The 72,089-nt window shown below is 43.7% G+C and overlaps 1 protein-coding gene across 2 annotated transcripts; it reads left to right on the forward strand.

Annotated features, from left to right (window-relative positions):
• The first annotated feature begins 19,977 nt into the window (after positions 1-19,977).
• LOC106583686 (proto-oncogene tyrosine-protein kinase Src) lies at positions 19,978-52,104 on the forward strand. Of its 2 annotated transcripts, XM_014168179.3 has the most exons (13): positions 19,978-20,435; positions 30,593-30,868; positions 38,503-38,602; positions 42,376-42,393; positions 42,851-42,949; positions 43,664-43,767; positions 44,233-44,382; positions 46,623-46,778; positions 47,007-47,186; positions 47,344-47,420; positions 47,553-47,706; positions 48,870-49,001; positions 49,671-52,104. In XM_014168179.3, the coding sequence occupies exons 2-13, from the start codon at positions 30,601-30,603 to the stop codon at positions 49,877-49,879; spliced, it is 1,647 nt and encodes a 548-aa protein (XP_014023654.1). In that variant the 5' UTR covers positions 19,978-20,435; positions 30,593-30,600; the 3' UTR covers positions 49,880-52,104. The 2 variants fall into 2 exon arrangements, with proteins under 2 accessions (XP_014023654.1, XP_014023655.1); XM_014168180.3 differs by lacking the exon at positions 42,376-42,393.
• Positions 52,105-72,089: the final 19,985 nt, after the last annotated feature.

Below are 72,089 nucleotides of genomic sequence, written 5' to 3' on the forward strand. Positions count from 1 at the left end.
CACACATGTAGCCTTGTGCACTTGATCGATGTCTACTATAGTGGCCACTATAATAGAGCAAAAATAGAATGCCTGTTTGTTTCATTCTATTTCTACTTTTAGAAGTTTTTTTCCCAAGTACAATATTTAGATGTGTGTGGTCACAAGCATTCTATAATAAAGGCTGTTATGGCTAACTGCAATATTAGTGTATTGTTTTTCCTCAAGACTTGAGTGTTATTTGCAGTAAAGTCTAGGCAACAAATAACATTGGATTGTTTTCTTTACATGTTTTAGCTGTGAGTTAGGTTCACATTAACCTCTATTTATTTTACACACAGAGACTGATCATGTAGATCATATCATAGCGTCGTCTGGGTTCGGCTGGTGCAGGCCATTATTGTAAATAAGCATTTGTTCTTAACTGACATGCCTAGTTAAATAAAGGTTATTTAAAAAAATGTAAACCTGCATTTCCCCCTAGCAGGTTTTTTTGTTGTTGCATGTTTCAGTGTCACCTTTTTGGGCCCTCAACAGTTTGCATCCCTGACTGAAGATCGTGTTAATAACTCTTCCCTGTGGATATTTTGTATCAGATTACCTCCGACAGGTAAAGTACGCTAAAATTAAGATTCTTCAACAATGGGACAGTTTGGGAATGCTGAGCCTACATGTTAAAGACGAGTGTAAGTATTTCATTCTCTGATTCTGAAAGAGGCTAGAAAGGGGTGTGGTTAAAATTCATGCGGGAGCGAGCCTGCTACAGCTGTATTTGATGGGATTTTGACAAATGGTAAAAATCTACAATAAAAAATAAAACAAAATACCATATTATATTTGGGGTGCCCAATTGAGTTCGGTCATAGAATGTTTATATGTGAAAACTATTTATAAGATGAGCTCACTTCCTTGGAAGTCCACATATGTTGTAATGGGGAGGTTCTAAGGGTTATCCTAGATGGTGATGGACAGAGAGATCATCCAATTAAAACCGGTGGCTGTTTTTGCCGCTCCTGTCATAGAGAGGATTCGATTAATCTCTCCCGGGCACCTGGCTAGGCGTGTTTTTGCACAGGCTGAAAGTTGATTGCATTCGATTTGGAACCTGGCTGCCTCTAGGGGTAAGCCAAGTGCCCATTTCAAAGCCCACGGCGAAGTCAGCTCAAAACAAAAGTGACATAAGTAAGTGGAGTAATGAGTAGGATTATGTATTTTCATATGCAAAGGTGATTGCTTTTCATCCCAATGAAAACTAGTTTGAAATTTTAAACATTTATTTTCTGGACAATGCACCATGTTGCCTTGTTGACAACATGACCAAGCGGCTCAGATTACTGTTCCATTTGAGAAGGGCGCTCCTCCCTCCCCGCTTTCGCCCGATGTACCCTGGGCCAGATTAATTTAATCCGCCTGTAGACTCTCAGTCAAATTCCGTTCTGAGGCGCTGCGAAACCAGACGTCTTGACAGAGAGAGAGACGGCTGGTGGGTGAGAATAGTCCGATTGTAGTCTGCTTATTGACTTTTTTAACTGCTACTGTTCCACATGTCTCTAAAACATTCATAGATGCTAACTACCTTTAGTGCCTATTGATGAAGATATCAAATCAAATTTATTTATAAAGTCCTTATATTAGCTGATATCTCAAAGTGCCATATCTCAAACCCAGCCTAAAACCCCAAACAGCAAGCAATGCAGGTGTAGATGAACGGTGGCTAGGAAAAACTCACTAGAAAGGCCAGAACCTAGGAAGAAACCTAGAGAGGAACCAGGCTATGAGGGTTGGCCTCTTCTGGCTGTGCCGGGTGGAGATTATATCAGAACATGGCCAAGATGTTCAAATGTTCATAGATGACCAGCAGGGTCAAATAATAATAATCACAGTGGTTGTCGAGGGTGCAACAGGTCAGCACCTCAGGAGTAAATGTCAGCTGGCTTTTCATAGCCGATCATTCAGAGTATCTCTACTGCTCCTGCTGTCTCTAGAGAGTTGAAAACAGCAGGTCTGGGACAGGTAGCACGTCCGGTGAACAGGTCAGAGTTCCATAGCCGCATGCAGAACAGTTGAAACTGGAGCAGCAGCACGGCCAGGTGGACTGGGGACAGCAAGGAGTCATCAGGCCAGGTAGTCCTGTGGAATGGTCCTAGGGCTCAGGTCCTGCTCCGAGAGAAAGAAAGAAAGAAAGAAAGAAAGAAAGAAAGAAAGAAAGAAAGAAAGAAAGAGAGAGAATTAGAGAGATCATACTTAAATTCACACAGGACACCGGATAAGACAGGAGAAATACTCCAGATATAACAGACTGACCCTAGCCCCCCGACACATAAACTACTGCAGCATAAATACTGGAGGCTGAGACAAGAGGGGTCAGGAGACACTGTGGCCCCACCCGACGATAGCCCCAGACAGGGCCAAACAGGCAGGATATAACCCCACCCACTTTGCCAAAGCACAGCCCCCACACCACTAGAGGGATATCTTCAACCACCAACTTACCATCCTGAGACAAGGCCGAGTATAGCCCACAAAGATCTCCGCCGCGGCACAACCCAAGGGGGGCGCCAACCCAGACAGAAAGATCATGTCAGTGACTCAACCCACTCAAGTGACGCACCCCTCCTAGGGACGGCATGGAAGAGCACCAGTAAGCCAGTGACTCAGCCCCTGTAATAGGGTTATAGGCAGAGGATCCCAGTGGAGAGAGGGGAACCGGCCAGGCAGAGACAGCAAGGGTGGTTCGTTGCTCCAGTGCCTTTCCGTTCACCTTCACACTCCTGGGTTAGACTACACTCAATCATAGGACCTATTGAAGAGATGAGTCTTCAATAATGACTTAAAGGTGGAGACCGAGTCTTCGTCTCTCACATGGGTAGGCAGACCATTCCATAAAAATTGAGCTCTATAGGAGAAAGCCCTGCCTCCAGCTGTTTGCTTAGAAATTCTAGGGACAGTTAGGAGGCCTGCGTCTTGTGACCGTAGCGTACGTGTAGGTATGTACGGCAGGACTAAATCGGAAAGATAGGTAGGAGCAAGCCCATGTAATGCTTTGTAGGTTAGCAGGAAAACCTTGAAATCAGCCCTTGCCTTACAGGAAGCCAGTGTAGAGAGGCTAGCACTGGAGTAATATGATCAATTTTGGGGGTTTTAGTCAAGATTCTAGCAGCCGTGTTTAGCACTAACTGAAGTTTATTTAGTGCATTATCCAGGTAGCCGGAAAGTAGAGCATTGCAGTAGTCTAACCTGGAAGTGACAAAAGCATGGATTAATTTTTCTGCATCATTTTTGGACAGAAAGTTTCAGATTTTTGCAATGTTACGTAGATGGAAAAAAGCTGTCCTTGAAACAGTCTTGATATGTTCGTCAAAAGAGAGATTAGGGTCCAGAGTCACGCTGAGGTCCTTCACAGTTTTATTTGAGACGACTGTACAACCATCAAGATTAATAGTCAGATTCAACAGATCTCTTTGTTTCTTGGGACCTAGAACAAGCATCTCTGTTTTGTCCGAGTTTAAAAGTAGAACATTTGCAGCCATCCACTTCCTTATGTCTGAAACACAGGCTTCCAGCGAGGGCAATTTTGGGGCTTCACCATGTTTCATCGAAATGTACAGCTGTGTGTCATCTGCATAGCAGTGAAAGTTAACATTATGTTTCCGAATGACATCACCAAGAGGTAAAATATTGAAAATATATAGTGAAAACAATAGTGGTCCCAAAACGGAACCTTGAGGAACACCGAAATTTACAGTTGATTTGTCAGAGGAAAAAACCATCCACAGAGACAAACATATCTTTCCGACAGATAAGATCTAAACCAGGCCAGAACTTGTCTGTGTAGACCAATTTTGGTTTCCAATCTCTCCAAAAGAATGTGTTGATCGATGGTATCAAAAGCAGCACTAAGGTCTAGGAGTACTAGGACCGATGCAGTGCATCGGTCTGACGCCATTAAAAGGTTATTTACCACCTTCACAAGTGCAGTCTCAGTTCAATGATGGGGTCTAAAACCAGACTGAAGCATTTCGTATACATTGTTTGTCTTCAGGAAGGCAGTGAGTTGCTGCCCAACAGCTTTTTCTAAAATTTTTGAGAGGAATGGGAGATTCAATATAGGCCGATAGTTTTTTATATTTTCTGGGTCAAGGTTTGGCTTTTTCAAGAGAGGCTTTATTACTGCCACTTTTAGTGAGTTTGGTACACATCCGGTGGATAGAGAGCCGTTTATTATGTTCAACATAGGAGGGCCAAGCACAGGAAGCAGCTCTTTCAGTAGTTTAGTTAGAATAGGGTCCAGTATGCAGCTTGAAGGTTTAGAGGCCATGATTATTTTCATCATTGTGTCAAGAGATATAGTACTAAAACACTTGAGTGTCTCCCTTGATCCTAGGTCCTGGCAGAGTTGTGCAGACTCAGGACAACTGAGCTTTGGAGGAATACGCAGATTTAAAGAGGAGTCCGTAATTTGCTTTCTAATGATCATGATCTTTTCCTCAAAGAAGTTCATGAATTTATCACTGCTGAAGTGAAAGCCATTCTCTCTTGGGGAATGCTGCTTTTTAGTTAGCTTTGCAACAGTGTCAAAAATACATTTTGGATTGTTCTTATTTTCCTCAATTAGGTTGGAAAAATAGGATGATCGAGCAGCAGTGAGGGCTCTTTGATACTGCACGGTACTGTCTTTCCAAGCTAGTCGGAAGACTTCCAATTTGGTGTGACGCCATTTCCGTTCCAATTTTCTGGAAGCTTGCTTCAGGGCTCGGGTATTTTCTGTATACCAGGGAGCTAGTTTCTTATGACAAATGTTTTTGGTTTTTAGGGGTGTGACTGCGTCTAGGGTATTGCGCAAGGTTACATTGAGTTCCTCAGTTAGGTGGTTAACTGATTTTTGTACTCTGACGTCCTTGGGTAGGCGGAAGGAGTCTGGAAGGGCATCTAGGAATCTTTGGGTTGTCTGAGAATTTATAGCACGACTTTTGATGATCCTTGGTTGGGGTCTGAGCAGTTTATTTGCTGCGATTGCAAATGTAATAAAATGGTGGTTCGATAGTCCAGGATTATGAGGAAAAACATTAAGATCCACAACATTTATTCCACGGGACAAAACTAGGTCCAGAGTATGACTGTGGCAGTGAGTAGGTCCGGAGACATGTTGGACAAAACCCACTGAGTCGATGATGGCTCCGAAAGCCTTTTGGAGTGGGTCTGTGGACTTTTCCATGTGAATATTAAAGTCTCCAAAAATGTGAATATTATCTGCCTTGACTACAAGGTCCGACAGGAATTCAGGGAACTCAGTGAGGAACGCTGTATATGGCCCAGGAGGCCTGTAAACAGTAGCTATGAAAAGTGATTGAGTAGGCTACATAGATTTCATGACTAGAATCTCAAAAGACGAAAACATATATTTTTTTGTAAATTGAAATTTGCTATCATAAATGTTAGCAACACCTCCGCCTATGCGGGATGCGCAGGGGATATGGTCACTAGTGTAACCAGGAGGTGAGTTCTCATTTAACACAGTAAATTTATCATGTTTCAGTCAGGCCAATCACATCAAGATTATGATCAGTGATTAGTTCATTGACTATAACTGCCTTGGAAGTGGGGGATCTAACATTAAATAGCCCTATTTTGAGATGTGAGGTATCACAATCTCTTTCAAAAATGGCAGGAATGGAGGAGGTCTTTATTCCAGTGAGAGGCACAGACACGGTCTCAATGGGGATAGCTGACCTGACTACACTGACTGTCCTTGTGGCAGACTCCACTAAGCTGGCAGGCTGGCTAACAGCCTGCTACCTGGCCTGCACCCTATCTCATTGTGGAGCTAGGAGAGTTAGAGCCCTGTCTATGTTCGTAGATAAGATTTTAGCACCCCTCCAGCTAGGATGGAGTCCTTCACTCCTCAGCAGGCCAGGCTTGGTCCTTTTGGGAGGGGCAGAAAACAGTTTTCAACCAGTGATTGAGTTGTGAGACTCTGCTGTAGAGCTCATCACTCCCCCTAACCGGGAGGGGGCCAGAGACAATTACTCGATGCCGACACATCTTTCTAGCTGATTTACACGCTGAAGCTATGTTGCGCTTGGTGACCTCTGACTGTTTCATCCTAACATCGTTGGTGCCGACTTGGATAACAATATCCCTATACTCTCTACACTCGCCAGTTTTAGCTTTAGCCAGCACCATCTTCAGATTAGCCTTTAAACCTGTTGGGGATAGGGGGCAGTATTTGCACGGCTGGATAAAAAACGTACCCGATTTAATCTGGTTACTACTCCTGTCCAGTAACTAGAATATGCATATAATTAGTAGATTTGGATAGAAAACACTCTAAAGTTTCTAAAACTGTTTGAATGGTGTCTGTGAGTATAACAGAACTCATATGGCAGGCAAAAACCTGAGAAGATTCCATGCAGGAAGTGGAAATCTGATTTGTGGAATCACCTTCAACACTTTGCCTATGAAACACACCGTGAGTTAGGATTCATTTAGCACTTCCTAAGGCTTCCACTAGATGTCAACAATCTTTACAAAGTGGTTTGAGTCTTCTATGGTAGAAACTGACCGAAAGAGAGGCTTGGAAAGTTGGTCACAGGGGGAGGGCCATTACTACTATGACGCGGGCGCCCATGGGTACTCTCTCATTCCGAAACGTTTAGTAAGACAATGCAATCGTCCGCCTTGAATATTATTGAAGCTCTGGTTGAAAAAGGCCCTAAAGACTTATGTTATACAACGTTTGACATGTTTGAACGAACGTAAATATATATTTTTTGCTCTTTCGTGACGACAAGTCCTGCGCGCTACAGTACATTATGAGTAGCCTTCGGAACGCGCTAACAAGAAGGAGCTATTGGGCCATAAATTATTAACTTTTTCGAACAAAACTACATTTGTTGTGGACCTGGGATACCTGGAAGTGCCTTCTGATGAAGATAATCAAAGGTAAGGGAATATTTACAATAGTATATTTGATTTTAGATGGTTCCAAGATGGCGCTAATCTGTATCGCCTAGCCTATTTACCTGAGCATACCACCTCATTTATTGCAAAGTGTGATTTCCCAGTAAAGTTATTTTTAAATCTGGCAATGCGGTTGCATTCACGAGATGTTAATCTATAATTCTTTGAATGACAATATTAAATTTTAACAATGTTTTCGAATAGTAATTTTGTAAATTGTAGCGCTGTTCACCGGAAGCATTTGAGGGAAAATATTTTCTGAACGTCACGCGCCGATGTAAAATGCTGTTTTTATATATAAATATGAACTTTATCGAACAAAAAATGCATGTATTGTCTAACATGATGTCCTAGGAGTGTCATCTGATGAAGATTGTCAATGGTTAGTGCTGCATTTAGCTGTGTTTTGGGTATTTGTGATGCATGCTAGTTGCTTTGAAAATGGCAGTGTGATTTTTTTGACAGGGTACTCTCCTGACATAATCTAATGTTTTGCTTTTGCTGTAAAGCCTTTTTGAAATCGGACAACGTGGTTCGATTCAGGAGAGGTGTATCTATAAAATGGTGTAAAATAGTCATATGTTTGAGAAATTGAAGTTATAGCATTTATGAGGTATTTGTATTTCGTGCGACGCGATTCCACTGGCTGTTGACTAGGGTGGGACGCAAGCGGTCGGTAGCCCTGCCCCCTGGTAAACAGTGTATGATCGCTGGATGATTCGTTTTAATTCTAATACTGCGGGTAATGGAGTCGCCAATGACTAGGGTTTTCAATTTGTCAGAGCTAATGGTGGGAGGCTTCGGCGTCTCAGACCGCGTAACGGGAGGAGTAGAGACCAGAGAAGGCTCGGCGTCTGACTCCGACTCTCTGCTTAATGGGTAGAACAGGTTGAAAGTTTCTGTCGGTTGAGCATTCCTACAGCATTTCCATCCAGAAGCCATGAGAAAGTTGTCCGGCTGAGGGGTCTGTGCGAGGGGATTTATACTACTATCTGTACTTACTGGTGGCACAGACACTGTTTCATCCTTTCCTACACTGAAATTACCCTTGCCTAATGATTGCGTCTGAAGCTGGGCTTGCAGCACAGCTATCCTCGCCATAAGGCGATTGTTCTCCTGTATATTATGAGTACAGCGACTGCAGTTAGAAGGCATAATGTTAATGTTACTACTTAGCTTCGGCTGGTGGAGGTCCTGACGAACCACGTCCAGATAAATGGTCCGAAGTGAAAAAGTTTAATGAAAAAAAGTCAAGCGAGGGAAAAACTAAAAATATAAATGGTAATTAAAAAGTAAAAACCGTAAAGTTGTCAGGTAGCAAAGTAAGGTTAGAACAAAACGCACAGCAGCACATAAAAAAGTCTGCAAGTTGTGACCAGAAATGACGATCTACCAGGTGATTTTTTTACATCCGTCTCTTGCCGGGGGACTTCTGTTAAGAGACCCAACGTTCGGTGTGAACGTTAACATGCATCGCTTGCGGTACGGTTTTGGAAACATAAGAAAGTATCTTTCATATCAGCAAGGAATAATTTTCCCAAAAGCAAAAGGTTAAATTACTACACACCCTTTTATAGAGTTAGGGTTCCCACGTGGCCATATCTCGACGTTACATCGCTTGTTTACGGAAGACAGACGACAGGCCACCACTTGTGCTAATTAGCTATCTAGCGTGCTCTGAACACCTGTGTGTAAGCTAACTGGGGAGGAAATGTAGCGGAAGTGTAGTTTGTCAACTGGAGACACACGCAGCATATCGATCTGTGCAAATCTGCAACAGTAAGTGTATATTTTTATTTGAAAGTCTTTATTTGAGAGTCTTTCTCGCTGATATGAAAGAGAAGCATATGTTTCAAAAACCGTAACGCAAGCGATGATTATTGACGTTTCTAAATGTTAAAACACAGTGTCGGGATTGTAGTTCACATGGAGCCAGCCAGAAGGCAGAATGCCGCTTTGGGTTTTTGAGAGCTAATGTGTCTCTTGAGTGTCACTGGGACAGTGGGACTCAATCTGTTTTATCTTCAGGAGGAGACGAAGCCAATTGACTTGCAATTGAAGCCTGCTGACCTGAATAAGAAGTCTAAAGGACCTGTGCCTCCGATTCATCAGAAACTAAAGAAAGAGAGCAAGAAGAAGCAATAATTGTGTTTGTGGTGTGTTTGTGTTGGATCGGGTGCTGTGCGTGCAGTTCATCCAAGATTATTGTAACATTTCAAATTATGTAGACAGAATAATTTTTGTTTCATCAAATGCAATGGGTGTCTCTACCTTGATTTATGAAAAAAGAGAAGCACATTTGAATTACTGTTTATTCAACTACTCAGCTATCAATTGTAATTTGTCAAGGCCTAAATACAACAATAAACATTTGGGGACCTATGTAATCATTTTTTTATTATTTAATTTTGTGTGCATTTTATAACCAACATTTCTGTAAAAAACCCAAATAAAACCTCATGATTTTTTATTTATTTAACCTTTGTTTAACTAGACAAGTCAGTTAAGAACAAATTCTTATTTACAATGACAGCTTAGGAACAGTGGGTTAACTGTCTTGTTCAGGGGCAGAATGACCTTTTACCTTGTCAGCTCGGGAAGTCGACCTAGCAACCTCTCAGTTACTGGCCCAACGCACTAACCACTAGGCTACCTGCCTCCCCAGGCAGAATGCCGTTTTGGGTTTTTGAGAGCTAATGTGTCTCTTGTGTCACTGGGACAGTGAGACTCAGTCTGTTTTTTCTTCAGGAGGGGACGGAGCCAAATTACTTGCAATTGAAGCCTGCTGACCTGAATAAGAAGTCCAAAGGATCTGTGCCTGAGATTCGTCAGAAACTAAAGAAAGAGAGCAAGAAGAAGCGATATGTGTCGCTCTCAAATAGCTATCTGTTATATCAATATGAAGTTTCGAAAAATAAATACAACTGTACTTTTTTCATCTTTCAATTTCTCATTCCGCCTTATACAGTGCCTTTAGAAAGTATTCACACCCCTTGACCTTTCACACATTTTGTTGTGTTGCAGCCTGAATTAAACATTGATTAAATGGAGATTTTCTTTTGTCACTGACAATAGTCCATAATGTCAAAATGGATTAACATTTTTTTTATTGTTACTAATTAATAAAAAATGAAATGCTGAAATGTCTTGAGTCAATAAATAATCAACCCCTTTGTTATGGCAAGCCTAAATAAATTCAGGATTAAACATTTGCTTAACAAGTTACATAACTTGCATGGACTGTGTGCAATAATAGTGTTTAACATGATTTTTGAATGACTACCTCATCTCTGTACCCCACACATACAATTATCTGTGCAGTGAATTTCACACACAGATTCATTCAACCACAAAGACCAGGGAGGTTTTCAAATGCCTCACAAAGAAGAGCACCTATTGGTAGATGGGTAAAAAAAAGCAGATGTTGAATATCCCTTTCAGCATGGTGAAGTTATTAATTACACTTTGGAGGGTGTATCAATACACCCAGTCACTACAAAGATACAGGCGCCACCATGGGGACTTTAAACAGTTACATGATAGGAGAAAACTGAGGATGGATCAACAACATTGTAGTTACTCCACAATACTAACCTAATTGACAGAGTGAAAAGAAGGAAGCCTGTACAGAATAAAACGTATTCCTAAACATGCATCCTGTTTGCAACAAGGAGATTTAAGTGATACTGCAAAGAAATATTGGCAAAGCAATTCACTTTTTGTCCTAAATACAAAGTGTTATGTTTGTTAAAAAAATCCAATACAACACAATGAGTATCACTACATTATTTTCAAGCATAGTGTCAATGGTGTGTGTACTGGGAGCGGAGTCAGGTGCAGGAGAGCAGAGAGTTGTGAACAGGCGCACACTTTATTAAGGCAGGAGAAACCAACAGCCAAATGGCAAAAGTGCAAAATGCGCAGTCACAATAATTATGTTCAAACAAATAAACATACCTCGTGATAAAACACGGACAAACGAACACCCGTCTAGTGTGTAAAAATTGACACGTAACACAAAACAATTTCACACAAAGACATTTGTGAGGAATAAATACATGTAGTCTGATTGGGGAATGAAAACCAGGTGTGCAGGGAACAAGACAAAATAAATGAAAAATGGAGCGGCGATGGCTAGAAAGCCGGTGGCGTTGACCGCCGAATGCCGCCCGAACAAGGAGAGGAGCCGACAGGGAAGTCATGACAGTACCCCCCCCCCCCCGACGCGCGGCTCTAGCGGCGTGCCGACACCGGCCTCGGGGACGACCCGGAGGGCGAGGCGCAGGGCGGTCCGGCCGGCGACGGTGGAACTCCTGCAGCAGTTCAGGGTCAAACACATCCGCCACCGGAACCCAGCACCTCTCCTCCGGACCGTACCCCTCCCACTCTACGAGGTACTGAAGGCCCCCCGCCCGACGCCTCGAATCCAGGATGGACCGGACGGAGTGTGCCGGGGCCCCCTCGATGTCCAGAGGGGGCGGAGGAACCTCCCACACCTCAGACTCCTGGAGGGACCAACCACCACCGGCCTGAGGAGAGACACATGGAACGAGGGGTTAATATGGTAATCGGGGGGGAAGCTGTAACCTGTAACATACCTCGTTCACTCTCCTCAGGACTTTAAATGGCCCCACAAACCGCGGGCCCAGCTTCCGGCAGGGCAGGCGGAGGGGCAGGTTTCGGGTCGAGAGCCAGACCCGGTCCCCCGGTGCAAACACCGGGGCCTCACTGTGGTGATGGTCCGCGCTGGTCTTTTGGCACAGCGCGGCCTGCTGGAGGTGACCATGGGCGGCCTCCCATGTCTCCTCCACGCACCTGAACCAATCGTCCACCGCAGGAGCCTCGGTCTGACTCTGGTGCCACGGTGCCAGAACCGGCTGGTACCCCAATACACACTGAAAGGGGAGAGGTTAGTGGAGGAGTGGCGGAGCGAGTTCTGGACCATCTCTGCCCAGGGCACGAACGCCGCCCACTCCCCAGGCCGGTCCTGGCAATAGGACCACAGAAACCTGCCCACATCCTGGTTCACTCTCTCCACCTGTCCATTACACTCGGGGGGGAAACCTGAGGTGAGACTGATCGAGACTCCCAGATGTTCCATGACCGCCCTCCGAACTTTCGAAGTGAACTGGGGACCTCGATCAGGCACTATATCCTCAGGCACCCCATAGTGCCGGAAGACGTGTGTAAACAGGGCCTCCGCAGTTTGTAGGGCCGTAGGGAGACCGGGCAGAGGGAGGAGATGACAGGACTTAGAGAAACAATCCACAACGACCAGGATCGTGGTGTTTCCCTGTGAAGGAGGAAGATCCGTCAGAAAATCCACCGACAGGTGTGACCAAGGCCGTTATGGAACGGATAAGGGATGTAGCTTACCTCTAGGCAGGTGTCTAGGAGCCTTACACTGGGCGCACACCGAGCAGGAGGAAACATAAACCCTCACGTCCTTGGCCAAGGTGGGCCACCAGTACTTCCCAGTCAGACAGCGCACCGTCCGACCGATCACCGGATGACCAGAGGAGGGTGATGTGTGGGCCCAATAGATCAACTGGTCATGGACGGCAGACAGAACGTACTGACGCCCGACGGGATACTGGAGTGGAGCAGGCTCTGTACGCAACGCCTGCTCAATGTCTGCATTCCAGCTCCCACATGACCGGCGTTACCAGGCAGGAGGCCGGGAGAATGGGAGTCTGATCCATGGGCCGCTCCTCTGTTTCATACAGCCGGGACAGTGCGTCTGCCTTCACATTCTGGGAACCTGGTCTGTAGGACAGGGTAAACACAAAACGGGTAAAGAACATGGCCCGCCTTGCCTGACGAGGATTCAGTCTCCTCGCTGCCCAGATGTACTCCAGGTTGCAGTGGTCAGTCCAGATGAGGAAAGGGTGTTTAGCCCCCTCAAGCCAATGTCTCCACGCCTTCAAAGCCTTAACCACAGCCAACAGCTCCCGGTCCTCCACATCATAGTTCCGCTCCGCCGGGCTGAGCTTCTTCGAGAAGAAAGCACAGGGGCGGAGCTTCGGTGGCGTGCCCGAGCGCTGAGAGAGCACGGCTCCTATCCCAGCCTCGGAAGCGTCCACCTCCACTATGAACGCCAAAGAGGGATCCGGATGGGCCAGCACGGGAGCCGAGGTAAACAGAGCTCTTAGGTGCCCAAAAGCCCTGTCCGCCTCAACCAACCACTGCAGATGTACAGAACCTCCTTCAGCAGTGAGGTAATGGGAGCAGCCACCTGACCAAAGCCCTGGATAAATCTCCGGTAGTAATTGGAAAACCCCAAAAATCGCTGCACCTCCTTTACCGTGGTGGGAGTCGGCCAATTACGCACGGCTGCAATGTGGTCACTCTCCATCTCCACCCCTGATGTGGAAATGCGATACCCTAGGAAGGAGACGGCCTGCTGGAAGAACAGGCATTTCTCAGCCTTGGCGTACAGGTCATGCTCCAACAGTCGTCCAAGTACCTTGCGCACCAAGGAAACATGCTCGGCGCATGTAGCGGAGTATATCAGAATGTCATCGATATACACCACTACACCCTGCCCATGCAGGTCCCTGAAAATCTTGTCTACAAAGGATTGGAAGACTGATGGAGCATTCATCAACTTGTATGGCATGACGAGGTACTCATAATGCCCTGAGGTGGTACTAAATGCCGTCTTCCACTCGTCTCCTTCCTCGATACACACCAGGTTGTACGCACTCCTGAGATCCAGTTTAGTGAAGAAGCACACCCTGTGCATTGACTCAATCGCCGTAGCGATCAGAGGTAGCGGGTAACTGTACCTCACCGGGATTTAATTGAGACCTCGATAGTAAATGCATTGGCGCAGACCTCCATCCTTCTTCTTCACAAAAAGGAAACTCGAGGAGGCGGGTGAAGTGGAGGACCGAATGTACCCCTGACGCAGGGATTCGGAGACATATGTATCCATAGCCACCGTCTCCGCTTGCAACAGGGGATACACGTGACTCCTGGGAAGTGCAGCATCTACCAGGAGATTTATCGCACAATCCCCCCGTCGATGGGGTGGTAATTGAGTCGCCTTCTTTTTACAGAAGGCGAGAGCCAAATCGGCATATTCTGGGGGGATGCGCAAGGTGGAGACCAGGTCTGGACTTTCCACCGTGGTAGCACCAACGGAAACCCCTACACACCTCCCAGAGCACTCTCGCGACCACCCTCTTGCGACCACCCTCTGTTGCCAGGAAATGGTGGGGTTATGACAAGCCAACCAGGGAAGGCCTAGTACCACGGGAATCACAGGAGAGTCAATGAGGAAGAGCCTGATTCTCTCCTCGTGACCCCCCTGCGTCTCCATGGCCAGGGAGATGGTGGCTTCCCTGATTAGCCCGGACCCTAATGGTCGACTATCCAGAGCGTGTACCGGGAAAGGTCTAACCACAGGAATTATGGGGATCCCTAAACTAAGAGCGAACGCTCTGTCGATAAAATTCTCAGCTGCGCCTGAATCACATAGTGTCTGCATCATGTTATGGGTATGCTTGTCATCATTAAGGACTGGAGAGTTTTTGAGGATAAAAAAGAAATGGAATGGAGCTAAGCACAGGCAAAATCCTAGAGGAAAACCTGGTTTCGTTTGCTTTCCACCAGACACTGGGAGATGAATTCACCTTTCAGCAGGACAATAACCTAAAACACAAGGCCAAAGCTACACTGGAGTTGCTTACAAAGAAGACAGTGAATGTTCCTGACGGGCCGAGTTACAGTTTTGACTAAAATCTACTTGAAAATCTATGGCAAGATCTGAAAATCGTTGTCTAGCAAAGATCAACAACCAATTTGAGAGCGCTTGAAGAATTTTGGGCAAATGTTGCACAATCCCGGTGTTCAAAGTTCTTAGAGGCTTACCCAGAAATACTCACAGCTGTAATCGCTGCCAAAGATGCTTCTACAAAGTATTGACACAGGGGTGTGAATACTTATGTAAGTGTTTGTAAAAAACTGCTGGTCACTAAATCCGGCTATAAGGACCATGTAAAAACAGTTGGCTGGTATGCCCTCACCCATCTGAGCGGCCAGCTATGAAGGCCCTCACCTGCTATATACTTCTAACTGATTGGTTTGGTTCTGCCCTCTATAGTGCTGTCCGGTTAGAACATGATGTTCCGGGTCATCACTGTAGTCTTGATAGTCACCACCACACACACGCAGACACAGCTGTTTCCATTTGAAGATGTTTGTATGATTTTGGTAAACCGAATGACTTGGAATGTTATTGTTGTGGTTCTATAAGACAAAGATATGCACACATGAAAACAGTATCAGTTAAGGGTTATAACTATACAATATACATACAGCACTAGTCAAAGGTTTGGACACACCTACTCATTCCAGGGTTTTTCTTTATTTTTACTATTTTCTACATTGTAGAATAATAGTGAAGACATCAAAACTCTGAAATAACACATATGGAATCATGTAGTAACCGAACAAGTGTTAAAAAAATTATAATATATTTTATATTTGAGATTCTTCAAAGTAGCCACCGTTTGCCTCAATGACAGCTTTGCACACTCTTGGCATTCTCTCAACCGGCTTCATGAGGTAATCACCTGGAATACTTGAAGGAGTTCCCACATATGCTGAGCACTTGTTGGCTGCTTTTCCTTCACTCTGCGGACCAACTCATCCCAAACCATCTCAATTGGGTTGAGGTTTTGTTATTGTGGAGGCCAGGTCATCTGATGCAGCATTCCATCACTCTCCTTGGTCAAATAGCCCTTACACAGCCTGGAGGTGTGTTTTGGGTCATTGCCCTGTTGATAAACAAATGATAGTCCCACTAAGCGCAAACTAGATGGGATGGCGTATCACTACAGAAGTAGTGAACTGGGCCTTTACTAGTATTAGCGTACTGATATAGACATATGTGGCTCAGTCAAAAACATATTTTCAGCATCTCTACTTTGGCAAAAAAGGTAGTTGTATAATTAAGAACAGAATCTTGCTGGATTCAATAGTTGGAAATATAAGAGTTGTTACCCTGTAACTTTCTCTGTGATTGTCATTCTAATGGAATCCAGAAAGAACAAAACCCTGTCCTCAAACATTTACATCAAAAGGTGCAAAGTTATGGGGAAAGACACAAAACATCCAAATCAAATTAAATATTTTTCTTGATCAAATAACATGGCGGAAAAAAAAAACTTTTTGTGCAGTATTAATTTAATATCCTTACAATCCACTTAATGTAAATGTACATTACTATATAATCTGTAGCGGGTTTCTTATGCACCACAGGAGAACCAAGAAATGAAGAGCGACACCACGGCTGTCTTTTAGGCTTTTATGTTAATCTGCAATAGTATTATGAAAAGACAGGACAGGAACACATCAGTCTCCAATGCACCACCTGACAAGTTGTTCTTTCTCTCTCAGTGTTTTCTCAGACTCTCACAATCACACTCATACATAAAGCCATAATGTATAGTATAAAATAATAACCAGTCCTTAATACAAAGAATGTATAGTCTTAATTCTTAGACAATAGAACCATACCTGCAATAGTATTATGAAAAGACAGGACAGGAACACATCAGTCTCCAATGCACCACCTGACAAGTTGTTCTACACAGGAGCATGAAGAAAGGTAAAACACATATCCTGTCTCACATCCCCAATACATTGCTAGGTGCTTTCAGTGTTGATAGTAGCAAAATACAACAACTCATGTACAAAACCACTGCAACACAAACAAGTTACAACGTAAAATCGCCTTAGAGGGCAAAAACTACATCCCCCATAATGCAACACCATCACTAGTCGGCAGCTCAGCTAGCCGTCTGCATCACAGAAAGAAAGTCATGCTAGCTAGCAACACTTTTAGCACTCTGTAACTATATTAATAACAACAATAAAACTCTGAAAGTTACGTGTTTCGATAGTCTCACATCCCCTTATAACAATATCTACAGCATTAACCTTGGGACGTTTATTTATTTCACGTTACGGACTTCTACAAAGGAGTAATCTGCAACCCGTACCTTTCTCTCTCAGTGTTTTCTCAGACTGAGGAGAGCGGGATCTATGGGTAGTACCAGGGTGTTAGTAGGTGACGTAAGCACCCAGATAAAATAAAATACATTTAATGAAACAAAACCTGAAGATGTTAACATCATTCAGCTACTGTAGCTGCCTACCTAACATCAACAGGCATCACTAGTAGCGCAACAATTACAATTAGAAACCAAAAGTAAAGTTCCTGGCGATCTGACTCCCCCCTTCTGTCTGAACTTGGAACATTCCTGTTCGCGGGCTTTTGGCCACTGACCCTCAACCTGATTGTTCTGTTCTGCGTTGTGTACTATTCTAATAATTTGAAGTTTGCTGGAATAACCATTTTAACTCTACTACACTATATTGTACATAGGCTTGTCATCTAGGTTCGTACCTGTAGACTTTCTATCACCATGACGATAAACAATGCACAATACAGTAATTGAGTACATTGAGACATCAAGTGGTTTGTGATGATGTGATGATGTGGCTCAGTTGGTAGATCATGGTGTTTGCAATAATAGGGTTGTGGGTTTGAGTCCCACGGGACCAGAATGATTTGCTCTGGATAAAAACTCAACTAAAATGGAAAAGGAATGAATAGACCATTTCAGTTTTCAAATAGAAATAAATTGCATTTTCCAAGTATTTCAAGAAACTGGAAAACATATACTGCTCAAAAAAATAAAGGGAACACTTAAACAATACAATGTAACTCCAAGTCAATCACACTTCTGTGAAATCAAACTGTCCATTTAGGAAGCAACACTGATTGACAATAAATTTCACATGCTGTTGTGCAAATGGAATAGACAACAGGTGGAAATGATAGGCAATTAGCAAGACACCCCCAATAAAGGAGTGGTTCTGCAGGTGGTAACCACAGACCACTTCTCAGTTCCTATGCTTCCTGGCTGATGTTTTGGTCCCTTTTGAATGCTGGCGGTGCTTTCACTCTAGTGGTAGCATGAGATGGAGTCTACAACCCACACAAGTGGCTCAGGTAGTGCAGCTCATCCAGGATGGCACATCAATAGGAGCTGTGGCAAGAAGGTTTGCTGTGTCTGTCAGCGTAGTGTCCAGAGCATGGAGGCGCTACCAGGAGACAGGCCAGTACATCAGGAGACGTGGAGGAGGCCGTAGGAGGGCAACAACCCAGCAGCAGGACCGCTACCTCCGCCTTTGTGCAAGGAGGAGCACTGCCAGAGCCCTGCAAAATGACCTCCAGCAGGCCACAAATGTGCATGTGTCTGCTCAAACGGTCAGAAACAGACTCCATGAGGGTGGTATGAGAGGTCCGACGTCCACAGGTGGGGGTTGTGCTTACAGCCCAACACCGTGCAGGACGTTTGGCATTTGCCACAGAACACCAAGATTGGCAAATTCGCCACTGGCACCCTGTGCTCTTCACAGATGAAAGCAGGTTCACACTGAGCACATGTGACAGACGTGACAGAGTCTGGAGACGCCGTGGAGAACGTTCTGCTGCCTGCAACATCCTCCAGCATGACCAGTTTGGCGGTGGGTCAGTCATGGTGTGGGGTGGCATTTCTTTGGGGGGCCGCACAGCCCTCCATGTGCCCGCTAGAGGTTGCCTGACTGCCATTAGGTACCGAGATGACATCCTCAAACCCCTTGTGAGACCATATGCTGGTGCGGTTGGCCCTGGGTTCCTCCTAATGCAAGACAATGCTAGACCTCATGTGGCTGGAGTGTGTCAGCAGTTCCTGCAAGAGGAAGGCATTGATGCTATGGACTGGCCCGCCCGTTCCCCAGACCTGAATCCAATTGAGCACATCTGGGACATCATGTCTCGCTCCATCCACCAACGCCACGTTGCACCACAGACTGTCCAGGAGTTGGCGGATGCTTTAGTCCAGGTCTGGGAGGAGATCCCTCAGGAGACCATCCGCCACCTCATCGGGAGCATGCCGAGGCATTGTAGGGAGGTCATACAGGCACGTGGAGGCCACACACACTACTGAGCCTCATTTTGACTTGTTTTATGGACATTACATCAAAGTTGGATCAGTCTGTAGTGTGGTTTTCCACTTTAATTTTGAGTGTGACTCCAAATCCAGACCTCCATGGGTTGATAAATTGGATTTCCAATGATTATTTTTGTGTGATTTTGTTGTCAGCACATTCAACTATGTAAAGATAAAAGTATTTAATATGATTATTTCATTCATTCAGATCTAGGATGTGTTATTTTAGTGTTCCCTTAATTTTTTTGAGCAGTGTATATCAAGCAAGTATTTTTATTTTCCACAAGTATTATCAGATTAACTGTTTTGTACAGATAATTATCAAACTCAAGTTACAAATGCTGGTAAACACTCAAATGCATTTAAATAAAAAAAAAACAGAAAAGTAGTGCACAGGGCCTTTACTACTCATGTATTAATACTTGCGTATTAAAGCGTTTCCACCGGCATTTTTCGCCTAATTAATTTTACCGACACACAAAATGCCACGTTGTCTAGTAGTGTATTTTGTTTTGTCGACATTTGGAAAGTTTACCGACAAAATGTGCTGTTTCCATCAGGCCTGTCAAGACATGTTTTATGCAACATGTACTTTACTTGCATAAAAGTTTGGGTGGAAACCTGGTTAGAGACTCAGTTTTCAGAATTTTAATCAAACTAAAAGTAATCTAACGTAAAATTAGATTGGTACAGAAAGTACAGTAATATCAAATGGGAAATGGATGGTGGAACGTGTTCCCTTGTCTTTCACAAACGAGTCCTAACCTAATACAGTATCTATTCCAAAATATAAGGACAGGTTTCCCAGACACAGATTAAACGTCCTATACTAAAAGCATGCTCAATGAGCATAAAATTGTTATTTAGTCCATGACTAGGCTTAATCTGTGTCCGGGAAACTGTCCCTAAATGGTTGTGTTTAAAAAGATGTTGATATTGGAATTGTCTACGTGAACTAAATTATTCAACGGAGCTACGCTGTATTCCTGACTCCATCCAGTTGCGCAAAAAACGTAATTCATTCTCCCCTATCATATTGTGCTGTCTTGTTTCGTCAGTGATGCATAGTGATCTTGCCTTTTTCCCCTACAAGGCATGTTTTCACTATATCCCTCGTATGTGGCACAGGGATTCCTTTCATAGCCCTAATTTATCACTTCGCATTTCATTAAGCCTACTTAATTTTACTGATATCCTAAACGGATGGATGTCCATTTCCACCGCCTACTTGCGTTTATTTTAACGAATTGGATCGCCACCGCAATCTGAGTTGTGCCCTCTGCTCAAGGCAATTCCCGTCATGACCTGTCTATTCTTTCAAATTCGCTAAATGGCATTTTCCTTCGCTACTAGTGTCCTCAAAGAAGTTAGACATAATTCGTTTTCGAATCCTTTTCATCAAATGAAGACTACTGTGGGGATTTGATTTGGTTCTTCACGCACTCTTCTGTGCCTTGCGTAAACCTCAAGACGCTTGCTTCAAAGGTAAGTGTTGATTAGCCTACAATATTTAGCTTTCACCGGGTGAAGGAATGTCAACACATTTTAGTACAATACATTTTCTTGACGTTACACAAAGGATTCGTAATTCGACAGCGTTTCTATTGCTGGTTTCACATTGTTCCCACCCCACAATGTTTTGTGTTGACAGTATAATTTTAGTCTATTTCATAAAATGTGTACCCTTCCATTTATAGTGACTGTCGTTGACAGATGTAATCTCCCGCACAGCCTACATGGGCTACTATAGTATCATGTACTTCCGACACCTCGTTTGAAATGAAGATATAACAATAATTAATACACACACAGGCCATCGAAATTCAAAATGGAGTTGTAACAGCACCTGATTTGATTCCTACAGTCCTATTATAGCCTACAAAGCACGTATTAATAGTAGTATGCATAAGCATGACCTGCACAAAAATACACCCTAGCCAATATCCATTTACAGTCACGAAATGATGTTGGTTTTTCCTATCAAAGGCGTGACCCATCTTTCACCAATGAGGTTACAATACTGCATAGGACAACGTGCGTAAATAGTGACCGTCTGTGAGGAACATCATTTCTTTCCGCTTTTTGGTTATACAATTATTATTATTACTATTATGATTTGGACAGAGACAACCCATACAATGTATGCCCCCCCAACCTCTTTTATTTTAGCTACAGCCTATATTTACTGGTTTGAATGAAACAGGTGTGCATCCCTGGGAATTTTGGCGTGGACTGTTGCCAAGTGTCAGCATATCTGAATGGAGCCTATTGTTCCAGTCTGGCTGAACCACACCATTGCATTATAATAGAATACCACAGCCTCAAATATATTGATACGCTCCCAGACACTGATTAATAACACCCTTACTAACATAAGAATAACATTTGCAAGTTCGCATATTTCTAATGTCAGAGGTGCAGCCGGTACTGCATGGCAATCTATTAATGTGCTGTTGAGTCCTTGTTTGTCTTGTTGATGTGTGTTCCCTAAGGATTTATCCAAGGACTGAGATGGTTTCAAAATAACCTATAGAATCTGTCTCTATTAATAGGGAACAGAAGCCCAGTTCCTATTTCAGTCAGTTTTTATGGCTCATTGTCTGCCAATGGTTGATACTGTGTATCTACTTCCTGTTCTTACTGTGCGGAACATGGCTTCTTGGTTCAGTGACAGTACCGTACTAAGTGACTGACAGAGGAGGAAGTGGATCCAGCGCTGAGTTTATCACCTGGGTTTTCCCCTGGCTGCGCTCCTCCTGTACCCCGCTCCTCCTCTCCCTCCATTGTCTTTGCACAGCAATGGAGGAGAGAAGATTAGATGGGACAGGCCGATAAAACCTATTTTTCTGGAGAGCCGAGGACTCTGGGACTGCGGAGACAGACACTACCATCTCCTGTGGAGCTTTTTTATCATCCTTTAACAGGGACTACGAGACAACATCAAGGTGATTCTTGGTCCGTTCTTAGCCTGCATCTTAAATGGCATGCTATTCCCTATATAGTGCACTACTTTTGACCAGAGCCCTATGCCTTAGACTATACGGAATAGGGTACCATTTGAGATAAACCCTGGCACATGCAAGCATTATTGCAATTGTACATCACTGCCATATTACTGCAATTTTCTATGAACCAAGCCTCAATTTGGTGGCCAGGCTATATTTAGCAGAATTGTGGATTGTTCTGAGGATTGTGGATCTATTCGCAGTAGAGTAGTTGGGGGGGAGGTCTAAATATTTCCCCATTTAGTGTTTGTTTTCGCTCCAAGGAACCGGGTAGACCTATGTCAGAATGAGGTGCACACACACCTTTGTTTCAGATGAGTCTCTTTTGATTTTACCATCAGTCTCAAGTGAAAGTCCCAACTAATTTCCTCAATGGAACAGCAGGACATGTAGAAACCCAAGTAACCATAATTCCACATAACCATTGTACGTGGGGATTTTTATTTTTACAGAATGTGCATGGGCGTGTGCAGCACGTACAATGCCTAGTGAGTCTACACACCCCTTGCACTGTCAGATTTCATTGCCTTCCATTCAATCTAAAAAGGCATTCACTTAGATATTTTTTCCTTACAGATCTACACATTTTCAAAGTGAAAGAAAATGATTGAAACATTTCTAAGTTACTAAAAGTGAATACTTGGTGGAGGCATCTGAAAACCCTGGGATATTCTACAGTGGGACAGTTACACATTATGAACGCAAAAGACATACCAGACCTTTTTAAAAGACATTTGAAAATCAGAGACAAGGTTTGAATATTGCTGTCTATCAATGATTCCCAACCAAATTTACTGAGCTTGAGGGCAATTCCACGGTAAAAACAAAATATGTTGAGACAGATTTTTCACTTTAAAATATATGTCAGGCAAAAACTATCGATTGCAAAGTTCAACAGACCATACAACTCTATGCACAAAGAATACTTTAACACATTTCCACAGACATTTTTACAAAAACAGAATGATGACACAAACAGGGGTTAAAATGTCTTTACCCTCAGGTGCCTGTTGGAGGATTCTGCTTTTCCCACGTTTTTACAGTCTTATGGTGAATAGCAAAGTTCTGAGACTCACAGGATTACAATCCCCCCTCCTTTCTCTCCCCTCTTTCCCCGTGTCTCTCTTCTTTCTTTCTCCTTCCTCTCGCCCTTTCCCGTCTCTCCTACCCCCCTCTCAATCTCTCAGAATGTGGGAACTAGGAACAAATCACACAGTCACAGATCCTGATGTTCAAGCCGTCTGGCTCCATATTAGGGGAAGGTGCTACTAGTTGCATTAGTTCCGTTGTTTACACACTGTGACAGGCTGCTAAGGGTGTGCTGTTCACAGTTTCCTCCTGGCAAAGTGCAGTCGTAGTCCCTTAAGAGGTTTCAACAGTCTCTCAGAACTCCTAAATGGCTTCCATCCCTCTTCTCCTCAAAACCCTCATTGCTACTGATTGGTGCCAGCAGGGCACAATATTGTAGAACTTTCAGATATAAATATTTTTTATTTAATTTAACTAGGCAAGTCAGTTAAGAACAAATTCTTATTTACAACGACGGCCTAACCCGGACAACGCTGGGCCAATTGTGCGGCGCCCTGTGGGACTCCCAATCACGGCCAGTTGTGATACAGCCTCAAATCGAACCAGGGTCTGTAGTGACGGCTCTAGCACTGAGATGCAGTGCCCTAGACTGCTGTGCCACTCAAGAGCCCAAATACATTATGTAGAACAAACACGCTTCCCTTACATGTAAACAAAGGAATCACGTACGCTCTGTTTACGACTTTTCTACTTGCATATGCCTACGTGGCCCAGGTGATGGCACTGAACAGGAGCATGGCCTTGTCCTGTTTCTCTACCCAATGCCCTTGCACAATCCCCCTCATTAATCTAAAGGGAATGGACTGTTGTAGGAACAATGGTGGGAACCCTCCAACTAATTATTGCACCAACCCAAAGTTTTTAAATCCATGACAAAGGAGTGTGCAAGTACACACCCAGGGAGAAGGGTAGAGAATCGCAACACAACCCCAATGGGGTCATGGAAGAGGTTGTTTGAGGCTGTTGAGTACATTCTGTACCGCAGACTGCTCCAGCACTTCAGGTTGAAGTCGAAAGGGAAGAAACTCCATCTTGATCCTTCACCGTGGTCTTTCGTCTTCTAGTTACTTTTCGATTTGTATGATACTGTGCTTGTCTTTTGTCACAGGTCACTGAGCAATAATGCACTCAGGCTAAATTGTTTGAAGGCAAGTTTAGGGGCAAGAAAAATGTCCAGGAGTTATCCATAGAGAGAAACCTTTTGAGGGACCAAACTTGTAACCATGGAAACCCATCATTTTCTGATCAGTAGCATGGGCCAAAGGTTCATTGGAGTGTTCTATTGAATCAGGCCATGCAAAAGGAATTAGGGTTGTAGGGTTTTCTATATACAATAAGTTGCATGCTGTGCTAATGTAGGTACCACGCTGGTATTCTGTACCACACTCCCACCTGCACTCTGCACTCCAAAGTAAATGTCAGCAGTAGGTCTACTGCAGAGGAGGCTGGCGGGAGTGGCTACAGGAGGACGGGCTCATTGTAATGGCTGGAATGGCATCAATGGAACGATATCAAACATATGGAAACCACATGTTGGACTCCGTTCCATTTATTACATTTCAGCCATTACAATGAGCCCATGCTCCTATAGCTCCTCCCACCAGCCTCCACTGGCCTACTGGTATACTTCTAAAGCATCAGGACAGAAGGTTTTTGAAACACAAAAAAAAACTGAAATTGAGCATTCCCCTGTTTCAAAACGATTTCTTCCATTTTGTACTGAACGTAATGAGCCAGGTCAGGGAAGGTGATGTCACTGCTTGAGCTAGCTAAATGTCCACCGTTCTAGGACATTGGTACAGGATTTTGTCTCTGAATGTTTTGTCCAAATCCAGACCTGTACACGAGCGAGCTAAGCTAGTTTACACCAATTAATGCTAGGCCATTGGTACAGGCTTTTGGCCTGGATGCTGTTTGGTCCAGGGCCCGGCCAATGCGCCAAGCTATCTTAACTAGTTAGCTACCACTATGCTAAGCTAATACATTGGTACAGACTTTTGACCCCAGCCGATGGTATTTTGTCCAGGGCCAGGCATGTGTACAGTATTTGTCCTTTTAGTCCCTCTGGTCCCATAATAACAGTGACTTAAAGTAGCAAACCAGCCAGTACTAATATAATATAGCCCAGGCTCTGGCCAGCCTCATCGAACGCCCACTAACATTGAGTAGTCATCTACCCCCCCAGGTCTCTCTCTGTGTGACTAAGCAGCATGAAACTGAGGGAGACGTTAACCCCTTCACTGGGCTGGCTTTCATTCTGGCTCCGGATGAATCAAACTCACGTCCACACTCACTCACACACATACAGTAGGCATGCACGCTAGGGCCGGGACGATACCAGTATCTCCATACGCGTTAGTATTTTTATTTCTTTAACCTTTATTTAACTAGGCAAGTCAGAACAAATTCTTATTCACAATGACGGCCTACCAGAAGGCAAAAGGCCTCCTGCGGGGACAGGAGCTGGGATTAAAAATAAAAAAATAAAATATAGGACAAAAACACACATCACGACAAGGGAGACAACACAACACTACAGAAAGAGAGACATAAGACAACAACATAGCATGGTAGCAGCACAACATGACAACAACATGGTAGCAACACAACATGGCAGCAGCAAAAAACATGGTACAAACATTATTGGGCACAGACAACAGCACTAAGGGCAAGAAGGTAGAGACAACAATACATCACGCGAAGCAGCCACAACTGTCAGTAAGAGTGTCCGTGATTGAGTCTTTGAATGAAGAGATTGAGATAAAACTGTCCAGCTTGAGTGTTTGTTGCAGCTCGTTCCAGTCGCTAGCTGCAGCGAACTGAAAAGGCGAGCGACCCAGGGATGTGTGTGCTTTGGGGACCTTTAACAGAATGTGACTGGCAGAACGGGTGTTGTATGTGGAGGATGAGAGCTGCAGTAGATATCTCAGATGGGGGGAGTGAGGCCTAAGAGGGTTTTATAAATAAGCATAAACCAGTGGGTCTTGCGACAGGTATTCAGAGATGACCAGTTTACAGAGGAGTATAGAGTGCAGTGATGTGTCCTATAAGGAGCATTGGTGGCAAATATGATGCCCGAATGGTAAAGAGCATCTAGCCGCTCAAGAGCACCCTTACCTGCCGATCTATAAATTACGTTTGCGTAATTTAGCATGGGTAGGATGGTCATCTGAATCAGGGTTAGTTTGGCAGCTGGAGTGAAAGAGGAGCGATTACGATAGAGGAAACCAAGTCTAGATTTAACTTTAGCCTGCATCTTTGATATGTGCTGAGAGAAGGACAGTGTACCGTCTACCCATACTCCCAAGTACTTGTATGAGGTGACTCCCTCAAGCTCTAAACCCTCAGAGGTATTAATCACACCTGTGGGTAGAGGGGCATTCTTCTTACCAAACCACATGACCTTTGTTTTGGAGATGTTCAGAAGAAGGTCAAGGGCAGAGAAATCTTTGTTGTAGAGCATTTAACACAAAATCCGGGGAGGGGCCAGCTGAGTATAAGACAGAATCATGGCAAGGAAACAAAATACAAAGCGGATTTAACTTCTTTAGGAAATCAGCTCTGTTGGAAACAAACATCATTATGTTGTCATCCAGAGTTACATGTATTTATTTTCCAAACTATAGCACCCAATATTTACACACAGCAGGGTTTTAAAGGACCATATAGCACCCAATATTTACACACAGCAGGGTTTTAAAGGACCATATAGCACCCAATATTTACACACAGCAGGGTTTAAAGGACCATATAGCACTCAATATTTACACACAGCAGGTTTTAAAGGACCATATAGCACCCAATATTTACACACAGCAGGTTTTAAAGGACCATATAGCACCCAATATTTACACACAGCAGGTTTTAAAGGACCATATAGCACCCAATATTTACACACAGCAGGTTTTAAAGGACCATATAGCACCCAATATTTACACACAGCAGGTTTTAAAGGACCATATAGCACCCAATATTTACACACAGCAGGTTTTAAAGGACCATATAGCACCCAATATTTACACACAGCAGGGTTTAAAGGACCATATAGCACCCAATATTTACACACAGCAGGGTTTAAAGGACCATATAGCACCCAATATTTACACACAGCAGGTTTTAAAGGACCATATAGCACCCAATATTTACACACAGCAGGGTTTAAAGGACCATATAGCACCCAATATTTACACACAGCAGGGTTTAAAGGACCATATAGCACCCAATATTTACAAACAGCAGGTTTTAAAGGACCATATAGCACCCAATATTTACACACAGCAGGTTTTAAAGGACCATATAGCACCCAATATTTACACACAGCAGGTTTTAAAGGACCATATAGCACCCAATATTTACACACAGCAGGTTTTAAAGGACCATATAGCACCCAATATTTACACACAGCAGGTTTTAAAGGACCATATAGCACCCAATATTTACACACAGCAGGTTTTAAAGGACCATATAGCACCCAATATTTACACACAGCAGGGTTTAAAGGACCATATAGCACCCAATATTTACACACAGCAGGTTTTAAAGGACCATATAGCACCCAATATTTACACACAGCAGGTTTTAAAGGACCATATAGCACCCAATATTTACACACAGCAGGTTTTAAAGGACCAGAGTGTTTTGCTTGCTTCGTGGTCTCATTTTTGCCATGGAAAAAATATTGCGATACTGGTATCGTCCCGGCCCTAATGTGCACGCACACACACACACACACACACACACACACACACACACACACACACACACACACACACACACACACAGAGTTGATATGCACACTCGCACACATTCCCTTCCATATATACAGATGCACACAGAAGCACTCACACACAGCAGATTTACATACACACAAACTATGTACATTGAGTGTACAAAACATTAGGAACACCTTCCTAATATTGAGTTGCACCCCCTTTTGCCCTCAGAACAGCCTCCATTCGTCGGGGAATGGACCCTACAAGGTGTTGAATGCATTCCACAGGGATGCTGGCGCATGTTGACTCCAAAGCTTCCCACAGTTGTATCAAGTTGGCTGAATGTCCTTTGGGTGGTGGACTATTCTTGATACACACAGGAAACTGTTGAGCATGAAAAACCCAGCAGCGTTGCAGTACTTGGCACGTGCCTGGCACCTACTACCATACCCCATTCAAAAGCACTTAAATCTTTTGTCTTACCTATTCACCCTAGGAATGGCACACACACACACAATCCATGTCTCAAGGCTTAAAAATCCTCCTTTAACCTGTCTCCTCCCCTTCATCTACACTGATTGAAGTGGATTTAACAGATGACATCAATAAGGGATCATATCTTTCACCTGGATTGACCTGGTCAGTTTATGTCCTAATGTTTCGAACTCTCAGTGGTGTATTTAAAACCCCACAACTCAGAAGAAAGCACAACACCTGACTGTGTCGAGGTCTTTTCACACTCATGGACAATGCAGCAACTCTCCCACATACTGTACACACCAGACTCAACCTCACCCTCAGATGCTGCAGCAACACTCCCACATACTGTACACACTAGACTCAACCCCAGATGCTGCAGCAACACTCCCACATACTGTACACACCAGACTCAACCCCAGATGCTGCAGCAACACTCCCACATACTGTACACACCAGACTCAACTTCACCCCCAGATGCTGCAGCAACACTCCCACATACTGTACACACCAGACTCAACCCCAGATGCTGCAGCAACACTCCCACATACTGTTCACACCAGACTCAACCCCAGATGCTGCAGCAACACTCCCACATACTGTACACACCAGACTCAACCCCAGATGCTGCAGCAACACTCCCACATACTGTACACACCAAACTCAAACCCAGATGCTGCAGCAACACTCCCACATACTGTTCACACCAGACTCAACACCAGATGCTGCAGCAACACTCCCACATACTGTACACACCAGACTCAACCCCAGATGCTGCAGCACCTCCTACGTTCTCTAGACCTTTTTCAGCTATTCCTAGTTCCCCTGCTCCTTCCCCACCCACTGTTAGTCACACTCAGCCCTGTCTCTGTCTACACACACACACGTTATGTTCTTCTATCCTCGTGGGGACCTGAAATGTATTTCCATTCAAAATTACCCAAACGCTAACTCCTAATCCTAACCCCCTTACCCTAACCCTAATTATAAACCTGACCCTAATTATAACCCTTAAACCTAACCCCTAAGCTTAAAATAGCCTTTGTCCTCATGGAGAATATTTCTTGTTTTACTACCCTTGTGAGGTAATTTGGGGATTTTAGGTCCCCGCAAGGATAGAAGAAACAACCCCCCCCCCACACACACGCAGTCACAGTGAGTGTGTTGGAAAGGAGATGTGAGAGACACGGGGTGTGTGTGTGTGTCAGAGCTTCTGTTCTCAGGGACAGACGAACAGCTGCTCACACACACACTAACTGCCGCACACAACGGAACAAGCCGTGTGTGTGCGCGCGTGTATCATCTAGCCTGTAATAGGTTTCCATTGTGACTCATTCTGTTGTACAGAGGGAAGAATTAAACTGGTGTTTGTGTCCATGATTGTAACAGAGTCTGTAAGAATAGGATTCAATTTGAAATGCAGGGGTGATAAACCAAGTACTGTAGAATTACCGACGATGATAAAATTCTTGTTGTCAATGTCGGCCCAGGCCAAAGTTTCCGCTCAGAGCTGTCATACACTGTGTCTTAAATTGTGTACATTGTAGATCTGTATTTATTTAATACCAGATTGAATCAACATATTATATGACCTTGAATCTACAAACACCCGTCGCTGTCTGTTGACTTTTTCAAGCTGTCCTTTTAGAGTATTTGCCTTGTAAGCGGCTCCAGCAACTGAAAGTGGAAGATTTCCAAGGAAACTCAATGAATGGACGCTGAATGGAGACTCAATAGCAGGGTCGTGTTCATAAGGTCAAGTTTTAAAAATGTTTTGCAATGGAAAATGTGTGTGCCATATTGGACCAGGTAGTCCCTTTCAGCCAGTTTTCTTCCATTTGGTTCCTAATGAACACCACCCTGCTGAATGATTCTACTGTTGCAGGGAAAGGGATAATATAGAACCAGACCTGGGTTCAAATACTATTTCAAATATCAATTACTTTTACATCATATTTTTTTTGAAAAGACAACATACACTTGGAAAGTATTTTCAAATTCACTGACCCAAATACACTCCCATGCATTTAACCCATGTATTTCAAAATAGTATTTTAAATACAATTTGGTAGAGTATTTGTTTTTTTACAAATAACCATTTAAATACTAAAATAAAAGTACTTATTTTGAAAATACTCAAATACACAGAAAAAAGTATTTTAAATACCAGATACTCAAGTACACATCAGGACGAGATGGGTCTCTCCATCCAATCACCAGCTCGAGCTTGAGTGAATTGAATTCAGAGTTTGTATAGAATTGAATTGAGTGATTGCATTGAATCAAACAGCACTGAACTGAATTAAGCCAGATTGAAATGAATCCATTTGAGATTTTAATCATTGGTTCTTTTTATCAGGCCTGCTGATGGGGGCAGGCAAGAGCAAGCCCAAGGAGCCGGGCCAGCGCTCACTGAGTCTCGATGGCACCATTGGCACGGGCTCGGACAGTGGGCACCACCACCACCTCAACTCGACCCAGCAGACCCAGACCCCCAACAGGAGTCCCGCCGTAGGGGGAGCCAGGCATGGCCACCACCCCGGGCATGCTCCCACCAACACCCCCGAGCTGGCGCTGTTCGGTGGAGTGAACCACATGGGCAGTATCACCTCCCCTCACAGAGGACCACTGGCAGGTAGGTGGAGCAGGAAGTTCTTAGGCTGCATTCAGCAGGGGAAAATGTTTTGGAATGATCAGATGGCCTGCGATTAGCAGGGCAAAGCATTGTGGAATGTTCAGATGGAAATATATTACCGTAATTTCCGGACTATTAAGCGCACCTGAATATAAACCGCACCCACTTAATTAAAACATTTTTTTTATTTTGAACATAAATAAGCCGCACATGTCTATAAGCTGCAGGTGCCTACCGGTACATTGAAACAAATGAACTTTACACAGGCTTTAACGAAACACCTGCTTGTAACAAAAATAAATAGGCTTTAACGAAACACGGCTTGTAACAAAAATAAATAGGCTTTAACGAAACACGGCTTGTAACAAAAATAAATAGGCTTTAACGAAACACGGCTTGTAACAAAAAATAAAAAATTAGCAGTAAACTTTAGTTGTCTTTTTGCACTGAGTCAATTCCTCACGCTGCTGTTTCCAACGTCTTATCATCGACTCATTAAGACCAAGCTCCCGTGCAGCAGCTCTATTTCCTTTTCCAACAGCCAGATCAATCGCCTTCAACTTGAAAGCTGCATCATATGCATTTCTCCATGTCTTTGCCATGATGAGGGTGACAAAATGACTACCGTAATCAGAGTGATGGGAAGTTTGAGAGCGCTCGATTTAATCTAAACAGTAAACCAAAAAGTTGTTTGACCTTAACCCGTTCGGCAATTTCATTGGTCTAATGAAAGCTTCATGCCGCCAAAACTGAGCACGTCACAGAATGTGTTTTTTTTTGGAGCCCAAAAATTTGAAAGCGGGAAAAATCCATATATTAGCCGCGTCATTGTTTAAGCCGCGAGGTTCAAAGCTGGGAAAAAAGTTGTGGCTTATAGTCCGGAATTTACGGTATGTAAAACAAACATGTTAATGTTCCACATTTCTTTGAATTACTTCTCAATAATAATTTTGGATACATATTTCAAGTGTATGCCAAAAATACATCCCCCAAAGTACAGTACCTTTCTATTGATTTTGTTTGAGGAAGATCCAAAATGTCATTATTCATTCCGGCTAAGGGCTGTTCTTATGCACAACGTAACGCGGAGTGCCTGGATGCATTCCAGGTGACTACCACATGGAGCTGGTTGAGAGAATGCCAAGCGTGTGCAAAGCTGTCATTAAGGCAAAGGGTGGCTACTTTGAAGAATCTCAAAAATAAAATATATTTTGATTTGTTTAACACTTTTTTGGTTACATGATTCCATGCAGTTGCACAAAAAAGTATGTGAACCCTTTGGAAATACCTGGATTTCTGCATAAATTGGTCATAAATTTGATCTGAACTTCATCTAGGTCACAACAATAGACACACAGTCTGCTTAAACTAATAAAACACAAACAATTATACGTTTGTCTTTATTGAACACACCATGTAAACATTCACACTCAGGATGCAAAAAGTATGTGAACCCTTGGCTTTATTAACTGGTTGACCCTCCTTTGGCAGCAATGATCTCAACCAAATGTTTTCTGTAGTTGCGGATCAGACCTGCACAACGTTCAGGAGGAATTTGACCATTCCTCTTTACAAAACTGTTTTAGTTCAGCAATATTCTTGGGATGTCTGGTGTGAACTGCTCTCTTGAGGTCATGCCACAGCATCTCAAATCGGGTTGAGGTCAGGACTCTGACTGGGCCACTCCAGAAGTTGTATTTTCTTTTGTTGAAGCCATTCTGTTGTTGATTTACTTCTCTGTTTTGAGTCGTTGTCCTGTTGCATCATCCAACTTCTGTTGAGCTTCAATTGGCGGACAGATAGCCTTACATTCTCCTGCAAAATGTCGTGATAAACTTGGGAATTCATTTTTCCGTCGATGATAGCAAGCTGTCCAGGCCCTGAAGCAGCCCCAGGAAAAGCAGCCCCAAACCATGATGCTCCCTTCCACCATACTTTACAGTTGGTATGAGGTTTTGATGTTGGTGTGCTGTGCCTTTTTTTCCTCCACACATAGTGTTGTGTGTTCCTTCCAAACAACTCAACTGTAGTTTCATCTGTCCACAGAATATTTTGCCAGTAGCACTGTGGAACATACAGGTGCACTTTTGCAAACTTCAGACGTGCAGCAAAGTTTGGTTTGGACAGAAGTGGCTTCTTCCATGGTGTCCTCCCATGAACACCATTCTTGTTTAGTGTTTTACGTATCGTAGACTCGTCAGAGATGTTAGCATGTTCCAGAGATTTCTTTTAAGTCTTTAGCTGACACTCTAGGATTCTTCTTAACCTCCATTGACCGTTGAACACTCCTAGGGAGAGTAGCAACAGTGCTGAGCTTTCTCCATTTATAGACACTTTTTCTTACCGTGGACTGATGAACATCAAGGCTTTTAGAGATACTTTCGTAACCCTTTACAGCTTTATGCAAGTCAACAATTCTTAATCTTAGGTCTTCTGAGATCTATTTTGTTCGAGGCATGGTTCACATCAGGCAATGCTCCTTGTGAATAACAAACTCAAATTTTGTGAGTGTTTTTTATAGGGCAAGGCAGCTCTAACCAACATCTCCAATCTCGTCTCATTATTTGGACTCCAGGTTAGCTGATTCCTGACTCCAATTAGATTTTGGAGAAGTCATTAGCCTAGGGGTTCACATACTTTTTCCAACCTCCACTGTGAATCTTTAAATGATGTATTCAATATAGACAAGAAAAATACAATAATTTGTGTGTTATTAGTTTAAGCATAGTATGTTTGTCTATTGTTGTGACTTAGATGAAGATCAGATCAAATTTGATGACCAATTTAGGCAGAAATCCAGGTAATTCCAAAGGATTCACATACTTTTTCTTGCCACTGTATGTCGTGAGGAGAACACACTGGAATCATTTAGCCTTTGGTTGGAGTGGGCAATGTATACTGTAGGTGGAGCAAAACACCAGTCTCAACGTCAACAGTGAAGAGGCGACTCCGGGATGCTGGCCTTCTAGGCAGAGTTGCAAAGAAAAAGCCATATCTCAGCCTGGCCAATAAAAATAAAAGATTTAAGATGGGCAAAAGAACACAGACACTGGACAGAGGAACTCTGCCTAGAAGGCCAGCATCCCGGATTCACCTCTTCACTGTTGATGTTGAGACTGGTGTTTTGTGGGTACTATTTAATGAAGCTGCCAGCTGAGGACTTGTGAGGTGTCTGTTTCTCAAACTAGACACTCTAATGTACTTGTCCTCTTGCTCAGTTGTGCACCGGGGCCTCCCACTCCTCTTTCTATTCTGTTAAGAGCCAGTTTGCGCTGTTCTGTGAAGGGAGTAGTAAACAGCGTTGTACGAGATCTTCTGTTTCTTGGCAATTTCTCGCATGGAATAGCCTTCATTTCTCAGAACAAGACTAGACTGACGTGTTTCAGGAGAAAGGTCATTGTTTCTGGCCATTTGGAGCCTGTAATCGAACCCACAAACGCTGATGCTCCAGATACTCAACTAGTCTAAAGAAGGCCAATTTTATTGCTTCTTTAATCAGGACAACAGTTTTCAGCTGTGCTAACATAATTGCAAAAGGGTTTTCTAATGATCAATTAGCCTTTTAAAATTATAAACTTGGATTAGCTAACACAGTGTGCCATTGGAACACAGGAGTGATGGTTACTGATAATGGGCCTCTGTACGCCTATGTAGATATTCCATAAAAAATCTGCAGTTTCCAACTACAATAGTCATTAACAATGTCTACACTGTATTTCTGATCAATTTGATGTTATTTTAATGGACCAAAAATGAGCTTTTCTTTAAAAAACAAGGACATTTCGAAGTGACCCCAAACGTTTGAGTGTGTGTGTGTGTGTGTGTGTGTGTGTGTGTGTGTGTGTGTGTGTGTGTGTGTGTGTGTGTGTGTGTGTGTGTGTGTGTGTGTGTGTGTGTGTGTGTGTGTATAACAAAAATATAAACACAGCATGTAAAGTGTTGGTCACATGTTTCATGAGCTGAAATAAAAGATCACAGAACTTTTCCATACGCACAAAAAGCTTATTTCTCTCAAATGTTGGGCACAAATTTGTTTACATCCCTGTTAGTGAGCAAAGATAATCAGACAGGTGTTGCATATCAAGAAGCTGATTAAACAGCATGATCATTACACAGGTGCACCTTGTGCTGGGGACAATAAAAGGCCAATCTAAAATGTGCAGTTTTGTCACACAACACAATGCCACAGATGTCTGAAGTTTTGAGGAAGCTTGCAATTGGCATGCTGTTTTGCAGGAATGTCCACCAGAGCTGTTGCCATATAGTTTAATGTTTATTTCTCTACCCTAAACCTCCTCTAAAGTAATTTTTGAGAATTTAGCAGTACGTCCAACCGGCTTCGCAACCGCAGACCACGTGTAACCACGTCAACCCATGTTCTCCACATCTGGCTTTTTCACCTACGGGATCACCTGAGACCAGCCACCCGGTCAGCTGATGGAAACTGTGTGTTTGCACAACCGAAGAATTTCCCTGAGATGGTCAGAAACCATCTGATAGACGGTCAGAAACCCGTCTGTTTGCTGATAACAACGTTGTGAACAGAGTGCCCCATGGTGGGGTTATGGTATGGGCAGGCATAAGCTATGAGCAACGAACACAATTACATTTTATCGATGGCAATTTGAATGCACAGAAATACGACGAGATCTTGCGACGAGATCTTGACGAGATCTTGAGGCCCATTGTCGTGCCATTCATCCGCCGCCATCACCTCATGTTTCAGCATGATAATACACAGCCCCATATGGCAAGGATCTGTACACAATTCCTGGAAGCTAAAAATGTCTCAGCTCTTCCAGGGTCACCAGACATGTCACCCATTGAGCCTGTTTGGGATGCTCTGGATTGACGTGTATGGCAGCGTGTTCCAGTTCCCGGCAATATCCAGCAACCTTGCACTTCCAACATTCCACAGGCCACAATCAACAGCCTGATCAACTCCATGCGAAGGAGATGTGTCGCACTGCATGAAGCAAAAGGTGGTCACACCAGATACTGACTGGTTTTCTGAAGGTGGTCACACCAGATACTGACTGGTTTTCTGAAGGTGGTCACATCAGATACTGACTGGTTTTCTGAAGGTGGTCACACCAGATACTGACTGGTTTTCTGAAGGTGGTCACACCAGATACTGACTGGTTTTCTGAAGGTGGTCACACCAGATACTGACTGGTTTTCTGAAGGTGGTCACACTAGATACTGACTGGTTTTCTGAAGGTGGTCACACTAGATACTGACTGGTTTTCTGATCCACGCCTAAACTTAAAAAAGGTTATCTGTGACCAACAGATGCATATCTGTATTCCCAGACATGTGAAATCCATAGATTAGGGCCTAGTGGAGTTATTTCAATTGACTGATTTCCTTATGAACTGTAACTCAGTAAAATGTTTGAAATTGTTTCATGTTTCGTTTATATTTTTGTTCAGTGTAAATCACACAACTGAGCAAATTACGCAGTATTTTAGTTCTGGGTTAACCAAGATTATAAATAGCCAGGTTGTTCAGCTATATATGTACAAGCCACAGGAGGTTGGTGGCACCTTAATTGGGGAGGACGGGCTCGTGGTAATGACTGGAGCGGAATAGGTGGAACGGTATCAAATAAATGGTTTCCATGTGTTTGATGCCCTTCCATTTTCTCAGTTTCAGCCATTTATTATGAGCCGTCCTCCCCTCAGCAGCCTCCACTGGTACAAGCCTAGGAGGAGAACCCCAGGACCTCAACAAGGTCACGATAGTACACATACAGCCACAACACAGTGGTCCTACTGACAATTGGTATGTAGTTAGCTAGCCAGGCAGTTAACTGCAGTGCCCAACCACCTGAATATCAGCTATGATGCCCAATATGTGAATGTTTGTTTGTTTTAGGCAATCACCATTGTGATAGTAGCTATGATGGTAAAGCTTTCCATTTGGCTATTACCTTTAAGTGTATATCGTCTGTCTTGCTTAAAATGTAAGTAATTGACCCAAACAGCCATGTGATCACATTCAAACATGTTCTCATGTGGCAACTGCATTCTGATGGCGACAGAGCGAGGAAGCAAGGAGGGGATTCAGGGGTTTATCACCGAGCACCCGGGATTTGTGGCCAACTGCCTGATTCGTTATGTCTAGTTGTAGCTAAGTTGGTAGAGAATGGCTCATGCAACGTCTGGATAGTGGCTTTGATTCCCAGGGCCACCTATACATAAACAAATGTATGAACACATGACTTTAGGTTGCTTTGGATAAAAAGCCTCTGCCAAATTACAGTAATATTATTATAATACCCGTTTTAATGAGTTGGTGCACTATGACGAGAAGGTGAAGTAACTATAAACGAGTACGCTGTCAGCAATCAGTGAACACATTTTATTTCCCCTAGCTTTATGCTATAATTGCAATATAATGTGCTTTCTGGGACCGACGTGTGTTTTATTCTCTTTCAGCACCTTCTAGTGTACTGGCGGTTTGTGTAGATTACTTCCTTTGGTGCAGGTTAGGAAGAGGAAACGAGGGTACCTTTCCCTCAAAAACCATTCCATTTATTCCATTCCGTCCATTACAATGAGCCCGTCCTCCTATAGCTCATCCCACCAGCCTCCACTAGTGTATTTGCAACATCTGTTGACAGCGAAAATTGAATTACAATAAATATAATGTAGTAAGTTTGATTTTTGGGAAGACTGAAAACATACAGGTATTGTTGAGATGGTATGATCATGGAAGTTGTATGACACAAAAACCTTCTTTAAGGCCACATCTGCTTGGAGTGCCAAGCCCATCTCCAGGGGTGCCAAGTCCGTCTCCACTTTGACTTTGAAGACTCTCACAGACCTGACATGACACTATAGTGTGTCTACACCAGATGGTCAATCATTATTTTGCGTCTCCTGTAAAGTGATTGGTTGCCCTTTCATTTCTGGGATGTTCTGCTGGCCAGCTCTAGGAAGAGTCTTGGTTCCAAACTTCTTCCATTTAAGAATGATGGAGGCCACTGTGTTCTTGGGGACCTTCAATGCTGCAGAAATGTTTTTGTACTCTTCCCCCGATTTGTGCTTCGGCACAATCCTGTCTCTGAGCTCTACAGACAATTCCTTCAACCTCATGACTTGGTTTTTGCTCTGACATGCGCTGTCAACTGTGGGACCTTATATAGACCTGTGCGCGCGCGGGGGGGTGTGTGTGTGTGTGTGTGTGTGTGTGTGTGTGTGTGTGTGTGTGTGTGTGTGTGTTCCTTTCCAAATCATGTCCAATCAATTTAATTTGTAGAAACATCTCAAGGATGATCAATGGAAACAGAATGCACCTGAGCTCAATTTCAACTCTCATAGTAAAGGGTCTGAAAACGTATGTAAATAAGCTATTTCTGTTTTTCACTTTGTCAGTATGGGGTATTGTGTGTAGATTGAGGAAAAAATATTATTTAATCAATTTTAGAATAAGCCTGTAACGTACCAAAGTGTGGAAAATATCAAGGGGTCTGAATACATTCTGAAGGCACTAGTAGTTCTATGTGTATTACAAAAAGAGGATACTGTACTTTGCCTTGAGAGATGCCAATCCTCAGCTGCTTGTGTGTTAGCCCAAAACTCTCCCATCTCTAAAATGTTGTGTGTGTGTGTGTGTGTCCGGTCCTGTAGGAGGTGTCACTACATTTGTGGCACTCTATGACTATGAATCACGGACTGCCTCGGACCTGACCTTCAAGAAAGGCGAGCGGCTGCAGATCATCAACAACACGTAAGGAGATGCCCACTCCATCCTCTTCCTGTTTAGATACTACATGTTCACCATGGACTCTCACCTAGACACACACACACTCATCCAGACGTAGACAAACCCAAACACACACCGTGTGGACACACAAGCATGCACACTGTACACACACAGTCACAGTGAGTGCTGACTTATTCATAATTCCTCGTTAGCCAGACAACACTGTCTGTCCCCTTTCTGTCGCCCCATCTGCTGTGTACAACATTACTACTAATGTATTCAGATCTTACAAGGGCAACCTTGTCAGGTCATGTTCATTAGGCACCAAATGAAAGAAAACAAACTGAAACAGTGAGGCACTACTGCTGTAAAATGTTTTCTGTTGCGTGCCCTAATGATCACAATCCTGATTCTGGGCCTTCTACTGTTGATTGGGTGTAATAGTTGAAGTTTGTCCTTTCCAAAAGCATCACTCTAACAGACACAAGCCAGTTTGTTTCCAAAAAATCTTTATTGTTCCATCACTGGGTATTTTGGTTGCAGCAGGAGAGAATACGTCATACCCAGATACAACAGAGTTGGATTACAGGAAGACAGTTCATAGCTCACTATAGCAAGACATTTAAAATGCACCGTTTAAAAACATCAATTTCAGATCAGGTAATGTGGGAGTTAGGTACAGGATGGTCTCTACCTGTTTTACACATATACACACACACACATACAGTTGAAGTCGGAAGTTTACATACACTTAGGTTGGAGTCATTAAAACTAGTTTTTCAACCACTCCAAAAATGTCTTGTTAACAAACTATAGTTTTGGCAAGTCGGTTAGGAAGTAATTTTTCCAACAATTGTTTACAGACAGATTATTTCACTTATAATTATTCACTGTATCACAATTCCAGTGAGTCAGAAGTTAACATACACTAAATTGACTGAGCCTTTAAACAGCTTGGAAAATTCCAGAAAATGATGTCATGGCTTTAGAAGCTTCTGATAGACTAATTGACATAATTTGAGTCAATTGGAGGTGTACCTGTGGATGTATTTCAAGGCCTACCTTCAAGCTCAGTGCCTCTTTGCTTGACATCATGGGAAAATCAAAAGAAATCAGCCAAGACCTCAGAAAAAATATTGTAGACCTCCACAAGTCTGGTTCATCCTTGGGAGCAATTTCCAAATGCCTGAATCTGTACAAACAATAGTATGCAAGTATAAACACGATGGGACCACGTAGCCGTCATACCGCTCAGGAAGGAGACGCCTTCTGTCTCCTAGAGATGAACATACTTTGGTGCGAAAAGTGCAAATCAATCCCAGAACAACAGCAAAGGACCTTGTGAAGATGCTGGAGGAAACGGGTCCAAAAATATCTATATCCACAGTAAAACGAGTCCTATTTCGACATAACCTGAAAGGCTGCTCAGCAAGGAAGAAGCCACTGCTCCAAAACCGCCATAAAAAAGCCAGACTACGGTTTGCAACTGCACATGAGGACAAAGATCGTACTTTTTGGAGAAATGTCCTCTGGTCTGATGAAACAAAAATAGAACTGTTTGGCCATAATGACCATCGTTATGTTTGGAGGAAAAGAGGGAGGCTTGAACACCATCCCAACTGTGAAGCACGGGGGTAGCAGCATCATGTTCTGGAGGTGCTTTGTTGCAGGAGGGACTGGTGCACTTCACAAAGTAGATGGCATCATGAGAAAGGAAAAGTATGTGGATATATTGAAGCAATATTTCTGAAGGTGGTCACACCAGATACTTACTGGTTTTCTGAAGGTGGTCACACCAGATACTGACTGGTTTTCTGAAGGTGGTCACATCAGATACTGACTGGTTTTCTGAAGGTGGTCACACTAGATACTGACTGGTTTTCTGAAGGTGGTCACACTAGATACTGACTGGTTTTCTGAAGGTGGTCACACCAGATACTGACTGGTTTTCTGAAGGTGGTCACATCAGATACTGACTGGTTTTCTGAAGGTGGTCACACTAGATACTGACTGGTTTTCTGAAGGTGGTCACACCAGATACTGACTGGTTTTTCTGAAGGTGGTCACACTAAATACTGACTGGTTTTCTGAAGGTGGTCACACTAGATACTGACTGGTTTTCTGAAGGTGGTCACACTAGATACTGACTGGTTTTCTGATCCACGCCTAAACTTAAAAAAGGTTATCTGTGACCAACAGATGCATATCTGTATTCCCAGACATGTGAAATCCATAGATTAGGGCCTAATGGAGTTATTTCAATTGACTGATTTCCTTATGAACTGTAACTCAGTAAAATGTTTGAAATTGTTTCATGTTTCGTTTATATTTTTGTTCAGTGTAAATCACACAACTGAGCAAATTACGCAGTATTTTAGTTCTGGGTTAACCAAGATTATAAATAGCCAGGTTGTTCAGCTATATATGTACAAGCCACAGGAGGTTGGTGGCACCTTAATTGGGGAGGACGGGCTCGTGGTAATGACTGGAGCAGAATAGGTGGAACGGTATCAAATAAATGGTTTCCATGTGTTTGATGCCCTTCCATTTTCTCAGTTTCAGCCATTTATTATGAGCCGTCCTCCCCTCAGCAGCCCCCACTGGTACAAGCCTAGGAGGAGAACCCCAGGACCTCAACAAGGTCACGATAGGACACATACAGCCACAACACAGTGGTCCTACTGACGATTGGTATGTAGTTAGCTACATAACCTGAAAGGCTGCTCAGCAAGGAAGAAGCCACTGCTCCAAAACCGCCATAAAAAAGCCAGACTACGGTTTGCAACTGCACGTGAGGACAAAGATCGTACTTTTTGGAGAAATGTCCTCTGGTCTGATGAAACAAAAATAGAACTGTTTGGCCATAATGACCATCGTTATGTTTGGAGGAAAAAGAAGGAGGCTTGAACACCATCCCAACTGTGAAGCACGGGGGTAGCAGCATCATGTTCTGGAGGTGCTTTGTTGCAGGAGGGACTGGTGCACTTCACAAAGTAGATGGCATCATGAGGAAGGAAAAGTATGTGGATATATTGAAGCAACATCTCAAGACATCAGTCAGAAAGTTAAAGCTTGGTCGCAAATGAGTCTTCCAAATGGACAATGACCCCAAGCATACTTCCAAAGTTGTGGCAAAATGGCTTAAGGACAACAAGGTCAAGGTATTGGAGTGGCCATCACAAAGCCCTGACCTCAATCCTATAGAAAATTTGTGGGCAGAACTGAAAAAGAGTGTGCGAGCAAGGAGGCCTACAAACCTGACTCGGTTGTACCAGCTCTGTCAGGAGGAAGGGGCCAAATTCACCCAACTTATTGTGGGAAGCTTGTGGAACGATACTCGAAACGTTTGACCCAAGTTAAACAATTTAAAGGCAATGCTACCAAATACTAATTGAGTGTATGTAAACTTCTGACCCACTGGGAATGTGATGAAAGAAATAAAAGCTGAAATAAATAATTCTCTCTACTATTATTCTGACATTTCAAGTCATAAAATAAAGTGGTGATCCTAACTGACCTAAGACAGGGAATTTTTACTAGGATTAAATGTCAGGAATTGTGGAAAACTGAGTTTAAATGCCTTTGGCTAAGGTATATGTAAACTTCTGACTTCAACTGTGAGTGTGTGTGTACATATATATATCACACACACACACGGTGTACCCACCGTTAGTTGCTCCTACTGTTCTATGGTCTGGTCTTGTGTGCTCTGCTGTTTGCTGCATTTCTTTCTGTGTGTTTTTGATGTTCTCTGCTGTCTGTTATTTCCCTCTCTCACGCTTCATGGTTTCTCTTAGGAGAAAGTACAGCTTCAGGTCAGTGAACTAATCCTTTCTGATCCCCCTGTCTTAACTTCTCGTCACCTTTCCTCTTTCCGATCAACCCCGTTTTTCCTCAGTGTGCACTGAGGTGATGTTTGTCAGCTCAACGTACAACAAACCAAACCATTTGTGCTTATGAACACAAAGGCAAAATGACAGTGTGTGAAATACGTTTTGTCATTGTTTTCACTTGTTTTCCCTGTTTTTTTTTAAATGATTATTTAGTCAAGAGAGGTTAAGATCTTTTTTGATCCTATGAATGTCATGGTGTGAGCACACAGTGTCCTCCACTGGTTTACTCCCAGGGCTGTTTTTAGGCTTCAACCACCGTCAAATGTGTCTGTCTGATGTGAGTGACCAGTTAGTTCTCTGAATGAACCCAGGGAGGGCTTCTGGTTGTCCAAGTCAATAACCCTGTCATCACCTCCTTCTCTCCTCTGTCTCGCTGCAGGGAAGGGGACTGGTGGCTGGCTCGGTCTCTGACTACCGGAGAAAGCGGTTACATCCCCAGCAACTATGTGGCCCCCTCTGACTCCATTCAAGCAGAAGAGTACATCAACAATTTTTTTTTTTTTTTATCTCGATCTTTCCTGTTTTTGTTGGGTTATAACATTTATATCATTTTTATAATTTATATAATTTTTTTATATTCCCAGTTTTTTCTGAAATTTTGGTTGGCAGATTCCTGGAATCAGCAGGAAATGTGGAATCCTCCAACCAGGATTTCTGGAAAAACCTGGGAATTTTGTTAGTGGAATATTGCAACCCTAGAAGAAGCAGCATGGCGTCCAGCTTTAATAACATTGGCCAAACTCTCTCTAAGATGTATGATTATGGACAAACCCATCTGGATAGTAAAATACCCTGGTCTCAGATGTACTTCAGATGTACTTCAGTGGTGCTCCATAAGGATATTAAAGGGACAGTTTCCCTACAAAATCACAGTTTGTTAGGCATTTTCATTTCTCAAAAGTGGCCTTCTGATGGCATAACTCCATGTCCCAGGCCATCTGTTTTGTAGATCCACCTATATGCCACAATCAAAAATATGTTGGAAAAGATAAGCACTGTATAATTTCCCCCCCAAAATTACGTGCTTATAAAGCTGGATCGACACAATACCACTGGAACGTGGACTCGTTGACGTTACGCTTTTTTTGAGATCTGAATACGTGACCCAACTATGCTTTTGGAGTGCAATGTCACTTTGCTCAGTGGCAGGTTCTCACTGTTCTTTCTCACTCACTCTGGCCCACTTTCACAGGTGGTATTTTGGGAAAATAACTCGGCGCGACTCAGAGAGGCTCCTTTTGAGTTTACAGAACCGACGAGGCACCTTCCTGGTCCGAGAGAGCGAGACCACCAAGGGTGAGAAGAACCTCTCAGAGAGCGACAGACATTTTAGTCGTGGAGTAGAAGCACTGTTAGATTATTGTCAAATTCCTTGTTGAAGTTTCCTCTTTCTATTGTGAAGTAGTAAATTTGAACACGGAATGAACCCACCAAATGGTTGAAGACGCACTTTGTCCCTCTACCCCGAGCAATGACAAAAATGCAGTGAAACTGGCTTGTAGGTCCAGAGTTGAGTTTGAGGGTCCTGGGGTAATGAGGTCATGTGGTGTAGTTTATGCTGTGAACATGCACTGATGTGTGTAGTGTGGAACACTACAACTGGCTTGATTGGAGTATGACTACTACAGATGTCCAGGTGATCCATTCAAACTTGAAGTTAACTGGTTTTGACCCACACATTACTCCTTCCACACACACAGAAGCATAGAGATGATGCAGACAATGTATCAAATTATTTTGTAATTCTATTTTTCTGCACAGGAGCCTACTGCCTGTCCGTGTTGGACTACGACAACACCAAAGGTCTCAATGTCAAACACTACAAGATACGCAAGCTAGACAGCGGTGGTTTCTACATCACCTCACGCACCCAGTTCAGCAGCCTGCAGCAGCTGGTCTACCACTATCATAGTGAGTAACCCACTGGTCTATTACTGTCGCGGTGAGGGACCCGCTGGTCTATTACTGTCGCGGTGAGGGACCCGCTGGTCTATTACTGTCGCGGTGAGGGACCCGCTGGTCTATTACTGTCGCGGTGAGGTACCCGCTGGTCCGTTACTGTGGCGGTGAGGAACCAGCTGGTCTATTACTGCCGCGGTGAGGGACCCGCTGGTCCGTTACTGTGGCGGTGAGGAACCAGCTGGTCTGTTACTGTCGCGGTGAGGGACCCGCTGGTCCGTTACTGTCGCGGTGAGGAACCAGCTGGTCTATTACTGTCGCGGTGAGGGACCCGCTGGTCTATTACTGTCGCGGTGAGGGACCCGCTGGTCTATTACTGTCACGGTGAGGAACCAGCTGGTCTATTACTGTCACGGTGAGGGACCCGCTGGTCTATTACTGTCACGGTGAGGGACCCGCTGGTCTATTACTGTCGCGGTGAGGGACCCGCTGGTCTATTACTGTCGCGGTGAGGGACCCGCTGGTCTATTACTGTCGCGGTGAGGAACCCGCTGGTCTATTACTGTCGCGGTGAGGAACCAGCTGGTCTATTACTGTCGCGGTGAGGGACCCGCTGGTCTGTTACTGTCGCGGAGAGGGACCCGCTGGTTCGTTACTGTTGCGGTGAGGAACCAGCTGGTCCGTTACTGTGGCGGTGAGGGACCCGCTGGTCCGTTACTGTCGCGGTGTGGGACCCGCTGGTCTGTTACTGTCGCGGAGAGGGACCCGCTGGTCTATTACTGTCGCGGAGAGGGACCCGCTGGTCTATTACTGTCGCGGTGAGGGACCCGCTGGTCCATTACTGTCGCGGTGAGGGACCCGCTGGTCCGTTACTGTCGCGGTGAGGGACCCGCTGGTCTATTACTGTCGCGGAGAGGGACCCGCTGGTCTATTACTGTCGCGGAGAGTAATGCATTATAAGCACATTATTAGCACCTTATATGTTAATAGATGCTTACAAGCATGATTATTATACAGCGAGTTACACCAAACTTGAAGTGAATGTTTTGGTGTTTATTTGTTCATGTACTGTAATATGGTGTAAAGTCAAGGGCCTGGTTTGGGCAATTCAGTCTTTCTGTTTCACAACCGTTTCCAACTAGTGTAAAGTGCAATGGCTATCTGTCTCCGGACTTGAAACCCATTGAAAACCTGTGGTTTGAATTGAAGAGGACAGTCCATAAGTACAGACTAAAGATATCAAGGTTTTGGAAAGATTCTGTATGGAGGAATGGTCCAAGATCCCTCTGAATGTGTTCTCTAACCTCATAAAACATTTTAGAAAAAGGCTCAGTTTTGTAATCCTTGCAAGGTGAGGTATTGTTTACTTGTTAAACAAAATATTTTTCTATGATAAATTGTATTAAAAAATATAATTCCCAAGTTTTTTTGCAAACAATATAGCTCAGTATTTGAATAATTTATTTTGTATTGTGATTTTTGCTCATCAAGGCTGTCAATAATTTCCGACCCAACTGTATATATTAAGTATATACTTTTTCTTACATGGTATGCAGTGACTCTGTCAATGATATTGATAATACATCAAAGTGAAACCGAATACAGGCTACACAGACGGAATAACTCAATAAGAATATTGAACACGTCTTTATTTTAAACTTTTTACCCCTTTTTTTCCCCAATTTCGTGGTATCCAATTGGTAGTTACAGTCTCATCGCTGCAACTCCTATACGGACACGGGAGAGGCGAAGGTCAAGAGTCATGCGTGCGCCAAAACACGAACCTGACAAGCCGCACTGCTTCTTGACACACTGCTCGCTTAACCCGGAAGCCAGCCGCACCAATGTGTCGGAGGAAACACCGTACACCTGGTGACTGTGTCAGCGTGCATGCGCCCGGCCCGCCACAAGTAGTTGCTAGAGCTTGATGGGACAAGGACAAACCCTCCCCTAACCCGGATGACGCTGGGCCAATTGTGCGCCGCCTCATGGGTCTACCGATCGCAGCCGGCTGCGACAGCCTGGGATCGAACCCGGGTCTGTAGTGACGCCTCTAGCACTGCGATGCAGTGCCTTAGACGGCTGCGCCACTCGGGAGGTCGAACACATTTCTGACACTTGTCAGATGTGCCAATCTCTCAGAAAACCCAAAACAACTGTCTAGGTGGATAGTGTTAACAAGGGTGTGGACAGTTCCAGTTGTCTAGGCGATGACCGTATGCCTCGCTCTGTCTTCCCGTACCGAACCACAGAGCATGCAGATGGACTGTGCCACTGTCTGACAGAGGTGTGTCCGGTGCTGAAGCCTCAGACCCAGGGCCTGGCCCGCGACGCCTGGGAGATATCCCGGGAGTCCCTCCACCTCGACCTCAAACTGGGCCAGGGCTGCTTCGGAGAGGTCTGGATGGGTAAGACACACACACACTGTTTTTTAAAGTATAGATGAATAATAAATAGTCTTTTAACAGACACTTTTATTCCAACTTCATGTATTTCAACTATAACTTCATATAAGGACTGTGTAGTTGGTTGTGGCAGAAACGTGGGTCTGTTCCATGGGCTGTCCTGTGTACTCCTTTAGCTTCGTTGGCTAGGTACTCTGGGTACTCTGACCCATTGCTACTGTGTTTCTACAGGGACATGGAATGGTACAACGCGGGTGGCCATCAAGACCCTGAAGACAGGTACCATGTCCCCAGAGGCCTTCCTCCAGGAAGCCCAGGTCATGAAGAAGCTGAGACACGAGAAACTGGTGCAGCTCTACGCCGTGGTGTCTGAGGAACCCATCTACATCGTCACCGAGTACATGAGCCAAGGTAACAGTAGAGCAAACATCATCATCATCGCTGACTACATGGGCTGTAGTACAGGCTGGTCTTCACATGTGTATGCACACACACACGTTGTTCTTGTGTTCCCTTTCTCCTGCCCTCTCTCTCTCTCAGTATTCTGATAACACTGTCGCTCCCACAGGTAGCCTGTTGGACTTCCTGAAAGGTGACACGGGCAAGCTGCTACGTCTACCCCAGTTAGTGGATATGGCATCTCAGGTGGGACAAACGCTACAATGTTCAATACCTTTTGGCATAATGGTCTTATTTCAGTTGATTTGAAGTTTTTGTCCTCTTTTATTCATTTTTACTCAGAATTTTCTTTCTCTCTGTGTCTCTGTGTGTGTATAGATTGCAGCAGGGATGGCATACGTAGAGAGAATGAACTACGTCCACAGAGACCTCAGGGCTGCCAACATCCTGGTCGGGGACAACCTGGCATGTAAAGTGGCCGACTTCGGCTTGGCCCGCCTCATAGAGGACAACGAGTACACTGCTAGACAGGGTAAGGCTTCAGTCAACAGGGACACTGCCAGACAGGGTAAGGCTTCGGTACACTGCCAGACAGGGTAAGGCTTCGGTACACTGCTAGACAGGGTAAGGCTTCAGTCAACAGGGACACTGCCAGACAGGGTAAGGCTTCGGTACACTGCCAGACAGGGTAAGGCTTCGGTACACTGCCAGACAGGGTAAGGCTTCGGTACACTGCCAGACAGGGTAAGGCTTCGGTACACTGCCAGACAGGGTAAGGCTTCGGTACACTGCCAGACAGGGTAAGGCTTCGGTACACTGCCAGACAGGGTAAGGCTTCGGTACCCTGCCAGACAGGGTAAGGCTTCGGTACACTGCCAGACAGGGTAAGGCTTCGGTACACTGCCAGACAGGGTAAGGCTTCGGTCAGGCTTTAATACACTGGCAGACAGGGTAAGGCTTCAGTCAAGGCCAAATCTGTAGTTGTGTGTCCTAAACCTGGTCTTGGAGGACCCCTGTTTATCCTGGTCTTGGAGGACCCCTGTTTATCCTGGTCTTGGAGGACCCCTGTTTATCCTGGTCTTGGAGGACCCCTGTTTATCCTGGTCTTGGAGGACCCCTGTTTATCCTGGTCTTGGAGGACCTCTGTTTATCCTGGTCTTGGAGGACCTCTGTTTATCCTGGTTTTCTTTCCAACTGGTCTCGGTGTGTAAAGTTTCCAACTTTAGCCTGCCGCCCCTTCCTCATAGAAGATAATGTGTACATCGCCAGACAGGGTGCTGCTCTGGTCTGGGTCCAATATCTCTATGTATTGTATGTCCTAAGCCTGTTTTTGGAGGACCCCTGCTTAACCTGGTCTCTTGATTACTTGTGTTTATGTTTTTAAAGTTGTTAGATGCAGACTTTGTGACTTCAGTGATTGTAAAAAAGGGGCTAAATAACTTCAGGAAAATGTACTAATTCTGACTCTGTGAAAGGACCAGTGTATATCACAACCAGGCCCACTGGAGACGAGCAAAATTAGAACAGCGAAAGTAACCGTGAAGTTTTCCATTTGGCAGACTGTAGAGAGGCTCAACTCTAGCTTTGTTTTAGGAAAATAGTCTTGTATTGATGTATTCTAGTTAAAACAGTGACATTTTGGCTACCATGGTCTATTATCAGAGTGTGTCATCAATCAGGTTTTTGTTTCCCCAGGTGCCAAGTTCCCCATTAAGTGGACGGCGCCAGAGGCTGCACTCTACGGACGCTTCACCATCAAGTCAGATGTCTGGTCATTCGGGGTCCTGCTCACTGAACTGGCCACTAAAGGCAGAGTCCCATATCCAGGTACCGGTGACTTTTCTCCATGAAACATTAAGACAAGTAGTTACACACTCTGCTCACAATAGGTATAAAACACCAACGTGTTGACACACAATGCTTCTTCAGGTTTACATATACGGTGTACTTTGATTACATATACGGTATACTTACTTTGATTACATATACGGTGAACTTTGATTACATATACGGTGTACTTTGATTACATATACGGTATACTTTGTTTACATATACAGTATACTTTGATTACATATACGGTATACTTTCATTACATATACGGTATACTTTGATTACATATTCGGTATACTTTGATTACATATTCGGTGTACTTTGATTACATATACGGTGTACTTTGATTACATATACGGTGTACTTTGATTACATATACGGTATACTTTGACTAAACAGTCGTCCAAGATGAGGGGTTGCATACAATTGCACTTAGAAGGAAGTGAAGGGTTGGTCTTTTTTCTGTGTGTTTATTTCTAATATAAATTAGAGGAGGGGTGTTGGATTGAATGCTATGTTATTTTCAGCTATTATTTGATTTCCTAGTGGAATCATGTGCTGTACAAAAGTTTAAGAGGTTTTCTAGAAAAACACTGTCGAACGTGTTTCTCTCTCTTCTCTCCCTCTTTTATTTATCTATCTATCCCCTCCATACACTGTCTTCAGGCATGGTGAACCGGGAGGTGTTGGATCAGGTGGAGCGTGGCTACCGGATGCCCTGCCCTGCTGAGTGCCCAGCCTCCATGCACGAGCTCATGCTCACCTGCTGGAGGAAGGACGCAGAAGAGCGCCCCACCTTCGAGTACCTCCAGGGCTTCCTGGAAGACTACTTCACCTCCACCGAGCCCCAGTACCAGCCTGGGGAGAACCTATAAGGCTCAGGGACCCCCCCCCCCCCCCCCCCGGGCCTCATGGATGGACTTGCCCACCCACCCCTGCCCAATGCCCACCCATGTCACTGCCCACCCCTCACTGCAGCCTGATCATGGGTCAGGTTTGTGTTATTTCCCCCCTGTAATGGACAATGGTTAAGGATGGTTTAGAAGTGGGAAGAAAAGGGGAGCTTATCCTAGACCTGTTGTTATGAGTGACTTCTAACCTGGAGCTACAGAGACAGGTTTTGTGGGGACTGTCATAGTGGTTGAGGGTTGTGCTGATCCTAGATCTGTGGAGGAAAGATGGTAAGTGTCCTAAGGTGGAGTAGGGTGCAGTTGCCCCTGGATGCTGATCTTGGGTCAGTTTAGCATTTTCTCCACTAATGGTTAAGATCAGGGGAGGGGAAGCTGATCCTAGATCTGTAGCTAGGAGAAACTTCAACCCAAAGTGTCCTAAGGAAGGACGGAGGATAGTGAGACGGAACATGCCCACTGCTTTGACCCTCCCTCTCTGTCCCCTTCTCATCAAAGGCTGTGCCCGGATTCCTTCAAACTTTTCCCAAAGTGTGCACTTGTGCACTACCTGTCAAGCATTGGATTAGTGTAAGCATTGGCTAGACTAGAGGAAGTCTCCCTCATTGTTGAAATCCACCCTCATTGTTGAAATCCACCCTCATTGTTGAAATCCACAAGGGGGAGTGTGCAAGTGCCCACTTGCAAGTTTGGAGAAATTAGAAGCAGCCATAGCATCTGACCTCTCCACCTCCTCTCCTCTTGCAGAGCGCTGCCAACGTGGCACCGGTGCTGAAGGAACGCCAATCTGTTTTCCCTCTCCACCTCCTCTCCTCTTGCAGAGCGCTGCCAACGTGGCACCGGTGCTGAAGGAACGCCAGTCTGTTTTCCCTCTCCACCTCCTCTCCTCTTGCAGAGCGCTGCCAACGTGGCACCGGTGCTGAAGGAACGCCAATCTGTTTTCCCTCTCCACCTCCTCTCCTCTTGCAGAGCGCTGCCAACGTGGCACCGGTGCTGAAGGAACGCCAATCTGTTTTCCCTCTCCACCTCCTCTCCTCTTGCAGAGCGCTGCCAACGTGGCACCGGTGCTGAAGGAACGCCAATCTGTTTTCCCTCTCCACCTCCTCTCCTCTTGCAGAGCGCTGCCAACGTGGCACCGGTGCTGAAGGAACGCCAATCTGTTTTCCCTCTCCACCTCCTCTCCTCTTGCAGAGCACTGCCAACGTGGCACCGGTGCTGAAGGAACGCCAATCTGTTTTCCCTCTCCACCTCCTCTCCTCTTGCAGAGCGCTGCCAACGTGGCACCGGTGCTGAAGGAACGCCAGTCTGTTTTCCCTCTCCACCTCCTCTCCTCTTGCAGAGCGCTGCCAACGTGGCACCGGTGCTGAAGGAACGCCAGTCTGTTTTCCCTCTCCACCTCCTCTCCTCTTGCAGAGCGCTGCCAACGTGGCACCGGTGCTGAAGGAACGCCAATCTGTTTTCCCTCTCCACCTCCTCTCCTCTTGCAGAGCGCTGCCAACGTGGCACCGGTGCTGAAGGAACGCCAGTCTGTTTTCCCTCTCCACCTCCTCTCCTCTTGCAGAGCGCTGCCAACGTGGCACCGGTGCTGAAGGAACGCCAGTCTGTTTTCCCTCTCCACCTCCTCTCCTCTTGCAGAGCACTGCCAACGTGGCACCGGTGCTGAAGGAACGCCAGTCTGTTTTCCCTCTCCACCTCCTCTCCTCTTGCAGAGCGCTGCCAACGTGGCACCGGTGCTGAAGGAACGCCAGTCTGTTTTCCCTCTCCACCTCCTCTCCTCTTGCAGAGCGCTGCCAACGTGGCACCGGTGCTGAAGGAACGCCAGTCTGTTTTCCCTCTCTCTTGTGCATACCAAATGGCTCCCTATTCTCTACATACATGTAGTGTACTACTTTTGACCAGAGCCCTATGGGAATAGGGTCAAAAATAGGACCGTAGGGCACAACAAAAAGTTGTGCACTATGTAGGGAATAGGGAGCCATTAGGGATGTAACTTCTGTGGGTCTGTCTCTCTGTCTACCTTTCTTTGTCTATTACCTCCTCTCTCTCTTTCCAGTATTCTCAAGTGCTGCTTCCTCCAGATCTCCAACTCTCACATTTAATTTTTTGAAAGTTTTTCTTTGTTTTGTTGTCTAAAGATGCTGCTTCTTTCTTTCATCCTCTGTCAATAAAACTGAAACGTTGTAAAGCTCCCAGACAGTTTCACATGAAATGTATCGGATGACAGCATTGTATACCCATAGAAGTGATGTCAAGCATACTGGGTGCTAATAGACTCCCTGTTAGTACAATTGCACCTGGGTCATGTTCCCGTTTTAAAAACATTTTGCAGCAGAAAATGAAAATGTATGGTTTGTTATTAGATAAGCCCACTTTGTCCATGCCTTTTTCCGTCTGTTTTATTCCATTGGGTGCCTATTGAACACAGCCCTGTTTTTTTGTTGTGTGCAATCACCCTGAGATTATTGTGACTCAGTTGTACAATCATTAGACAGGCTTATTGAGGACCCCAAAACTTTAATTCTTAAATGCATTCCTTTTAATGTGGTTTGTGAAATAAGCAGGGTACTGAGAGCCAGTCAAATATGAAGGATTGCAAACGTGCACAATGAGTTAAATGCTGTGTGGATTCCTCTGTGTGGGTCAATTCAATCCCTAAATCTTTGCTAATCAAATCTGGCACTAGAAGCTATGCATCTTTAGATAACCCCTTTCATCCCTTATTGGGATTTAGGTGGCTTTTTTATCCCCCAATGATCATTACTTATGTAATGAACCACGACTAAATATTTTTTGCTAATTAAGTAACAATATGTTTAATGATTAGAAATCACCTTGGACTTGTGAAATCCCTTATAAATCGTAACATTGCCACAATCCTTCACAGGCAGAAAGACGGGTGGGGGAATTTACAAAATTTTTACACTATTGTGCTTACCCAAACTATACTGTCCCAAACCATACCACTATGGTGGATGTGAAACCAGGCTAGTACAGCTCAGCTAAGCTCAGTAGTGTGAAGAGGGTTTGTGATTGGTGTTCTGAACTGACAATGAGAGGGACCTGCAGGGGGCGGTGCTGTCATTTTGGGTTCTAGTGAAGATATCACTGATCTAACACGGTAAGATTGGTGAAAGCAATGGAGTGGAAACCATGTCTTCACCAATCCACTCACTTACAGATCAGTGATTACCTCAAGTAAGGGAGGAAGGTAGGAAGGATGCATTTTGTAGATATCTGAACAGGGCCTAGGACTATTTCAATGGATCTGTAGGACATTATGTAGGATGTATATACAGTCAATGCTGCCAACTAACCTCAGCCAGTAGGATGCATGTATTAGTGATATATTGTAACTAATACATCTCCCAGCAACACAATATTAAGGACTAGTTTCCGAGACCTAGATTAAAGCTGGAATCCAGTTGAAACTGCCACGGCCGTTTGTGATATTACAACAAAGAAGTTACTGCAGACAACGAACCCATCCCCCCCCCCCCCCCCCCCCCCCCCATGTGATAGAACAGCTCCCCAGCTCTGCGTCGTCAACAAAACAAAAACCAGAACAATGGCTGGGGGGGGGGGGGGGGGGGCAGACGGCGCTGTTTCCCCTACAGCAAATTCCACCTTTAAGCCTAGTCCTGGACCAAAGGGCATGCTAAAAAAAAGTGTTTCTTAGTGAGAATCTAGGCTTAATCTGTGTCTGGGAAATCAGCCCTAAGTGATCAATCCTGTCTCCGACTTTTCTTCTACTCCCTCTTGAAACTGTAGTACCAGTTCATTTCTTCCTTGCGATGCCTTGTGTTTTCACAAGGTGAAATATCTGGGCTGCAGAGAGTAGCTTTCTGTGTTTTTGCTTGAATCCCTTACCTTGGGTTTTCACGAGGTGAAACGCATATGGGCTGCAGAGAGTAGCTTTCTGTGTTTTTGCTTGAATCCCTTACCTTGGGTTTTCACGAGGTGAAACGCATATGGGTTGCAGAGAGTAGCTTTCGGTGTTTTCCAACGTGTACATTTTCATCAACCTTGATTTAACTGGAATGTAGCGTGATCTGAGAGTGACACATGACAAATACATTCTTGGGAGACGCTGCAAAGTGTTACGTAGGCAGCTCAAAGGAGAAAGACTCCTTTCTCAAAGGAGAAAGACATGGGAACTTAAAACTAGGTTTGCAAAATGCCAGTAACTTTCCCAAATTTCCCAGGTTTTCCGGAAATCCTAGTTGGAGGATTATGGATTTTCTGCTTACTCCCTCTGAATTTTGGGAATATTTCCTCTACTGCTAAAGACAACCAAAAGACCTCGAAAGAAGAAACCGAATTGGTCCACACTTGGTCTTATGTGAAATGGCTACTGATTGCATTGTTCAGTTCAACTGATTGCACTGGCCCTGAAAGCCTACTGCATTTTGTGCCAATGAAAGCCATATATATATATTTGTACTGCTGTCCATGTACATAGTGTACTTTTGTTACGCCTGAACTCAATGTAGTTCAATGGGCAACCAATCAGCCTGATGTACTAGTCTATAACTACCAGTGGTACAGACTATGTTAATGGTTCATTGGCATTAACGATTCGGCCTACGATTTTTCAACTGACTATCTTCCATCCCGACACAGTATGCTACCAAGTCGACGAAACCTGTATAGCGAGGATTTTAATAATTTGAACTCTAGCTAATTCTAGAGCTATTTAGCATGCTGTTGTATTTAGTCAAATAAGGATGATCTTGATCATTGGCTAGTCTGTATTTGTACTGTACCTTGAGAATGCGTGTTTACTTTTGGATTAGGGACGGGGAAGTGACTCTGGGGGAGAATAATCTTAAATGTTTGTGCCATCAGCTGATACTGTTCTTTTGTATTGATTCGACAATATCAGAAGGCCTTTTTCAATCGCAGTTGTCACATACTGTATATATACCCCCAGTAGGATGCATTTTGTATCGTCCCTTTTCAAGAAGCCAATCTGCATAGTGCATTCATTGCTGTTTGTTTGTGTAGGAGTAGTTTGGTCCCAGGGTAGAAGCAGTAGTACCATTTTGAAGCTATGATGAACTGCCTACTTGATGATGCATTAGATTTCTCTGGTCTAGATGGGTCATATGAGTGCACTGGGGTGAAACCCTGGCCCTGTTTTAAATACTTCAGGAATGAATATCTCCTTCCTACCTTCTTTTGAAGTAATCCCAGATCAGAATTGGTGGGATTGTTGAAAGTGGTAATCTTGCTTACACCTATCCAGTCTGACCTGTGCTTAACTGGAGGAAACAAGGAAGGATGCATTTCTAAAGAATTTGAACAGGGCCCTAGCCCCTACTCCATCGCAGTGGTGGAAAAAGTACACAAAAGTAAAGATACCTTAATAGAAAATGGCTCAAGTGAAAGTCTAAAAGTATTTGGTTTTAAATATACTTAAGTATCAAAAGTAAAAGTATAAATGTTTCCAAATTCCTTATATTAAGCAAACCAGACGGCACAATTTTTTCTTTATTTACAGATAGCCAGGGGCGCACTCCAACACTCCGACATCATTTACAAACAAAGCATTTGTTTAGTGATTCTACCAGATCAGAGGCAGTAGAGATGACCAGGGATGGTCTCTTGATAAGTGTGTGAATTGTACCATTTTCCTGTCCTGCTAAACATTCAAAATCTAACGAGTACTTTCGGGTGTCAAGGAAAATGTATGGAGTAAAGAGTACATTATTTTATTTAGGAATGTAGGGAAGTAAAAGTAAAAGTTGTCAAATATAAACTAGTAAAGTACAGATACCCCCCCCCCCAAAAAAAAAAAAAATTCTTCAGTACTTTACACCACTCTTCCATAGGCACTCCTGTAGATCTAAAAGAATCGGATACGTTTTACAATATGGCAATTGCTTCACTTTGTGGGGGACGCGCAGCCCGGACCACCCCAAGTCCTCTATTCATTTGAATGTGTTGATAGTTGGAGGAATAGCTTGAGCCACACTGAGAATTTGAAAAAGTATGAAAGTCAACGGTCCAATATTCTAGAACACTGCTGTGCGTACAAGCACACGTTTTGGACTCTTATAGGCGCTTAAGTGCCTAAGGGTTGTGAAGGGCATCACTGGTATGTTGATGCCCTTCACCCACCAGGAATAAGAGTACAGAAGAGTTAATTGAGTATTCAGGCGAACTGCTGTAGATTTAAGATTACAGTAAAAGTTATTGAAGACCTTACACAAACAAGATGACTTGTGACATAGCAATAAGGAAGCAGTGCTGTCCATGGTTTGCTTTGAAATCAAGAACTTCCTCAATGAGAAACAAACAGTGTTCAACAATCTTGATCAATATGATGATATGTATGCTGAAAAATGAGTCCCAGTATCTAATAATAGAAGTACGAAATGTGTGGTAGTGATGTAGGTGTAAGTATTTCTAAAATTAATGACTGACGATCCTGTTATTTGATTGTTTATTTTCCCTAAATCTGCCATTTTCTTTCACCCAACATGATGCAATGACACAGACGAACTGGCCATCTAGCATTTCGGGGCAAATGCCAGATGGGCCAGTCAATTATTTTGCCCAGTGGGCCTATCTAACTTTGGTTTCTTACGCAAAATGATCATCTGGCCAATAATGGGGGCCTCGAGGAACATAATGGGCCAGTATGGGGGGCCTCAAGTAATTAATTATTTTTTTTTAATGTAGAAATGCCTGGGCTGATTTGTGGTCCCTTGATACTGTAAATGGGCTACATTTACACCCTCCCACATTGACTTATTTTGGGGGGTTGAATAATCTGTATGTAGCTTTTTGTCCTTTGAATGAGGGGTAGACAAATGTCAAAACATGGCAAAATTATGCATAGGCTTCTTTGTACTTTCAATTGAATATTTGACCCTGTCGGTACAATGACAAGGACAACTTGAGGCCATTGTACTGCAGGTCAAGCATTGGAATGTATTCTAATATATATTGAAATATGGACCACAACGTTTCTTTCAAATATGTTGGACGAAATAGAGGACAAATTAATAGTTTAATTTCAAGCCAAGGACTAGATTCTTGATTCCCTGTCCAACATGTTTTATAAACCTATGCAGTTTCTGGTTTACCATTCCTAAAACATTTATCATTTGAAATGGACAATATCAGAAGATTGAGGATTTTGTAAACAATATTTTCTCTTTTTTTGTGCATATCAGGATTGGATTGAAATGGGTATTGTGCCACTTTATGTTATCTTTAAATGTGCAATAAATTATATTTCAAGAGCGTTTTCATATCTCAGTGTGTGTGTCCTTTTTAATGGACTTTATTGCATTTCTGTGAATGTGCCAGTTTTAGCCAGCTGGCTAAGTCTTGGTATGTGTATGTTGAATGCACTGACTAAGTTGCTCTGGATAAATGACCAACATTATAATTTAAAATGCAAGTTATTCTGATTGTTGTATTATCCCAAAAGAGTGATATCATGGGATGATTTATCCTATATTGTTGACACTTTAAATTTGCCCTCCATGCATATCGCCTGTTTGATTATGAGTCCAGTGAGAAGTTTGTTCTCCAGATCTCAATTTGTCTTTCTGCGAGTCCTTGCATCCTATCTCCTCCTCAACCATTTTGGAAGAGAAGGTCCAGGGTCTCTCCTCTCTGACCTTATTCTCCTACAGATTTAGAGGAGGTGGCGAAGGAGAGAGGATGTGAGGGATCAAGGAAAGAGGAATTCAGAAAAAGCCCTGGAGTGAATTTCAAAAGTATTTTCATTCATGCGAGGAGGGTATTGGATGAGAAGATCTGAGTAGAATATTTTCTCCAATGCCCTTCTTGCTTCCCTCTGCTGTTATGAGGAAGAGGAGGAGGAGGAGACTATTCAGATACAACGCGTACAGGAAGTTACTGACGCATCAGTTACAGAGTGGTGATGTCCCAAATGCACTCTATTCCCTATAATTAGTGCACAATATAGGGAATAGGGTGCATTATTTTTAACTAGAGCCCTATGGCCCCTGGTAAAAGTAACGCACTATATAGGGAATAGGGTGCCATATGAGATGCCCACACTACTCTCAAGATGTTCTTTTTAGTCAACCACAAGGAGGCAGCATTTGACTGTAGCATGGCCACTAACTGTTGTAGCATGGCCACTAGCTGTAAAGCGACGCCCTCATTAGCCTGCATAAATTATCATAATCAAACAAGATTACAGTCCAGTAAAGATAGATCTAATCTACTGTCCTTATGTTTCTTTGTTATATTTACTCATTTACAAACAAGAATGCACAACTCAAAGGCATGGACGTATGACATGTAGGCCTACTAATAAAGCATTGATCACTGGTAGTTTTTAATGAAATAATCTTTCATCTAACCTTTTATCAAACCTATACATGAACGCTAACATTTCATTAGTAGATTATAGATACTGGCTGTGTCTTTCACTGCAAAGTTCATACCCTAACATACACATATTTATTGAATTGTTAATTGACAACAGATGGGCTCTCTCCGCAAGAATCGGTCCATATTGAATCAATCTAGTGCTGAAACTACACGACTAACGAGAGTCTAAGTTGTTCTGCGGTCTACTGTTGTACTGTAATTAGGAAGGAAAAATATATCCGAGGAGATGTAGGCAACAAGTATTTTATTTCATGCCATCCGTTGCAGAATACTAGTGTCTCTCTCTGATTATTTTGGTGTGAGTTATGAGTGCACCTGAACTGTGACCTTTTGTTTATTGGAGTTTTCCAATGTGTGTGTATATGTGCACTCATGTTTAAACATGCATGTGTGTGGCACGTAGGTACTCATGCTGAGTGTGTGTGTGTGCGTGCGTGTGTGCGTGCGCGGCTGTTGTTTCCCCTCATCTGCTGTTCTCGGGTGCTAGTCATTTATCTCAGTTACCCTGACAGTGTCAGAACTCCATCTGTGAAAACAGTAAACACACTGACTCACTCCTGCACCACTCTTAGTAACTGCTATCGATACCAGGCATGGGAGCTTAGTGCAAGACCTGGACCTCAGCCGCACACACACTGAAGGCACATCCATGTTCCAGAGAATCTTAGCTTTCAGGAATGGGGTCATAATAGCAAAACGGTTCAAATGCTAGAGTCAAATTCATAGGAAGAAAATAAATTCAACATTGGCTTCAGAAACCGCCAGCAGCTTCTGTTTACCACAAAGAGCATTTGATTCTATCAGTTCTCCTCTACCTTTCCTGGCTTGCAAAGTACCAGGATGTTGTTTTTGGTTTTGAATCTGAATTTAGAGAACTGAATCTGAATGCATCTGAGAAGTTGAATATATGAAACTTTTTAATAAGCTTGAAATTATAGTTTGTAAACTTGATACTGACAATGAATGCAATATCTACTTATATGGAAACTGAATATATAAATATTCAATTGGAATATTCAATTTAATTAATGTAAAACTGAATGTAATATTCATTAAATTCAGTTTGAAATCATGAGATACAAGTTCAATTTATTAATTCAATGATTTTATTTGTGCATTACAAATAAAAAAATATTACATTCAAATTCAATATCCAAATACAATTTCTGTTAGCACTGAAAACACTCCATACATGCAGTCCGGTCTCAATTGTGATTTATGGCTAGTAAATGGTGGGGAGGGGAAGGATAAGAATGAGGGGAGAGGGAGAGGGATGCCAGAGCCAAAACGAATGACTGGATGACTGGGAATCAAGGAGGAAGAAGAAAGATGGAGGGTGGGGGCAAAAAAGTACAGAGGGAAGCAGGCACTCATTCCCATCTGGACTGTAACAGTGGATACCAAGAGTAACTAGCAGGGTATGTTTTTATGAGTCTGTAACCCTACCCTTTCTCTTCACCCAAAACCTACCTCTTCCTCCCTCCACCGTCTCCCCCTACCTCACCCTGGGGTTGCGACATCATAAGATCTCCAAAATTATGCTATGCAAAAAGTTAGCCGAGTGCCCATTGTGATTGAGAGTATTATGGACAAAAATATCTGTTTTGTTAAGCTTGTTTTTACCAGGCCTATAGTATCTATTGCAGTCGCATCGTAAGTCGGAAGTCCATTAAGGATATGTAAATCAGCTTCTCTGTCTTTCTCGAAACATCAACCACAATTTCCAATGCAAGTTCATCATCATGCCCACTGAGTTAAATAAATCCAATTTATTTCAAATCAAATGTTATTTTACCTTGAAAAGCTCTTACGAAGGCCGTGTGGCCGATACGTAAGCTTATTAAAGATCAGTCATACTATCAAGAGCAGTGTGCAGTTTCCTTTTTCCCCTCACCTTGAAATGCTTACTTACAAAATAAATCCAATTCATTTAAAATCAAATGTTATTTTACCTTGAAATTCTTAATTACAAGCCCTTAACCAACAATGCAGTTCAAGAAATAGAATTAAGAAAATATTTACTAAATAAAGTAAAAAATGTAATAAAAGTAACAATAATGAGGCTATATACATGGAGGGGCTACAGGCTAGTCAAGGTAATTTGTACATGTAGGGGTAAAGTGACCATGATAATAAACAGTGAGTAACACCAGTGTAAAAACAGAGGGGTAGTGTCAATGTAAATAGTCCGGATGGCCATTTGATTAATTATTCAGCAGTCTTATGGCTTGGGGGTAGACGCTATTAAGGAGCCTTTTGGACCTAGACTTGGCGCTTCAGTACTGCTTGCCGTGCAGTAGCAGAGAGAGCAGTCTATGACTTGGGTGACTGGAGTCTTTGACAATTTTTGGACCTTCCTCTGATAGCGCCTAGTATATAGGTCTTGGATGGCAGGAAGCTTGGCCCCAGTGATGTACTGGGCCGTACGATGCCGAGCAGTTGCCATATCAGACGGTGATGCAACCAGTCAGGATGCTCTCGATGGTGCAGCTGCAGAACTTTTTGAGGGTCTGGGGAGCCATGCCAAATCTTTTCAGTCTCCTGAGGGGGAAAAGGCGTTGTTGTGCCCTCTTCACGACTGTCTTGGTGTGTTTGGACCATGATAGTTTGTCATGATGTGGACACCAAGGAACTTAACTCTACGACCCGCTCCACTACAGCCCCGTCGATGTGAATGGGGGCGTGTTTGGCCCTCCTTTTCCTGTAGTCCACGATCAGCTTATTTGTCTTGCTCACATTGAGGGAGAGGTTGTTGTCCTGGCACTACACTGCCAGGTCTCTGACCTCCCTATAGGCTGTCAACCTTAATGATGGTGTTGGAGTCGTGCTTGGCCATGCAGGCGTGGGGGAACAAGGAGTACAGGAGGGGACTGAGCACGCACCCGTGAGGAGCCCCCGTGTTGTGGGTCAGCGTGGCAGATGTGTTGTTGCCTACACTTACTACCTGGCGGCGGCCCATCAGAGAGTCCAGGGAGGTGTTTAGTCCCAGGGTCCTTAGCTTGGTGATGAGCTTTGTGGGCACTATGGTGCACTATGGTGTTGAATGCTGAGCTGTAGTCAATGAACAGCATTCTCACACAGGTGTTCCTTTTGTCCAGGTGGGAAAGGGCAGTGTGGAGTGTGATTGAGATTGCATCATCTGTGGATCTGTTGGGGTGGTATACGAATTGGAGTGGGTCTAGGGTTTCCGGGATGATGGTGTTGATGAGAGCCATGACCAGCCTTTCAAAGCACTTCATGGCTACAGACGTGAGTGTTACAGAGCGGTAGTCATTTATGCAAGTTACCTTTGCTTTCTTGGGCACAGGGACTATGGTGGTCTGTTGAAATATGTGGGTATTCCAGACTCAGTCAGGGAGAGGTTGAAAATATCAGTGAAGACACTTGCCAGTTGGTCCGCGCATGCTCTGAGTACACGTCCTGGTAATCCGTCTGGCCCTGCAGGCCTTGTGAGTGTTGACCTATTTAAAGGTCTTGCTCATATCGACTGCGGAAAGCGTGATCACACAGTCGTCCAAAATAACTGGTGCTCTTATGCATGCTTCAGTGTTGCTTGCCTCAAAGCGAGCATAAAAGGCATTTAGCCCGTCTGGTAGGCTCGCGTCACCGGGCAGCTCGCGGCTGGGTTTCCCTTTGTGGTCCCAAAGAGTTTGCAAGCCCTGCCACATCCGACGAGCGTCAGAGCTGGTGGAGTAGGATTCAATCTTTGTCCTGTATTTATTGATGCTTTGCCTGTTTGATGGTTTCTCTGAGTGCATAGCATCCGGATTAGTGTCCCAATCCTTGAAAGTGGCAGCTCTAGCCTTTAGCTCGATGTGGATGTTCCCTGTAATCCATGGCTTCTGGTTGGTTTATGTACATATGGTCACTGTGGGAATGACATCATCAATGCACTTATTGATGAAGCCGGTGACTGAGGTGGTATACTCCTCAATGCCATTGGATGAATCCCGGAACATATTCCAGTCTGTGCTAGCAAAACAGTCCTGTACCGTAGCATCCGCGTCATCTGACCACTTCCGTATTGAGTGAGTCACTGGTACTTCCTGCTTTAATTTTTTCTTGTAAGCAGGAATCAGGAGGATAGAATTATGGTCAGATTTGCCAAATGGAGGGCGAGGGAGAGCTTTGTACGCGTCTCTGTGTGTGGAGTAAAGGTGGTATAAAGTTTTTTCCTCTGGTTGCACATGTGACATGCTGGTAGAAATGAGGTATAACGGATTTAAGTTTGCCTGCCTTTAAATTCCCTGGCCACTAGCAGCAGCGCTTCTGGATGAGCATTTTCTTGTTTGCTTATGGCTTTATACAGCTCGGTGAGTGCGGTCTTAGTGCCATCATCGGTTTGTGGTGGTAAATAGACGACTACGAAAAATATAGATAAAAACTCTCTTGGTAGATAGTGTGGTCTACAACTTATCATGAGGTACTCTACCTCAGGTGAACAATACCTCGAGACTTCCTTAATATTAGACATTGCACACCAGCTGTTATTGACAAATAGACACATACCACCACCCCTCGTCTTACAGGACATAGCTGTTCTATCCAGCCGATGCACAGAAAACCCAGCCAACTGTATATTATCTGTGTAATCGTTCAGCCACGACATGGTGAATCATAAGATTTTACAGTTTTTAATATCCCGTTGGTAGGATAGTCTCAAACGGAGCTCATCCAGTTTATTCTCCAGTGATTGCATGTTGGCCAATAGAACAGATTGTAGAGGTGGGTTACCCACGCTCTCCGCCCACTGTACCTCTGTCTTTTCTTCATGCAAATGCTGGGGATTTGGGCATGGTCTCGGAGAAACAGTATATCCTTCCAATCGGACCTAATGGCCTGAAAAAGCTGTTACTCAATCACTCTATAAAACATTTACCCTACAGTTTCAAAGACAAAAAAATAAGAATTTTTTTTTTCAACTTCTTCTATATAAATTACTATTCAACATTCAATCTTAAAGGGATAGTTCACTCAAATTTCATATTGGTTTCCTTACTCTGTAAGCAGTCTATTGACAAGGTAAGATGGCAATCATGCTTTGGTTTTCTTTACCTTGCTGTCTTACTATGTCCATAGACTTTTTAACATTTGTCAACTGTCCCTTTAACCCATTTCAGTTTATTTGGTTGAATTGAATTTAAATCTGGCATTTTTAAATATTCCCTGTATATACTATGCTTACTTTCTTACTTTACTGTGCATTTCATATTTCCTATTCTTATTTCTCGTGTTTTTTCTAGTAATAGATTGTTTGTGATTGTTGCATTGTTGGTTTGTGAGTTTGCAAGAAAGGCATTTCACTGTACTGCATGTGACATTAAAACTCAACTTCAAAGTTATCATGAGAAGATAGAATTTCCACGCCTTATCTTTTGATTGAGCAGGTGTGTTAAACTTAAACTGTAATCATATGCTCATTGTAGAGAGGCACGCACTGTGATTGTTGACAGATGGGTTTGGATTCTATCATTGTTTTTACCTGCATGTCTCAAAGGTTTCCTGCTTGGCTTGTGGCGTGTGAGCTCATTGTGACATTGCTCTGCTCTGTGCCCGCTGGCTATTGTGTATATCAAAGCGCACTGGCAAGAGTATTAAACCAGAAGAAGTCCTGACTTGTCAGCGTGCATGTCTCAAGATTATTATGATACACATGAAAAAGCGTGCAAGAGACCTGGAAATATGTACCATGTTCTCAGCCCATCTTTGATGTTGTTCCAGCATTGTTCCAGTTTCACCTTTGTCTAGGTCAGGTTTTCAAGGAACGTTGTGAATTGATCTCTCTCACTTTAGCAAGCCATTTTGCTTGTAGGTTTTGAATAATACAACAATCGTATGCCTATTCATCAGTGGGGACTGCTGAGGGGAGGATGGCTCATAATAATGACTGGAATGGAGTGAATGAAATGGTACCAACAAGTGGTTTCCATGTGGTTGATCCCACTCCATTAGCTCCATTCCAGACATTATTTTGAGCCTTCCTCCCCTCAGCAGCCTCCACTTCTATTCATATATTGTCTCTGGTCTTCATCTACAAATACAAAATGTCAAAGTTTTAAATTTTATTCAATAAACTGTGTTGGAATGTAATGCATTGTGAAAAGGCCTACCATAGAGATCCTATTAAATTAGTATTCTAATTCCTAATTGTATGGAGCCTACTGAAACTTTCTCAGTGCTTATACGTCTAATTTTGTCTATTGTATTTAAATGCAGTTTATTCAGTGTGGGCGGTACTCTGACTTGAGATTCACACACAACTCTCCTATTGACCCCAATGAACAATTTGCGTTAAAGGGGAATTTCACCCGGGCTCTGCCACAGCATTTAGTCATATTAACAACATTACGCTTTTATCATAAACATCACAATTATCCGTTCCACAAGCTAGAACTAGCACATTTTCATTTCACTGGTAGAAATCGTGAAGTTTGGACTCCCTATGTATTTGTCTGCTCATAGTGAACCACAAAGTCAGGCATTCATAACGAATGCAAGTTTTTTTTGAAAGCGTTTGTTTATCACTAATGTTTGTTATCATATCCGTGTGGTGTTCTGTGCCTGGCTGTGGTAATTACAAACGAGCAAAAATGTGTTATCTTTCACCGTTCTACCTACTAGAGATTCACCCCGATTCTGTCAGTGGCTTGCGGCTATCAATAATGATGCGGTGACCAAAGATTATCAGAGGGATTTTCAGGCTAAACTGATGGGGAATCCATTTCAAGGACAGCTGAGACATGATGCGATACCATTCACTTTTTTCCTTCACAACAAAACTGAAGAGTCTCAATTAGAGGTAACAATGTTAGCTATCTTGCTTGCCTACGTGGGTAAGTTACGTTACAGTCCTTTATTGAACTCAAAGCCGTCAGCTTAATCATATAGCTATCTTTTGGTATACACACTGTCAATCAATTTTGCCTATGCCATGGTAGTTAATGCTAGACTTTCAGCAGAGTAAACCTGTTTGTTTGTTCTTTCTATCTTTGACCGACGTTGTCTAACGTAAGCTAGCTAATGCTACCAAATAAAAGTATCTCAATTTGCTACCCATCTATTCCACCCTTGGAAAACACTCCATTACTAAAAATATAATTGTTGATATAACTACCTAAATCTGTGTGTGTGTGTGTTGGTAGCAATGATGAATGTGTATAAATTATCTATGCTAGCCAGTCTCAGCTGGCTAGCAATCTTGCTGCTAATTTACTGACGCTAGTTAGCTAACAGCAAGCTGACAATATTAAAATGTCCATGTTAGGTATGCTTAGTTAGCCAGTCTAATAGAGATCAATACAATTAGTGTGGTGGTTAAATTGTGTAATTGTTGTGTCTTTTGTTGTAGGTGGTACAGAATCTGATTCCACCAACATGCACTTCCAACCCCTAGCTCTGCACAACGTGAAGGTAAATTGGCCAAAAGCTGACGGCTAAGATAGCTCAATTTACAGTAAGCATGGTATAAACATGAATTGGGTAGTGTTTGTATGGTTAGGTGTTATGGGGTTACAGGTGGTTAGAGGTAGCCTGAGGACCACAGAGTACCTTCCAGACCATGTAATCAATTTAGTGTACCCCACTTCTCTTTTTGTCTTTAATTTTTGTAAAACTGGTTATCTGGAGTCATTCCACAGTGCCCTGCTGAAAAATACCCCAAAGCAGGGCATTCTGGGTACACAAGCATGAGGGAGCGGCCACACCTTGCGGTTATGGAGCACAACAACATTGTGGTACAGAAACCGGCAAGGGACTCTGAAAAGTATAAATCAAGACTACAACGGTAATGACACAACCACCTCATTCTTCTCTCTGCAGATTCTCAAAACACAATACAAAGACACGTCTACAAAATTCACCAGGAAAGGGATACTATTGACAAGAATGATCTGTCAAAGTCAATGGGGTGGGGGAGGTTTACATACCGTACTTTGAGATGAGGAAGGTGTTTTTGGTTGTGCAGGGTTGTGCTTAAACAGTAAATGTATTGTTATGTATGAGAGCGATTGAGGTGCCATTTGTCTTCAATCTCCCACACACAACAGTTCATACTATGCAAGAACTGCCATCTTAAGACTTTCCACACCTTGTTTGGCCCCCCGGCCCATTCCCGTTGTTAACTGAACGTTCCTCTCAAAAGCAGCTCCCAATGTCCCCTCATTGTCCCTAAACAATACGCTTGCCGGTCCAGTTCTGTTGAAACCTTTACCAACAAAGGTGTGTTGCCCTACGTCCCTTCCCCAAAAAGTGTCAAATGCTAACACTACAACCATGTCTTTCCAAGAGACATGCAGTACCAGCAAATCTTCTGCAAGAGGACCAAACAGCTGATGGTTAAAAAGCCCTACACCACTTTCGGCAGAGTCTTATCCAGCTGGCCGTTCACCGCAGACAGGACAAGACCATTCGCTATAAGCACAAAGAGTCTCAGCTTCCCCAGCCCACCATGCCAAACACCATTGCCAGTGTACTGTTGCCGGATAAAGGACTATGGCTGCGTTTACACAGGCAGCCCAATTCTGATATTTTTTTCACTAATTGGTCTTTTGACCAATCAGATCAGTTCTAAAAAAGATCTGATGTGATTAAGACCAATTAGTGGAAAAAAGATCAGAAATGGGCCGCCTGTGCAAACACAGACACTGTGGCTCAGCATAAGACCATGTAGAACAGGGGTCTCCAACCCTGTTCCTGGAGAGCTACCCTCCTGTACACTGAAAAAAACGGGACAAGGGTGGGCTGTCAGATTTACGAAAACAATATGTGTGATTTACTCAAACATGTTTTGTTTCTCAAAGTGATTTCATTGCTTGCAATCAATGCAACTGAAGCAAAATCAGATCTACTAGTTTGAATCATGTAGGGGGAGTGTGAACCAATAAAGTTAATTCATGACGAGTAATCAGGAACAATTCAAGCCGTGAGAGAAGAATCTTCCAGAAAGAACGCTAGCTAGCTAAGTTAGCAAACATAACAATTATTTGATTTCCTCCCACTGTAGCACAGTAGTATGTTAGCCAGCAATACACAATATGGGTTACAGTAGATAAACTAAAGTAAGCTAGCTAGGTGGCTCGCAGGAAAAATAACTTACTTAGCTAGGCACCACATTTGTCATCTGCCCTCTTGGTCCTGGCTGTAGCTGAGTTTCTAACGTTAGCTAAATCCAACTCTTTGTTTTGAATCTTCTTCACTTTATTCCAGTTGAAACATTTATTGTTGAATGTCAACACGTAGCTAATGGATACTCCATCGTCGAATTCATGTTGATGAGAGGAATCACTTGAAGCCATTGCGTCTGGTCAGTTCATTCAGTTTTGCCCAAAGGACTGTTAGTGTCCGCCTCTTTTTCAAAAAAGCCCGCCTTGGGGGAGGGACAGACTTGTTTACGCTGCTGTGCGTTTTGTAGCCGATCTTACTTTGCTACCTGACGGTTTTTACTTTTTCATTACCGTATATTTTTACTTTTTCCCTCACTCAACTTTTTTCATTCAACTTTTTCACCCCGGAGGTTTTATCTGGACATGGTTCGTCAGGACTTCAAACAGCCGAAGCTAAGTAACATTAACATGATGCCTTCTAATTGCAGTCGTTGTACTTATAATATACAGGAGAACGATCGCCTTACAGCAAGGATAGCTGTGCTGCAAGCCCAGCTTCAGACGCAATCGTTAGGCAAGGGCAATTTCAGTGTAGGAAAGGATGAAACAGCGTCTGTGCCACCAGTAAGTACAGATAGTAACGTTAGTATAAACCCCCTCGCACGGTCCCCGCAGCCGGACAACTTTCTCTTGGCTTCTGGAGGGAAACGCTGTAGGAATGCTCAACCGGTGTCGCTTATTCAGCCAACAGAAACTTTCAACCGGTTCTCCCCATTAAGTGAGTCGGAGTCGGAGGCCGAGACTTCTCTGGTCTCTGCTCCTCCCGTTGTGGGGTCTGAGACGCCGACGGCTCCCACCATTAGCTCTGACAAATTGAAAACCCTAGTCATTGGCGACTCCATTACCCGCAGTATTAGACTTAAAACTAATCATCCAGCGATCATACACTGTTTACCAGGGGGCAGGGCTACCGACGTTAAGGCTAATCTAAAGACGGTGCTGGCTAAAGCTAAAACTGGCGAGTGTAGAGAGTATAGAGATATTGTTATCCACGTCGGCACCAACGATGTTAGGATGAAACAGTCAGAGGTCACCAAGCGCAACATAGCTTCAGCGTGTAAATCAGCTAGAAAGATGTGTCGGCATCGATTAATTGTCTCTGGCCCCCTCCCAGTTAGGGGGAGTGATGAGCTCTACAGCAGAGTCTCACAACTCAATCGCTGGTTGAAAACTGTGTTCTGCCCCTCCCAAAAGATAGAATTTGTAGATAATTGGCACTCTTTCTGGGACTCACCCACAAACAGGACCAAGCCTGGCCTGTTGAGGAGTGACGGACTCCATCCTAGCTGGAGGGGTGCTCTCATCTTATCTACGAACATAGACAGGGCTCTAACTCCTCTAGCTCCACAATGAAATAGGGTGCAGGCCAGGCAGCAGGCTGTTAGCCAGCCTGCCAGCTTAGTGGAGTCTGCCACTAGCACAGTCAGCGTAGTCAGCTTAGCTTTCCCCATTGAGACCGTGTCTGTGCCTCGATCTAGGTTGGGCAAAATTAAAAATGGCGGTGTTCGCTTTAGCAATCTCACTAGTATAAAGACCTCCTCCATTCCTGCCATTATTGAAAGAGATTGTGATACCTCACATCTCAAAATTGGGTTACTTAATGTTAGATCCCTCACTTCCAAGGCAGTTATAGTCAATGAACTAATCACTGATCATAATCTTGATGTGATTGGCCTGACTGAAACATGGCTTAAGCCTGATGAATTTACTGTGTTAAATGAGGCCTCACCCCCTGGTTACACTAGTGACCATACCCCCCGTGCATCCGGCAAAGGCGGAGGTGTTGCTAACATTTACTTTAGCAAATTTCAATTTACAAAAAAAAAACAATGACGTTTTCGTCTTTTGAGCTTCTAGTCATGAAATCTATGCAGCCTACTCACTCACTTTTTATTGCTACTGTTTACAGGCCTCCTGGGCCATATGCAGTGTTCCTCACTGAGTTCCCTGAATTCCTATCGGATCTTGTAGTCATAGCAGATAATATTCAAATTTTTGGTGACTTTAACATTCACATGGAAAAGTCCACAGACCCACTCCCAAAGGCTTTCGGAGCCATCATCAACTCAGTGGGTTTTGTCCAACATGTCTCTGGACCTACTCACTGCCACAGTCATACTCTGGACCTAGTTTTGTCCCATGGAATAAATGTTGTGGATCTTAATGTTTTTCCTCATAATCCTGGATTATCGGACCACCATTTTATTGCATTTGCAATTGCAACAAATAATCTGCTCAGACCCCAACCAAGGAGCATTAAAAGTCGTGCTATAAATTCTCAGACAACCCAAAGATTCCTTGATGCCCTTCCAGACTCCCTCTGCCTACCCAAGGACGTCAGAGGACAAAAATCAGTTAACCACCTAACCGAGGAACTCAATTTAACCTTGCGCAATACCCTAGATGCAGTTGCACCCCTAAAAATTAAAAACATCTGTCATAAGAAACTAGCTCCCTGGTATACAGAAAATACACAAGCTCTGAAGCAAGCTTCCAGAAAATTGGAACGGAAATGGCGCCACACCAAACTGGAAGTCTTCCGACTAGCTTGGAAAGACAGTACCGTGCAGTATCGAAGAGCCCTCACTGCTGCTCGATCATCCTATTTTTCCAATTTAATTGAGGAAAATAAGAACATTCCGAAATTTATTTTTGATACTGTCGCAAAGCTAACTAAAAAGCAGCATTCGCAAATGGAGGATGGCTTTCACTTCAGCAGTAATAAATTTATGAACTTCTTTGAGGAAAAGATCATGATCATTTGAAAGCAAATTACGGACTCCTCTTTAAATCTGGGTATTCCTCCAAAGCTCCATTGTCCTGAGTCTGCACAACTCTGCCAGGACCTAGGATCAAGGGAGACACTAAAGTGTTTTAGTACTATATCTCTTGACACAATGATGAAAATAATCATGGCCTCCAAACCCTCAAGCTGCATACTGGACCCTATTCCAACTAAACTACTGAAAGAGCTGCTTCCTGTGCTTGGTCCTCCTATGTTGAACATAATAAACGGCTCTCTATCCACCGGATGTGTACCAAGCTCACTAAAAGTGGCAGTAATAAAGCCTCTCTTAAAAAAGCCGAATCTTGACCCAGAAATTATAAAAAACTATCGGCCTATATCGAATCTTCCATTCCTCTCAAAAATGTTAGAAAAAGCTGTTGCACAGCAACTCACTGCCTTCCTGAAGACAAACAATGTATACGAAACGCTTCAGTCTGGTTTTAGACCCCATCATAGCACTGAGACTGCACTTGTGAAGGTGATAAATGACCTTTTAATGACGTCAGACCGAGGCTCTGCATCTGTCCTCGTGCTCCTAGATCTTAGTGCCGCTTTTGATACCATCGATCACCACATTCTTTTGGAGAGATTGGAAACCCAAATTGGTCTACATGGACAAGTTCTGGCCTGGTTTAGATCTTATCTGTCGGAAAGATATCAGTTTGTCTCTGTGAATGGTTTGTCCTCTGACAAATCAATTGTACATTTCGGTGTTCCTCAAGGTTCCGTTTTAGGACCACTATTGTTTTCACTTTATATTTTACCTCTTGGGGATGTCATTCGAAAACATAATGCTAAATTTCACTGCTATGCGGACGACACACAGCTGTACATTTCAATGAAACATGGTGAAGCCCCAAAATTGCCCTCGCTAGAAGCCTGTGTTTCAGACATAAAGAAGTGGATGGCTGCAAACTTTCTACTTTTAAACTCGGACAAAACAGAGATGCTTGTTCTAGGTCGCAAGAAACAAAGAGATCTTCTGTTGAATCTGACAATTAATCTGGATGGTTGTACAGTCGTCTCAAATAAAACTGTGAAGGACCTCGGCGTTACTCTGGACCCTGATCTCTCTTTTGAAGAACATATCAAGACTGTTTCAAGGACAGCTTTTTTCCATCTACGTAACATTGCAAAAATCTGAAATTTTCTGTCCAAAAATGACGCAGAAAAATTAATCCATGCTTTTGTTACTTCTAGGCTGGACTACTGCAATGCTCTACTTTCCGGCTACCCGGATAAAGCACTAAACAAACTTCAGTTAGTGCTAAATACGGCTGCTAGAATCCTGACTAGAACCAAAAAATGTGATCATATTACTCCAGTGCTAGCCTCCCTACACTGGCTTCCTGTTAAGGCAAGGGCTGATTTCAAGGTTTTACTGCTAACCTACAAAGCATTACATGGGCTTGCTCCTACCTATATTTCCGATTTGGTCGTGCCGTACATACCTACACGTACGCTACGGTCACAAGACGCAGGCCTCCTAATTGTCCCTAGAATTTCTAAGCAAACGGCTGGAGGTAGGGCTTTCTCCTATAGAGCTCAATTTTTATGGAATGGTCTGCCTACCAATGTGAGAGACGCAGACTCAGTCTCAACCTTTAAGTCTTTACTGAAGACTTATCTCTTCAGTAGGTCCTATGATTAAGTATAGTCTGGCCCAGGAGTGTGAAGGTGAACGGAAAGGCTGGAGCAACGAACCGCCCTTGCTGTCTCTGCCTTGCCGGTTCCCCTCTTTCCACTGGGATTCTCTGCCTCTAACCCTATTACAGGGGCTGAGTCACTGGCTTACTGGTGTTCTTTCATGCCGTCCATGGGAGGGGTGCGTCACTTGAGTGGGTTGAGT

The sequence above is a fragment of the Salmo salar genome, chromosome 22 (assembly GCF_965601325.2).
Source record: "Salmo salar chromosome 22, fSalSal1, whole genome shotgun sequence".
Taxonomy (NCBI): Eukaryota; Metazoa; Chordata; class Actinopteri; order Salmoniformes; family Salmonidae; genus Salmo; species Salmo salar.

Coding starts and splice junctions, on each gene's coding strand:
- LOC106583686 (XM_014168179.3), top strand. CDS start 30,601: ATGGGGGCAGGCAAGAGCAAGCCCAAGGAGCCGGGCCAGCGCTCACTG. Junction 43,768..44,232: donor AGAGAGCGAGACCACCAAGG/GTGAGAAGAACC, acceptor TTTTCTGCACAG/GAGCCTACTGCCTGTCCGTG. Junction 46,779..47,006: donor CTTCGGAGAGGTCTGGATGG/GTAAGACACACA, acceptor GTGTTTCTACAG/GGACATGGAATGGTACAACG.